Genomic DNA, 72,089 nt, shown 5'->3' with positions numbered 1-72,089 from the left:
TCTCCATTTGGGAAATAACACTGCATTCACTTAAATCTCAGATAAATGCAAGATTAAATCCTAACAGGTACTTCCCTAAGGGGGGAATTTTTGCAAGCCTGTTGAATCCTCAGGTTATCTCACCACTTGGTATTTCTTAGACCTAAGTAATATTTTATTTTGCAGTTTAGAATATAGTAAATGAAAACATATTTTTTAAACTCTCAACTCTGTTCTAGGATTTTAACTAGTGAACAGTGCTGCTGTGATTTCTTTTTAAATATTTCTTTGGACTATAGCTGGTTCAGGTATAGATATAGCATTTGCTGCTAAAGATTTATATGTCTAAACCAGCTGACAATTTAGAAATTTTTATTTTATTATCATTCAGCTATTCAGACTACGCACAGTCTTCATCAAAATATAGGCAGTACAAGGGTTAAAAAAGTTAAAAATAAATTATTACATGGAAATTAAATTAGATTTCATGTCAGAAGATTTGTTATTACATTAACAAATTAAATGACATTTTAGTTAGGGAGGAGTAGAAAGTTTTCATTGGAATCCAACACCAGTGCCATAAACAATTAACAAGCACTCTTCTTATTCCTGTAATTAACTTCTTTATCTTGTGAGTTTATCCAGAATTTGTCCTTTTCAAACTTCCTAGGAAACCATTTCTGAGCAGGAGAGAGTTTTATGTGTGCCAGTGTATGTATGTTGGAAGGAATGAAGAGAAGAAACTAGATAAGAGGAGATGACCGAAAATGGATGAGAATATAAGTATGGCTAGGGAATGCTAAAGGATCTCATATCCATTTTTGCACTGTAAATACTACACTAGACATTGTAAATAGCTGCTCTATCTGCAAATAACTTAGTGAATGGTTCCTTGAAATCCACTGTGCTTTGCAAATCTGCCTTGTTTGTAAGTGCCTATCATTTGTCGTGGGAGCGACTGTCACAACAGGGCTATAGGCTGAGACAATCTGTGAGCCAAATGCTGCTGTTATACACTTTTGTGAAATTTAGCTTAGGTTGCTCCTATCTGATCACCACAGAAGCCTTTCAGGATGGAAGAATTTGCTGGGAAAGGGTCAGCAAAATACTTGCAAAACAAAGTGAAATGCATTAAACAAGAACAAGGAGGAAATCAAGACTGTGTAGAAATTGTTGAAAGCCAGTAAAGTCTGAGGGGAAATGAATTTGCAGAGTAACTGCCATCTATAGTGCCTATGTTTTATTGGAATAGTCATCATGATGTACTGAAGGAGGAAAAGTCAGCAATTTTTGCTTTGTTTTTTTTTACAGGTACTTTTGAAGATTATGTCTACCTGAGACTCATCTTAGAAAGTGTAATTCCTAGATTATATATGAGGGTGTATTTCTGTAGCTGGTTATATGGATTAGAAGAGTCTAGGACTTTTTAAACAGCCTACCTGAAAATATGCTTTGTCAAACAAACATTTTGGATGTCAGTTTTTTACTAGCTGATTAAGGAGAAGATACTGCATCTAGATTCAAATTCTTTTACTTAAATAAAAAGCATTAGCATAATAAATCAAGTTGTTTGATGTAGCAAGGTGAACAAGTGTATCTTTCTCCTTTCATACTGGTTATATATCTTAATTCCTCTTTGTAAATTCTTTAAGTCAACACTACCAAATGGGCACAAACACAGATATAGTGATTATCTTGCAGAGCTTCACTGAATCAAATAGAGTGAAATCTGTGATATCCCTGTTTTCTGGAGGTGTACATTGCACGTTCATCATAAATTAGTTGTGTTAAGACAAATGAGATATTTTAGGTTATTGATATGCAGCCAGTGTCATAAAAGATGCACAGCGAGAAGGGCTAAGGTTTTTCTCCAATTCACCTCAGAAGACTTGGGAAGAAATCTTCTAGGGAAGAAATAGTTTCACTGAGGCCCTATTTTCATGTGAATTTTTAAAGCCACGTGATCTCTCATCTAAGCTGGAGGTAGTAACTAGGCATGCCACTTCCATTAAAATGGAGAAAATGTCATTAGCTGAAAGTTTCATTTTGAGGAAAGAGTAGAATATAGGAGAAAGTACAGAAGAGATAAATCTAATATATGGGGATTTTTTTGTCATCTAATGGCTAGAACTAGTCCAAGAGCTGGCAGTCACTACTGGAGAAGGAAAGTAAATCAAAGAAGATGGTAGAAGTTACTACATTTGCAGTTATTTATAACCTTAGAAAATGGAAAACCTCAGAACTTGGCCAGAAACTTAGATGCATAGCTTAAGTTTTTAGTGTGATATGCCTCACCTCTGAAATAAGTGTTTAGCAACTGATTGTAAAATAAAATAATATGAGTGGGAAAAATATTTGCTACTTCTCTGTGCCTGGGGTCCTAGTGAACCCTTGTTGTAGCAAAAATTGTTACTTATGTGCAACAACATATTCATATTCATTGCTAAACTTCCTAGCTATAGGAAAACTGGATATTAAACTGAAAATTTTGATACCTGCTCTACAAGGTATCAAATATTTCATTTAACTAAAATTTGAGTGTCATATATTTTCTATTATTTATTATTAAATTCAAAATTTGTATCTTTACAAACAGTTTTGTTTGCCTTAAAAAATACATTCAAGAATATCTTTGCATATACATGGGACTGTCAGTTTTAAAGCACAGTAGTTTAATAGTATTACAAGCTTTTTAAAGTAATCTTCCATGCTCCTATGTCACCTACAACCTGAGTATTGTCTCTTGTGGAGTGCTCAGTGGGAAAGGAAATTTTGCTTTGAATTTTTCCTTGAAAACCCCTCCAGTTTCCTGACTGTATTCTCTCTCTGCAGGTGAGAATTTATATTTATATGCATCATAAACCATAAAAATATGATTTTTGTAAATCCGAGAGGTTTATAAACTGAATGTCTGACTACACTTGTTAACTATAAATTTTGAATGATTTAAAAGGGTAAGTGATCATTCTCTACTGGCTTGCAGTTTTTAGCATGGTCTTACTGACATCTAATACTTCCTATCTAGTAAACACAGACTGCACATTTAGTAGGGGTTTTCTATTTGCCAGGAAGAAAAGAATCATTCTGACTCTCATCTTCCTTGACCAGTTGAGTTCTGGAGGGATGGAAAATGAGAACATAATTTATGTAACCAGACTTTTTTAATCGACATTTATAGCTCTACCAAGGTAAGGATAACAGTGTGAGTCTATTATATCATCATTAATAGTAACAGGTCATCCTTCAGAGAAGATGGCTACAATATAAACTATCTGTACCTTCTCACATTGCCAAGAGAAACCAAACCCTAAACTGAATAGGGCATATGCTTCTGTATCCTTAACAGGCCAAGGAATCTCACAGGGAGAAAAAAATCTGCCTTTAAACCAGTGGTGCAGCTGTGAGCTTCTCCTAAATAACTATTACCTACCAATACTTAACCAATCTTAATGAGCTGTCAGAGATGGAGGGAAGAGGAGGCCAACATATGAGAAAGTTAGTAAAAAATGTTTTTGGTTGTTCTGTAAACTGTCAACAAAGGCATAAACATTTTTATAAAATAATTTTTTGTTTAGGCGTTGTAAGATGAGAGATGGCTCCAGCTTAGGCTTGCCAACGTTTATGGAAGATATTTGGGTTTGAGTTTAGGGCCAATAGAGGACATGCCGCACACTGCGCAAAACCTGTGTGATTCTTTCTCAGATATTATACAGTTGGCAAAAATTTGTAATTGATTTGTAAAAAGATATATCTACTAGTTAAAATGAAAGTCTACTGAATGTTTACGAGGTGATTCTGTCTTTCTGCACTGCTCTGGTGATACTATACCTGGAGTGCTGCATCCAGCTCTGGGGTCCTCAGCACAGGAAGGACAGTGACTTGTTGGAGCAAGTCCAGAGGAAGGACAAAAAGATGATCGGAGAGATAGAGCACCTATCTATGAGGAAAGGCTGAAAGAGAATTGGGATTGTTCAGCCTGGAAAAGAGAAGGCTTTGGGAATTCCAGACTTCCAGTACCTGAAGGGAACCTACAAGAAAGATGGAGACAGACTTTTTACAAGGGCCCGTAAAGACAGAACAAGGGAAAATGACTTCAAACTGAAAGACAGCAGGTTTAGATTATATATTAGGAAGAAATTCTTTACTATGAAGGTGTTTAGGCACTGAAAGGTTGTCCAGAGAAACTGTGAATGTCCCATACCTGGTAGTGTTCAAAGCCAGGTTGGACAGAATTCTGAGCAACCTGGTCTAGGGAAAGGGTTCCTCTGCCCATGGCAGAGGGTTTGGAACTAGACAATCTTTAAGGTTGCTTTCATCCCAAACCATTCTGTGTTTCTATGATTTATGAGCTATTTATAAAAACATCCCAGCCACACATGGAAAAGAAACAACAATGGTTTGCATAGCCCTTAAATATACAAACTTCTTGGATATTGTTTTCCCTTATTCTTGTGTCAGATAGACACAGCCTTCTGTGACACAACAAATGAAAATAGGGTAAAGAAAGGGCTTTCAAAGAATCTAAGTAGACCGTTTTGATCTATACAGATACTGTTGGTGGAAGATATGGCTGAAGAGATATGACTGAAGAGAAAGAAAAGTATGCAATGCCTTGCCACAAGTACTGGAGGTGACACCTTTTCAGATATACTGATGAAGGAGGTTTCTCGTGCTTCCAGATAGGTGGATACACTGTTCTGCATCTAGTAGACACATTTCTGAGTTTAGTTTAAAGCATTAGATTTGTGACAGCATGATATTCTGTCTTGGCTAATTTTCCTTGCGGAGAAGGCAGATGAATCTGAACTCAATATTGTGCTACAGCTGGTGCACGCTGTTAAATAAGGCATCCCTGGAGTCTCTGCAGGACACCACATAGTGCTGTAGTCCTGTGTTTTCCCTTCATCATTTCTGGGCTGAATGACTTGCCTTTCAACAAGCTGCTAGATCCTATTACTGTGAGGGTACAAAACCACTCCCTAGTAAAATGCTGCAAGGGAGGAAAGGATGGAGAAAAGTCATAGTGGAAGAGGGAGTATCGAGGTGTATGTACCTCTTAAGGGTATAGATGTTCAAATATTCCTGCAGGGTTCCAGTCTCCTTCATCAACTGTGTTGCAATCAGATGCCTTCTCCCTTCCGGATCCATCCAGGATAGATCGGATGATGGATCATGACTGTTAATGCTGCATTGGCAGAAATGTTAGCACAGATGTATAGAGTAAAAGCTAGACAATTGTTTGCCTCATGGCTTGCCTTTGTAGTAGGTTATGTATTCACCATCTGAAAAATCATACCTGTTCATAACAATTAGGAAAAAATGTAATTTGGCTAAAAATTTTTCATATGTATTTTGAAAATTTACCCAATTTTTATTTATTCCTTCTCAAGCAAGTTTTTCTTTTTCTATTGAATCTACTTAGTTCTGCTCCTCTTGCTGTGATCATGGGGCTAACTGGGACCAAAGAAACATGTACAGTAAGTTTTGAAGTTATTCAGATTTGTGGATTTTTTTTCCCCTGGGAATTAACCAGGGCAGGTGCTGCTTTTCTTTGTCCAAGGCACCTGAAAAAAGTAATGTCTCAATAAGGCTGAACATTTCTGATTTTACTTCTTTGCTTCAGTGACTATGATGTTATTTCATTCTGCTATGGGTATCATGATACACATGTGTACATATGTGTGTAGACATGTGAAATTATCACCGAATATTCCTTTTTTGACTTGTTATAACTAGAAATAGAAGTCAGGACAAAACTATTGGTTCAGTTGAAGCAGTTTTTAGTTCAAAAGGCAATAACATAAAGAGAAGGATCTTTATTGCAGGATGTTTTGTTTAGGTCACTTCTTTTAGCATTACCTGGGCACATCCAGGAATTGCCAAACTTGCCACCAGCAATAGCATATATTCTTCTCTTCCATTAAGGTTGTTCTGCAAACTTGTTACCCAGAATAACAGAATAAGAATACAATTGGAAGAAATTTTTTCACTGCTGTTATTGCAATTTTTGGGAGCTTTTGCAGTCATTCTGCAAAATTTGGAATAAAAACACTTTGGGAGGGTTGACCAAAGCTCTAAATTCATTAAAATATGTTGCAGTCTTATTCAGCTCAAAAATGTTGATTACTGGACCTAGGAAAAAATGCATGTGAGAAAATTATTGGCTCTTTTCCTAGAATCCCATTTCTGCTAGCTGCTTCTGATAGTGTTTTGGATCTACATTATGCCCAACTGAGACTATTAAGGTGAGGTCTATACCTTGGTACATAATGTATTGAATATATTTATCATTTAAAAGCCCTCTACATATGCCAATACAAAAAATTAAACAGTAACAAAATAAAGTCTCATTCTTTCCAAAGGGAGATGAGACCAGTGTTTTTGACAACATCTAAATGAAAATAGTAGCTATCACTTAGTAGAATATTGTTATGCAAGCTGTAAGAAAGCACCTCTTTACATGGACTGTTATGTGTAATCTCTGCTCTGTGAATATACATTCTATTTTTACTCTATTCTTTGTAATAAGAATGCAAGTAGCGAACCAGAAAGTTTTACAGGTTTGGGTTTGATTTTTTTTTAGTTGAATTTGAAACATGCATTAAAAGAAGATAAAAATTGTGAAAATTGCCTTTAAATTCTGACATAAACTGAAGGAGTCTAATTCTAATCTCACAGCTCTATGTTTAATGGATAAAAGATAAGTGGAATTTATAGCATATTTGAAATTTGTGTATATGAATATACATATATAAATGCATGAAATCGCAGAAGATATCAGCCAATCTCACTTAGAAATCCAAGCTAGAGGAGACAATTAAATGCCACAGCTGGATGAAAGGAAATAGATATGTAAAGTGGGCTAGCCAAACTTAAACAGGCTAGTGAACACATTTTCTGGGAAGAAAACTCGACAAAAAAATATCACCCCTCAAATAAAGAACTTAATTTTTACTAAGTAGGTGCTACTTTCTTATTTCCACGGAATCAATAATAATTAATTCTGTCTCCCACCCTGCTTCTTTCTGAAAACAGTCTTACAAGAATGGGTGTTTCTTTCAAGGTCTACCAAAAGATATTCACTTTCCAACCTTTACAACACAGAAAACAGTATTTCTCTGTGGGCTCTGATTTTAGATGGATTTTCTATTGGAATATCCAGTGTTTTTTAACCTCTTAGGCTACAAAAATTGTTGCAAGAGCCATTTCCCTCTTCATGTGCCCTGACCAGCTTTTAATTATCTAGCTGGCTACTTTCTGTCTTGCTTACCATCTCCCTGGTTGTCATAGCAAGAGAATGTGATTTCCAATTAATATTCTTGAGGTTTTTCTATCATCATGCCCAGTGAATGAAAAACTTCTAAAGAATACTAAAGAGTCACTCAATGACTGGTTTGCACCTGCATGAAAACAAGAAGTCATACTCTAGTGGTATGAATCTAATGCAACTTCCAAAAAATTGTTTATAATTCCAACTCTGATAACTCTCCCTCTGGGATGATTAGAAGGGAATAACTGAGTGCCTGGATTTTTTTTAAATCGATCTTCAGTATCTGTCATGTTATTGCTGTAGTTAGACAGTCCACCTCAAAATAAGAAAGAAGTCACCTCTCAGAGGAAGGCTGGAACATGAGAAATGTCATCCCAGAAAATATTAGGATCCTTACAGAAAGTGGAGCCCTAAAACTGACATAAGAAAACTGGAGAATTAGCAAGTAAAGCTCCTAAGCCAGAGGCACAATAATAATTCTTAATAGAAAAAAGGACCAAATAGAATAGTTAAAAAAATTTATGATACGATTGCCTATAAAAGAACCATTAAATCTGAACAAGAAAAACTCAGCTCAGAAGCTTGGGTCTACCCTTATAGAAGTACTAAATAATGACCTCATCTACCAAAAAAATACATGAGCTTTTGGAATAAGACTATATCATTGCAAATACCTATGATGTTAGTCCTTAATAGTGGTATAAGTCAGGCATAAACCAGGACAAATGACATTATCAGGAAAACACAACAGATCATTAACAGGACTGTAACTTTGCCGTGTAAAGGACACTCCAGCAGTCTCTTCTACTGCATGAATTACAGCTGATATTGCTGCAGGAAGTATTGAAAGGTTTTATGCTTAGTACCATCTCTTGTTACTAGAAGGAGATGATGGTAGTTGAAGTAATTCCCCTGCTTAGCCAGACATAAGAATATTTTCTATCCCCTCAAGCCATGTATTTTATGTATGATTGGATGAGGATCTTTTTAACTAGGTTGTGTCTTCCACCTTTAGCTTTATACATACATTTATGAATTGTAGGTTCTGAAAGGACAGAATCATACTCCATGTTATGGCCTTAACCCAGTTATTTTTGTTCATTCAAATTTCATGAAAAACTCTCCATAATTTCTGGAAGGACAAATTTTACTTGAGATTTTCAAGCAAACAGTAAAAATTTTAAAACCCCAGCTGATTAATCTTCTTGTGAAAACTGCATTGTTAACCCAGTTGTTTTTATTGTTAATATTGATCCTTTTCCAGGATCAAGTCCCTTGTGTTGAGTAAGGATTGAATCAAGTTATTTGTGATAGAAGAAAGAAGCCAAAAAACCTGGAAGGTGATTTGCTTCATTCATGTATTTGTTTAAGTATCAATACAGCAGATATAGTGACAGTACTACACTGGTTCAGTATGAAGTAAGCTTTGTTTAAATCTGAATATAAGAGAAAAAACTGACTATATTTTATTTGGTCTTGAGTCTTTAAGCTGAGAAAGTAATACCAACTTCTGCTTTGTGCAAAGTCTTATGTGACATTATGGACACCTTTGTGAAGATGACCGTGTATTTATAGTAATGATAGAATTATTTAAAGTTTTACTTTAATTAATTGTGGCTGATATCAAAGCACCTGCTCTGCAAGATACTTATTATTGTCATTTTTTATTGCACTGAATCTTAGGATACTAAATGTATATAACAACTGTTTCAGTAATTATCTAAAAGGTGTTTAGTAAAATGGGATTCTCAAATTGCTAAATGTGTCAGTGAGCCAGAACAAAAGGCATGGGAAAGGAAATGAAGGAGAAGACAAATTTTGTGGGGAGTTGCTGCCTCTTGAAAGAAATATAAAATGGTCTCCAGATTTAAGTATTCAGGGGTCAACTTTTGAATGCAGTTTGGGTTTGTTTGGGTTTTTTTCCCACTATTTCAGTGGGATGTAAAATATTATATCTTTTCAAATAAACTACCAAATATTCCTCAAGACATAGTTATCAGGCACTGTGGACCTCATCTCAGATAGGATTAATGGTCTAGAAATCAGCTTGCCCCCTAGTAACTCTCTCCACTGATCTAGTCTCTCTGGAATTAATTTTTTATGGTCAGATTAGAAAGATTAAAATAAAACAGAGCTGAGTGTTGAGTGGTATAATTGCTGTAATATAAAGGAGAGTATTTAAGCCCTTTCATTTCCCTAAACAACTCATTGAAACACAGTTTTAATGGAAAATATGCTGGAAATATTCTATCCTATTTGTAAAACCTGAATTCTGTCCTCCTAATGAACAGTCTCAGTTCATCTGAAGCAACTGTCAGCCCTTTACTGAAAGGATTCCCTCTTTGAATTTGCAATCTCTTTTAGAGATGGACTAGTTGTTACACAGATGGCACTGTTATTGCACAGTCCCATTTTAGTAATCTATAATAGCCATCTGTGTGCTCTCAAAACCCTACCAGATAAAACCCAAGTATTTCTACAGTCTAAAGGTGTGTGGTAATGTTTTAGGGTGGATTAAGATGAGGATTTAATGGGAACATAAAATTATGTTATTAGAAGAATATTGACTTCAGAGGAACTGCTTCTATGTATTGAAAAAAAGGATCCAGACCTTCACATTAACCAATTTGAATGTTTTTTGTGCAACCAAATTTTATTTTGAACTGATGAGAAGCATTATAGCAAATTCTTAAATTATAATGGATTTCTAAGATTCCTTAAAGAAGGCTTTATAATTTCATAAGGACTAAAACTTGTATGACTCATTGGAAAGTTAACTAAGCTTAAAAAATGTAATTTTTAGAAGGAAAAGAAAATTTTGATCACTTTTATAAATCTCTATCTAAATGGAGATTGGGACATATAATTGATATTTGCCCCCAAAATTTAATTTGTTTTCACTCAGGTCTACAAGATGAATATAGACTGCACTTACTGTTTTGGGCTTCATTTTTCTTTTCTTTTAGCCATTAGTCCCTTTCCTAAAATAAAACTAATTTTAAGTTTAAAAGGAAAAAACGAATCACATTTTCACTATCCTGTCAAACTGTGGGTATTTTGCCCATTGGTGAACTTTGTACCTGTACATTCAATAAATTTTGATATTCTTTTGTTTTCTTAGCTGAAACATGCTGTTAAAATGGCATAAAACAGAGTTAGAGATGCTCGCTTCCTGTTGCAAGCTACATATTTGGGATAGAGGACTGTAGTTTGCTATAGGTACTCATATTGTTTCAAATACCAAAAGGCAGTGGAATCTCCACTGCAGAATTAACTTAAATAATTACTAAGACCCAATTCTACCTAAATTATGAGTTTACTTGGACACCAAGATCTGCTTTTGTTGCTCAGATCAATGGGTGCATCTAAGTCTACATTCCTGCTGAAGGCAGTCAAAGCCATTAAATGGTTTTCAGAACATTTTTCTGCAGTGTATGGTGATAACAAGCTTAGTGCCTACTTCCCTCAGGGGAAGACAGTAAAAGGAGAGGGGAATTGTCCTTGTCCCTTTCCTGTATTTTACTGCCTCACTGTCTCAGGTTATTCCAGCACAATAGCAGTTTCTGCAGGGTGAGAACAGGATAATGAGGGAAATACAAGGTGTCTCAGTTCCTTCTACCCTTGCTCATAAAGGAAGAGTGGGTTTTTTTCTTCCAGACAGTTTGGATGTGTAGTTACCTTCTGAAGCCTTTGACTTCAGTGTGGTCTCTTCTGAGACTTCAGATTATCAGGCCTTGAAGATGTCTTTCTACATCTTTTGCAAAGTAAACAACCCAGTTTAACTGTATCTGGGTGGTTGCTTATTTTTATGTATCAGTTGAATTCCAGAAATTGAGTAGTTCAGAAAATAAAACATGATTGTTATAGCTAGATGAAGTAATGCTGAATCCTCTTAATGTTGTTTTATGTCTTTTCATGTAGTAGTGAACTCAGAGAAGTTAATTTCTGTTGATGTTGCTGTTGCACATCATATTGTGACAGTGTATCATGCATGTATATTTGTTTCTACGGCTAGATTATACACCCAAACATATATACATCATAGAAGTGACATCAAGGTTTTTAACACCCAGATCTACTGTTTTCAGAAGTGAAACACAGATCAGTTATTAAAATTCTCTTATTTTGTAGCTTTACCATAAAACCAGAAAAAATATTGGCAGCTGAAGATATTATTGGAAGCAGAAAGCACCGAGTCTGTTTTCTGAGCACAGAGGATGTAATTCTTATGAGATTACTTAGGACATTTTTTTCCAGACAGTAAAGAAATGAAAATGAGCCATGGACTAGTTCTCAGAGAGATGTGATTGTATGGTCTACAGCATGCCACTACAGGAGAATAAAGGTGTTTTCTCACATTAACGTAGAACTTTCTATAACTTGATAATTTACATAGTAGAACAGATGTTGCTTTTGTAAAAGAGTAGAAATCCCATATAGTCATAAACTATATTGGAAGGTCAGACCAGGGCAAGCCCCAAAGGTGTCTGAAGAGTCTGGTTGCTTGTGGAAACTGAACCTGCCATTAATCCTGTCACAATCTCAAATAATGTGAAGCTCTAAAAACCTTTCTTCCAATCATAATAATGATGCTAGAGTGATAGTAACTTTCTGTGCAACAATATATTGTGTAATTTATTTTTGAATTGATGATTGTGACACATAATTTATTTTAATCCCTCTAAAAGGTAATCATATTTAAGAATCGCAACAGGATTTGAATAATATTCAGACATCAAAGTGAAATTTCTATTTGACCATAAAATATTTGTTGCAACTGCTGTTATCCTATTTCAGTACCAAAATTAAAAAGCTTCTGTTTTGCTTGATTACAGAGCTATATGTATTTGCAAATTTTGTTGCTAGTAAGCAGGAGTAAGCAGATGAACTTAAAATAAAAATAATGTAAAGGATACATTTCGCAGATTATTTTGATTTTAAGATCTATAGTAGAAAAGACAAGATGTGAAAGTGAAATTTAACTAGCTGAAAATTTAATAGCAATACACACCTTTATTAAGATTTCTGTATCAAAAGATTTGTGGTCTGTAGCTTCAGTAAGAAGATAGAAAAAGTAAATCACTCTGTTTTCAGAACATTTTGATTTTACTGTTCTGAGAATTATCAGCCTTATTTATGGGTAGTATTCAATTTGATTTATTAAATGATTCTACAAATAATGTTTTACAGTGTAATAAAATCATAGACCTAAACATTAAGGTGACCTTCATCTGAAATATGCATATGAAATGCTCAGTTTATATAAAGATAGCCATTATTTTTCTTTAGCTACATTAAATAAATAGTTTCCATTTATAAAAATATTGGTGATCTGCCCCAATAATTTACCCAATAGTGTAACACCTAACTTTACTCGGTAGTAAAAACAAAAATCTAAACCATGTAAACATGGTCATATGGCTGTAATGATTTGATAATACAATATTAAAACAGCTGAGAAAAATTGTTTCCTGTACTGAGATTATCCTTCTGAAACTTCTGTCTAATACACTTCCTTTTATTTTACTATATTTTGCACTTTCATCTAATCTTTTACTGTCCATTTTGTGACTTGAATATATTTATCTGGTTTTTTTACATCACCACAGAACAGTAAAATTTATGATAATCATTAACATTATGGATTCCACTGTAATCTGCTCTTCACTCATAAAATACTATGGAAAAGAATTTTGTTGTGGATCTAGAGCATAAAAGAAAAAAAAAAGATGAGAAATAGCATGGTGAATTGAAAAAAAAAAAGGAGAAATGTCTATTGGGGACTAGAGTTCATCTTCAAATATTTCCTCTGGAACAGTACTGCTCTAAGGATCTCTTATCTATTCTTGTGCTCCAAAACAGTACTATTTGTCAATGTATATAAACTCTTCAACTTTACTTACTCTGAGGCAAATTACATGGGCTGGCAAAGCTGCATATTTTGAGTTTTATACTTTATTATTTGGAAATGCAAAGAAATGCTACTATCATTTACATTGGCAAAAGTAAGAATTACCTTTGGAGAAATTATATCTACACAGGTCCTCCTTTCTAATGGTAACCATTCTCTGATTCTGTGATCATGATGTAATAGGGAATACTTTGGTGAAACCTGTGTGTTTTCCCTTTGGAAAATGCTGATTGATTTACCTTAGAAATAATAATTGGTAATTTATTTTTTATAGTGCCTTTTATTTCAAACAAGCCTTTCAATATGGGGAAATGCTGCACACTTTTTGAAAAACACCTGTTCTTTTTTTTGATGGAGACTGTGAGGAAAGTTCAGAACCATAATATTTTTGTCCAATTTAGTGAATGAATCAAACAGTTTTCTTGTTTAAGTATGATTTTAAGACGTCTATTCTCTTAGAACCATATTTCCAGCTTAGGAGTGGATTTTTATTTTTTTTCAGATTGCATAGACTTGTGCTCTTTGTTCTAGTTTTCTTACAGTGTAGAAATGGCTTTCTAATTTCATCACATTGCTTTAGAGAAGATGATGTCAACTCAGATACAAAGTAACTTCTATCAATTGTGCCTTAGGGAGATGCAATTTGATACTGAATTAACTTGACTCATAATATACAAAGAACCTTCTTTTAGAATGTAATATGAAGGTGTTGACAATATTTGCCAAATTACAAAAAGTACCCAACAACCCACAAAACCCCCCACTTCAAAACACAGAAAAAATTAATTTTTTAAGAAACTCTCTTCAGTGTTTCTCAGGGCAAGTTCCTAAGCAGCTCCCAGTCACCCTGTTACATAGCTTTGCCATACACATAAGATCATATGGAAGCTTGTCAACTACCTGTAGTATAAACATTTACATTCAGTACCCAGGAGAAGTAGAATCCTGGTGTTCTGCTTCTGGGGAGGAGGTTGATTCTTTGAAATGATAGACATTTAACCTATTTGTACAGCGTGGAGTTGTCAGCAATGAGCCTTGTTTCCAGGTTTCCACCGCTCCCATTCCGTCCCCCTCTGTAAGTACATAGAAATGTAGAATATAGTTCACAGTCAGCTTTCTAGCAAAAACTTCCTTTGTGAATTAGAAAAGCAAGAGCTGGCTTGTGCAGGGTACAAGGTACAGTAACGGGAGGAGGCAGCTATTCAAGTAGTGTAGGCTAGAGAAGGTCTGTTAATCAGTCTAAATATTAATATGGAACTGATTACCAATGCAGTATTCAGTACTTGTACTCAACCCTATCATTTGGGGTGCAAATGATAGCAACATCATTTTATTCAGTACTAAAATGAAGCAGTTATTTGATAGCATATCAACACAGAGCAGGATTTAATAGGAAATAATGAACCGTGCTACAGTCAACACTTTAAAATAATATCTGTAATTAATAAAGAAATAGAATTATTAGGAAAGTCAACATCACCTGTTAATCTAGTGAAATTCTTTGATTTATATATAGGGAAAACACTTCAAGAAATAGACTTGCCTTTGATTATACTATTGCATAAGACAAAGCCCCAGCCAACAAGCACAGTAGAAAGTAGAGCACTAATAAAAATAGTCAAGTAACAATAAACTGTAAAGAATAAGAAAGAAACAGCAAAATACTTGTGTAGTAGAAGTATTTTCTCTGTGAACACAGACACTGAAGTAATTACAGGAAAAGAAAATTCCATTAAGCCAAGAATTGTCTTATGCACTCTGATATTGCAGAAACGTGAATATTTTATAATTTTGGCATGCCGATAATTTAAACCCCTCATTTTCTTCTCATAATCTTGTTAAGCCTTATTTGTTCATCTTTTAATTCATTCTATTTGGGTTATTGCATAATGGCAGCAAATAGATAACAAATAATGTGAATTTTGGTCCTTTTATTCCCATTTTTCATATTTAGATCCTTCTAGTGTCCTCCTTTGTCAGCAATAATTTCATTGCCCTTGTTTCATTAATTTAATTTTTCATACTTTTATGAAAGTAATTAAACAAGGATTTTATTAATTCTCTATAGGATCTACTTTACCTTTCAAAAGTTCTGTCTGGGTTAGAGCTGTCATATCTCACCCCTTGTAGGTAATCACCATCTGCCCTGAGTTGTTTAGGCTTGGATTCAATGTGCTGCATCTTGGCTTTCTTATTATTATGAAAGAAATTTGAAGGAGAAGTGCTGTTAGCAACCTCTTTTATTGTGGTTTGTTTTTGCTTGGGGATGATCTTTGCTATCTCAAGTAGGAGTCTATTAGCAAACATGGTTTAAAAAGTAATACCAATAAGGATAAACTGATATTAGTATTTTGCTTGCAGCGCTGATCTTAAAATCTCCAAATTATCCTGCTCCTTCACAGATAGCTAGGATATCTCAAAACTGTTGAGACAACAGTGCTGACATAGTCTTACATGGCCCAGAAATAAACTGTGTTCTGATGGAGAACAGAAAATACTATGTGAAGAGGTATGTCTTAAACCTAGGTTCTACAGAAGACTGCAAGAAATTTCCTACTGAGATTTAGCACCTCCAGAAGACTGTAAGAAGCAATGTATACCTAGTCATGCCCATGTTGCAGCCCACAAACCCTTTCAAGTGGTAGATGCCAACCTACCTTACTTCAGAAACTGGGAGTGAAGCAGGGGTGAGTGGGAGAAAGAAGGTGAAGAGGGAGAAAACGACTTTCTTTTAAAAGTGTGTAATTCTTAGACATGTTTGGTTTTGTTTGGGAGCCTAGAGTTTGGAATACATATTGAAGTAGAGTGAGGTAAAAGACCTTTTCTGTATCTTGTGTGAAGAAATTCAAACTCAGGTTTGTTACGTCAAAGCAGAAAAAATGTTAAAATTTTTGGGGCTGAAAGAGAAGAGCACAATTAAAAATATCTGAATATCCTGGTAGTTAGACAACACAAATGACAGCTGTATTTATTCAAGAGAAACATGGAGAACATCAATTTGGAAACTGTGCACAAGCTCATTGAAAGATGGCTAAAGTTTATGGGATTAGTAGAGTTAACTTGAAACGGAAACTAACAAACAAAAGACTGGCAGATACTTGTGTAGGTATATCCTTGTGATTCATAGGACACTTTTAATTACAATTCTCATGTAGCCATCAGGAAATTGGAAAAGACAATCTGGACAATGCAGTTCAGGTACAGTCCCCAAGTCTTTTGACATTAGTCAAGATTAGGGAAAGGTGGAAACATGCAAATTGATGAGGGATTTGAATACCTATTGCCTCATATTTGGTCAGTTTAGTCAGTGTAAAACTCCAGTGTATGGTAGTTTGTCCTGCTGGTTCTGTACCAGTTGTGTTGTAAACCTGGTAGAAGGTTTCACAGCTGTTTCAAAGACCAAGCACAGTTTTCCTACCTTTGGAAACGAGGGTGAAAAAGGAGACATTCAGAACTTTGTAGTCTGTTGGGCCTCTTGTCCAACCTTTCCTGGCTGTGTTTCTAAATCTCCTATGTTAGATATAAATTTAAAATTATCTAGAGGGAAGTCAACATTTTCTTTATATGTTGGCAGATAACTCCTACTTACTATTAAGGATGGCTTAAATTTATTTCCGTCAGTTTTTAACAAACACAGGAATCATTTGCTGTAAAATTCATTACCTTTTAATTTAAATCAGTGAAAATAAACGTGTTTACATTATAGCACACATTAAAAACCTTGGGGAAGCAGTTCCTAAATTTTGAAAAGCTGCAACCTGTCTTCAATTTGATATTAAAATATATATTTAAAAGCATAAAGAATTCTGCAACCTACAACAGATTAAAAAAGAATGATTCAGATTAGATATTTTAACCATATTAGTATCAGAATGTTTTATGTTTTTTTGCAAAATTTCAGAACTCTAAACTAATCTGTTAGAATATTAAGACTTTGAATCACTCAAGCTTAAAATTTTAAATTGACATTCAGAAGAGTTTGAAACAAAAATAGTTCACTCCATTCTCAAGAGCAATAACACTTAATACGGAACCTTTATTTGCTGTTGGCATTACACTAAAATACTTCGAGTGTGATTGTGATCCATGGAGGCCATGGATGGGCTTGAAGGTTTTGCAGTTAATCCTCCTATGAGGATAACATTCTGCCCTGCAAATCAGCACAGATTCACAGACTGGTAAATACACTAGGCTTTCAAAATAAAATACATTAAAAATATAACTCATAGAGATCACTATTTCTCTAAATATATACCTGTATTTCTAATTATATTTTACATATTTCTAAACTATTGATTTACAGGATTCTTCCTCAATCAAAGGAATTCTTGCTGTCAGAAAATACACCTTTGACACTATGTGAAGTTCACTAAACTGGTTCAAGCATCCATTTTTTAAAATGTGTTTTGCTGAAATAATAGTAAACATTTGTGATTCTGCTAGCAGAAATAATGAAAGAAATAGAAAAAATGAGTTGCGATTATTCCTTCTTGATTTATTTAAATGCTGCTGTCATAGTGATCTTCAAGTCATGCTTCAGAGATAGTTTTATTGCACTGACTGCTTCTGGATTTATTTGCTTTCAGCTTCTAGCTCTGCTGCTATGTTCTTTCCTTGTAAGCACCTGCAAAAACCTGCAGTTGTGAAGCAGTATTTGTTATTCATGCTGTTTGCTGGGGCAAGTGGGACACAAGGAAGACCATAGGTCACCATAAACCTTTCAGGTCAAGCAGTTTGGATTTCATAATCCCTCAGGGCTATCATCCTCCTGCTTTCTCAACAGCTAACAGCGTATCATAAAATGTCAGTGGGTTTGGTGTCAAGAAATGAGTAAAAGCAAATACAGAAAATAAATTTACTTCCTCTTTAATCTGAAAAAATGTTCTGAATATTGTTGCAGTACTGCAGGGATTGTTTTAATTTTTTTTTCATTTGGCCTTATCAACAGTCCCTGAGGATGTGTGGGCAGATCCTTGCTGACTAGAATCTAATACCATTCAACAAGAACATGATGCAAAGAATCTATTGCAGATGACACAAAACTCGGAGGAGTTGTTGGACTCCCTCAAAGGCAGGGAGGCCTTGCAGATGGACTTTGACAAATGAGAGGACTGGGCAATCACCAACCATATGAAGTTCAACAAGGGAAAGGACTGGATTCTGCACCTGGGTTAGGTCAACCCTGGATGTACAGACAGACTGGGGAATGAGATGCTGTAGAGCAGTGCCATGGAAAAGGACCTGGAGGTCCTGGTCAACGGCAAGTTGAATATGAGTCAGCAGTGCCCTGGCAGCCAGGAGGGTCAACCGTGTCCTGGGGGGCATCAGGCGAAGCATCATGAGCTGGTCGAGGGGGGGGGGGGATTGTTCCTCTCTGCTGTGCACTTGTGTGGCCTCAGCTTGGATATTGTGTGCAGTTTTGGGCACTGCAATATAAGAAAGATACTATAAGAGCTGTTGGAGAGTGTCCAAAGGAGGGCAACAAAGATGGTGAAGGGCCTTGACGGGAAACCATGAGGAGCGGCTGAGGTCACTTGGTCTGTTCAGCTTGGAGGAGACCGATAGATATTAGAAAAAGGTCCTTCATCCAGAGGGTTGTTGGGCACTGGGACAGGCTCCCCAAGAAAGTGGTCACAGCACCAAGCCTGACAGAGTTCAAGAAGCATTTGGACGATACTTTCAGGAACATGGTATGACTCTTGGAGGTGGTCCTGTGCAGGGCCAGCAGTTGGACTTGATGATCCTTCTAGGTTTCTTAAAACTTGGTATATGCTGTGATTCTGTGATACTACATTGTTCTTAAAGCTTGTATTTTGCCATCTGTTTTTATTATACATCTATTTGTGAGTGGCAGCATCCCTTTCCACATATTTAGTGACTGTTTGCAAAGCCCACAAAAGCCTAAGAGAAGTATCCAGAAAAAAAGCAAACTACAATAATTCTGAAAAGACCATACATTGGATAGATATTTGTAAAGGTAAAAACCTTCCTGTTGTATCTTCTTCCTGCTTTCATATTGATTTATTTTTCATTATTGTTAAGGACAGAGAGATTCAACACAGAAAATAAAATCACAACATGGAACTCTAAGCATGTTCATATCAGAGTGTTTTGTGAACATGTCAGTCTTCCAGCAATGTGACTTTTTTCTGTACATTTATTTTAGCCACATTTTTAACATGGTGTCCATGTTAAAGTAGAAGTCTATCACCTGTGAAGCACCAGCTGTTGATATTTTGGCAGTTGCATGGGGAAATTTGAGCCATTTGTTAAAATATGTCCAGCAAGTTATAGCAACAGTTAGGGGAGCAAGAGCACTTTTGTACAAAAATGCAAACGTCTTATCATTTTTCATGGCAGCTAACAGAGCTATTTTCTTTTACCTTGACTGGTAAATGCTACTTAAATTAAGCAGAGCAGTAAATTAGCTTCTGGCATTTTGCATCCTGGACAGCTGTAATGCTCAGAGCCACAAAGATGACAGTTAGAAAAGAAATTACATGAGTAGTATGGTAAACTGCAGGAGGAAAAAAGAGTCTTCTTAATCCAAATAATTTATCCATAAAAGATTTCATCAGGCTAATATTAATCAATGTTCAAAGGAAATGTACCTTCTGCTTCCCTGAAAAAAATCTGGCCGAATTGTTATCTGTTCCTGGCATATTTGCATCATATCTCATGCTAAAGTACATTAGTCTATGTTATTCACAGATTAAGTCAGAAAAGTCATTTGTCCTGCCATAAAGACTATAAAGTACTATACATTCTTGAAGGGAATTAATCCAAAAAGTAGTTAAAAAGTATCTTTAGAGAAAAGAAAATACTTCCTATACAATTGCATGGACTGATAAATCTATTATACCCTAAGTTTATTCATACTCTTTTAGAGAGGATTTTTTGCTTTTAGTTGGTGGGACTGTATTATGCAAATAGTGTTTTTGCTTTACTATCTTTGTCTCAGTTTCCTGTTGGAAAATTAAAGATCCTACTTTTGTCTCCATTAGTCTCCAATGTTAAAAAGAGTAACAATTCCAGTACTGTGAATTGGCTTCAGTTTCCAATTGATAGATAATATGGCACGAAGAAGAATGGATATCTTTTATAATTACCATATTGAAGAAGTCAATTATTGAGCCAGATTCAAAAAAGCCCATTTACTTTTACCTTTCCTTCTGTTTCAGTAAAATTGCATATTGTTGCCTTACAGTGGTTTATGTCTCTGTGTTTCCATAAATTAGTTTGTGCAATCTCTCCCTGAGACCTGAGGAACCATTGTCCTGTTTTTGTGAGGCTTGTGAACACTGACGCTGAGACTAGGAAACTTGGTAGAGCTGATAATTGATTATTTGCCCTGTAAGTAAACATAAACTGGGCTAACATTGAGTCGGATGGGTAACTTTTTTTGTATCACAGCTGCACACACCACTGCACAGTAGGAGGAAAGGGAAACTTGTCAGCTGCTCACAGGTTAGAAGCAAAGAAGGGTTTTTTTTTTTTTCTTCTCATAAGACTGACAAATTGTTAGGGATTCCTAGTACTGAGTGTGAGATGAAGACTGGTGGGTTTGTGTTGGTTCCTCCTGTAACTCTAAACCCCTAACATCAAACCCAAACTTTTAGAGCACACATGTATGAGAGGGAGGAAGGAATGGTGATTAAGATTACAAATTGTGGATATACAGCTAGAGAGGGAAAAAAAAATTATATAAAGAACAAAAATAGAGTGGACTTCTTGAAGTACTTGAGGCCCTGTTCCCTTCCCCACTCTCATGTTTTCACGTATATTTATATTACTAAACATTTACGTCCCCCTCATCACAGTTAATAAAATACACTTTGATAAACCTGGGATCTACAGAAAGTGGCAAAAACATCAATTGTAATTTTCCACAAGATTAAAGTGGGAGAGATCAGACATTCAAACAACATTTGCGTTCCTGCAAACCTTACCTCTGAGGTCAAAAAGATGACTAGGAAAGGCTTTTAAACCCAAGCTCTCTGCTTTGATCAGTGATCACTTGTCATATTTTCTCTCATATGCAAAGAACATAAGTGATACGCCCACATTTTAATTTCCATTCTAAAAGTTCTGTCTGTGAAGATCTGTAAAGCACTTCATTTCTACTAAGTTATTATAAGTAAAATTTATATTAGTGTGACCATAGACAATTACATCTTATAACTGAAATAATTCTTCTCTCATCTTAATGTTTGCTCCTTTTCCTTCAATATCTGCATCTTTATCAGCTTCTCTTTCCAGTTTTACTTCTGTAGACTAAACAATCCAGGTTCTTTTAATTTATTTTTCAACTAAAGAAAAAAATTTCAGAGATCTAATAATTTTATTAGTCCTGCTATGAAAACCATTCCAATTTAAATTTACATTTTTCAAATAAAAAGGGACCAGAAATATTCACAATATTCTGAGTTTTTTCCAGTATGGAAACTGATTCTGAGCTAAAGGTAATTTACCAGTAGCTTTGAAACAATAAGTCTCTTTGTGTTCTTGCATTTGTTAAGTTATAGCATTACCTTTCAGTCCTTTCCTCATATTTCATGTCATTAAAAAAAGGAATCAAAAAAGCATTTGTTTCCCAACTATCCTTTATTTTTGTTTTCTTTCTTTTTGTGTTTTTTCTTCTCATTCATAATTCTAATATTAAAAAAAAAGCAACGGATGTTGACTTTGGTAAAAGATGCCATCACAGTGCCACCGCAGTTAGAGAGTATGTTATAGAGATAAAAATAAATTTGCTATGATCATAAATATGTTATTTGTACCATCTACTGTTAAATATTATGAGTAACTTTGAAAATAAAGGTCAAGGTTTCCTATATCTATAAAATGTCATAAATACTACATATAAACATAGCTTAGAATGTTACTGTAATAAAGTATATCTATTAATTAAATGTTATCCAAATAAATGTTATAATACTGGAATATTTATTTTAAAAAAATATTTAGAAAGCTGGTATATCAAGTGTATTCTACTGATCTGATACTGCCTATGGATTTAAGTATGTTGCCTGTGGCCATCCTGCAGCTTTAGAGGAAAATACTTAGAGATTATAAAATTGACTGTATGATGCCATGCCTTGATTGTACAAGAGTGAGCAAGTAAGAAAGGGAAAAGGAAGGAATTTGATCACAGTAGGTTAAATCTCTATTACATGTTTTATTTTTCTTACCAATTTAAGAGTTAACAGGACAAGAAAAGCAATATAATGAAAACATAAGGTTTTATGTTTTAAATCTATTTAATAACATTTCTGAAAGAAAAAACGAACAAAACACAATGCAGTTGCAACAACTGTTGGAGGAAATGACACAGTATGTATGGAAGATAAGATGCAAACTCCAGACTTAGGCTTTGATCATGTTTCCTTTGGAATCAACAGTTCATTTGATGATACAGATACAAGTGGAAATGAGAGGGAGATATAAAATATTTTCAGCTATGAAGAATTTACTAGTCATGATGACAGATTCTTTATTGCTACTGACAGAAACGCTTTTCAAGATATTGCTAACGCTTTTCTTTTATTTCCCTGTCAAATACTGAACATGCCTGTTTCAGCATTTCATTTGATCATTGTTGTTGGATGTTCTTAGTCATAGATTATTCTATATAAATTAACATGGAAAATCCAATATTTATTTTTAGGAAAAGTACACCTCTGAATATCCCAGAGAGACATTGGCAGGGAGTGGTGAAGGTGAAGAATTTGCTTTTCTGTGAAGGATGACTAAAAGACCATTTATGTTATAGTGCTATTTTGAGCAACATGTAAGTGGGACTGAACTAAATCATAGACTTTTTGTTGACCTATTGCACTGAGATGAAATTTATCCAGAGTGAAGATCTTCTGCAAAAAAAGTCAAGAGCGACTGCATAGTTTAATATGAAGAAGCCATATTCAGATGTGATATATTCAGTGGATCTTTGCTTCCCCAGTAGATTTCCAGTAGCTAAAATACAAGATTTCAATTTAGTACAAAGCATTTGAACTGCAGTCTTTTTTGTGTCACATCTATCACAGAATGTGATAGATGAAATTTATCAGGATTTATCAGGATTTATCAGGAAACTACAGGATTTCACACTGAAATCCTGTAGTTCCAATGCCCCTAAAATGGGCAGAGACACCTTTCACTAGACCAGGCTTTGAAAACATACAGGAATGGGGCAATTTTCTGCTAGTATTGTGCTTCATCTTCAGTCAGTTGTGTAAAAAATAAATCCAGATATGCTAATTAGCTGAAGGTAATGACAACTGAATAGGTCACTAACCACTGAAATATAGTCTGAAATTTTTTTAAAAAAATTAATAAATCATCACACTTTGTCAAATCAAATCAGTCACTGTAATAAACCAATGACAGTGCAGTGCACTGATGTATAGAAAATACTGAGTGCAAAATATCACCAGTGATTAACTACCTATCATTGTACCACAGACCATAATTCACCTTTCTGAGAAAGCAGTTATGACACAACATAGTATAATGAAGTCTTTCAGCAGGTGCCATTATAATGAGGAAAACTGACTCGACTGAGTGTGTGCATCCAGTGAAACTTCTATCACTTCTAAAGGCAACAGCTTCCTATGATGATTGCAGCACTTTGGATGAAGTTTTCCTTCATTTTTTGGGACTATCTCTGTTGAAAGCCAAATTATGCACAAAACAGCAGCAGAATTTTTTCTGTGCTTCTCTTGCAAATATGAAGGTACTTTAGCCTCTAATACCATGCTTTCCCCCCTAGTTTGATAAATAACTCTTCTTCAGTATTTTTAATTATCAGAATCAAATGCTGGTCATGCTCCATTCACTATGTGTTTCACCTATTTGTTATGCTATTATATTCTTTTTTTCCCTGTACATCCTAAAAAAAGTAATTTTGGGAAATGGATTCATTAATAATTGCAATCATAATGGTCTAACTTTAATATCTTCAGAATTGAATGAATAGCAGTTATATTACTTTTTAATTTACAAGCTGGATATCCAGGGAGCACAAGGAGGTAAAATGTTTTTTAGAACTTAAAAATGGGCTCTGGATGCTTGTGAATACAATAGTAATAGTAAGGAAAGGATTAATAAATCAGGTAAAGTACAGTGTAACTAAAAATTTATCCTGAGAGTGGTAAAAGTATATGTGACGTCTAAGGATGTAGTCTTGCAAGCTGTGACTACTGTGACAACATAAATTTTATCAATAGCAGAGCAAAACTTGGTGTCATACACATGCATTAACAGCAAGAAAGAACAAAAGTGGCTAATGTGCAGTACTGTTTTTTGTGCCATCTGTGACACGGTGTCACCAAGCACCTGCCTTGTACACAACAGGAATGTACATTTGCATTAGAAGACCTAAGTGTCAGTTCCCTTGTGCTCCTGGAATCTTATGGGCAACAAGGTAAGTCTGTGGTTTGCCCCTTTCCATTTCGCCCTTATTTTGTGTCTAGAGGTTTCCTATATAAAAAAACGTGCCAGTAATAAAGTTGGGTGCATTTTTATCAGCCCTGAAAAACCTGAATTGGTTGAATTCAGTGTGGTGATTTCATTTAAAAATAAAATGCAGATCAGGTAATGCTCCCCAGTCGTCTGTGGAAATATTTTCTTAAGATCTAAATAAGATTTTTAAATCTCATACAGAGACAGTCAGTATGACTGGGCAACTTCCAGCTGTGATGTTGCTTCTCATGGTCAGCTCCGCAGTTCTGAAGGAATGAGGTGTAAACCAACAGTGTTGTATGCTGCTGGGCACCACCAGTCACTGTAGGCAGTGCTCCCCTTGTAGATAACTTTCAGACAGCATAGAAAATGTTGGAACATAGTTAAAAAAGTGGCTGGTTTATGAGAGCAATGGCAGAGATTGCTAAGCATTGAACCCTCCAGCTAAGAGAATAGTTTACATGTGGGAATTAACATGGTATGTCTTGGATTATTTTAATGTATAAATACCTATAATGACAATCCTAACTCTCTGCTGGACCTTGCTAAAACTTGAAGCTCCTGACCTTCTTCACTGGATTTATACTGTTTTATAAATGACAATTATCCTAAACAATGATTAGTTTGAATGGTTATTTTGGCAGCTTTGTCTAGGTGCCAACTACTATGATGGTTATGTGTAATTTTGTGGTTTGGTGTATTGAGCGTGCTTGCATCCAGTAATGGCTGAAATTAACTTCTGTTACTTTTGCAGGAATTAGGTTTCTGTAACTATTCCTAGAAAACTCCCATGGCATAATTTCTCATTGTAAGAAAAACACCTTTGTACACTCTTCCTGTAGTTTTTGTCCATTCAGACTTTCAAAAGCATATGCTTTTGGTCCTAATGTTCAGTTGAAGAGAAAGAATGGCGAGCGTGAGATATTTTGCTACCCTCAATACCTTAAAAATAGTCACTTTCCTACCTTGACAACACTGATTTACCAATTAATGGGCCATCCTCTTGCCTTTGTATGAAGCCATTTCTCTCAGCTCCTGCTGAATTACCAGAGGAGCTGTATAACTGACTGCTGTACACTGTAAATGTTTACACCACTCAAAACTCTGTGAGAACCACCAAATCATATTAGGACAGCAGTCCCTGGCTCTTGATCTGTTCCTGAGGCAGATGACCTATTGCTCCCAATACGGACAATTTGACAGCTTGAGACTGTACAAATCAGTAGCCTCTGCTGGACTGATCTGTAACCCTCTAAAATACTCTGCGCACACTTCTTTCAGCTTTCATTTCTGCTGTGTGGGCACCACTGAGCAGCTGGGTTAAAAGGATTCACACAACCCTTATGTCCTCTTGGTACTTCCACTGAAACTCAAAGTAGATATTAAGTAGTGAGTAGTTACAGTTGACTTAAATCAGTTATCTACAGGCCTGATGTCTGGAATGGAGAAATTGAAAGTGTCTTGGAAATGGAAATGGAAGAATACAATTCTATTTGCTTCAGCAATGTGGAAATATGATGTTCTGGAGGTTTCATATCCTTTCCAAACCCTTCAATTAGACCTGTAGTGTTCGTGCCACTTTGGCTCTTGACAGTATATTTATTTTATGTGCAAACAATTCACTCATCACCTAAATGACCACAAAGTACAGTTGTTCTGTAAGTTTGTTTTCAAGGGATATTTTGCCCTCTTTCCCTCTGTTTTTTTTTTTTAAGTGCAGACAGCTTTCAAACGTGCTTGTGCATCCTGCCTGCCTGTTCAAGTGCAGCTGCCTTGGCTGTAAATTCCTCCTCTGATATTTGCCTTCCTGAATATTAAAAGTGAAGAATATAAGATGTTGCCTTCTACTTCTTTTGCAGCATTGACTGTGCCCAGTTCACTGTTTGAATTCTTCTCATTTGTATCCTAAAAGTAATGGTATTATATTTTATAATTAATGTTGACAAATTCAATAGTGCTTGTGGCCCATATCCAAAACTATCTTTTCTTAAGGCTGGAGTTAAAAATTATCGTGTCTAGCTAGGTCTCTAGCCCTGAAGTTTGTATTTCACTCTTGCCAGCAGTGTGTTTTTTATATGTGTCCATCTCACAATTTGACATATCACTTGTAAGGCCTTAAAGATATGTCAACAAGAAAATCAATTGAAGACAAGTTCCATTAACTGAATAAGAACGGATGTGTACATAAGGTAACTTATTCCTCATTAAAGGAGAAAGTGTATGACCTTTGCAGCACTTAAGCCTGAAACAGGTGATAGGTAGATGGTGTGGAAGATTATCTTTCTATAAGGCTCTTGCCTGAGCCATTTGGAGTTAGTTGTTATGCAAAAGTTTGTTACATACACCTGCCAGCTAATGCTCAGTAGATCTTTGTCATACTACAGGTGTGACAGGTTCTGACAGAACCTAGTTGATTTAAATAATAGATTTGTTACAAATATAGAGTTTTCCATGTTTAGCTTTTGAAATTTTTTTCATAACTGTGAAGCAGAGACTTGCAGAACTGCACTGCTAGAACTATGCCCTAAATTATCTTATACTCGCACTACTAAATAGGGACTAGGTTAAACTGCAGTAATCAACAAGATTGTTTTTCTGAACTAGTTCTCAGTGACTTTTTGACCTTTCATTAGTGACCTGTGGTGACTTAGACACACTCCAGTGAACACAGGCCACTCCCCACCAAAACTGTCCATTTTCCATGGACATTTTCTCACTGAGTGTATATTTGAAATAACTACCAGTAGGATTGTGTCTTGCAAGGGCAACTGGAAAAGGTAATCACGCTGGGCACCAATGGTCATCATAAGTTTATAGACATCTCTTTTCGCAACTGCTCTACCCTTCTCTTTTGCTGTGTGTTCTTTAGCAATACTCAGCACAGAACTTGAAGATTCCCCACAAATATAATCCCCACAAATATAGTAACTACAGGCCCTTTAGATAACAATAAAGCTTTTTAATCTGTCTTTTCTCAGTTTGTGCCCTCTGGAGACGGGCAATGAAAAAGATGCACCACTTCTATCAACCTATTTAGAAGAGTCTGAAAGCAGATAGCATTTTATCTGCGTGGTAGCGTATCATCATTTTCTGCCTTAAATCTTCTTTGAACTTACCAAAGACTCTGTCAGCTTCAGTTCTTTTGGTTTCTTTCTTGTCCCATGTTAACCTCGTGATCTATAATTAGGTCTTTCAATTTTTATCCAGGTTTGAAAGAGAATTATTTTAAAAGGAAAAATCAAAAGGCAAACACACAAGCTGCCAGAGGACTTAATGCTGTTCTCAAAAGCTTATGATTTTTTTAAAAGCTCTCTAGCATTCATGATAGGTTTTTTTCAGCACGTTAACAAGACCAACAAATACAGTGATGGTAACAACCTAGAAAAAAAAAAAAAACCACAAACCTTTTCTATGACATTCCTTTAGTGCTGTAGAATTACTTTCATAGTTACAAACCACTATTTTTTTCCTCTTGAGTTTAAGAATTTATAGCAAGCTATCTGTAGTTAATTCGAAACTTTTGGATAAAAATGTATCTTAAAACCTCTTATACATATTTTGAGACATACCTATTATATGTGTCGACCACTTGGGCTTTGATTTTGCCATTTAAGTGTTCATCACTCAGCTCTGGCCACAAGTGGAATACAGAATGTCAGCAAAAAAATGACTGCTCTGAATCCAGTCTAGGTTTGACTTAGAATAAGCATCTCATTTTTCACTCTGTAGCCATAAATTTCACTAACACATCTTACAATGTCCCACTTGAGTGTATTCCAGAGAACCTTTTTCCTAATTTTCTGAAATCTTACCTGAACTCTGGAAATTACTTATCTGTGGAGGACTTTAGTTTTGACTCCCAGTAGATCCACAGGAAATTGCTAGGATTAGTTCAGGCAAGGACGAATACTTCTGTCAGTTCAGGAACTATATTTCTTTATTTGCTGTGTCTGAAGGCAAGGGCAATCTCATTCTGTACTTTGACTTTACGTACTGTGAACAAGAGGTGATAGAATATAGCAAAAATTCTACATAAAACATAAATTTCAGTTGCTATATATTAGATAAAAAAGAGATATATACTGCAGATTTTTTACTTAGGAAATAATGTCTAAACAGCAGCTTTTCAAGTTGTAGCTCCAAAATTAAATCCATTTAGAGTGCACTTATTCTAAATAGAAAATGTTTTGTAGATGCAATTGTTCTGTTGCAAGAAATCACATCCATATTATTCTTTTTCTGTGTGTAAAGTACTTTATATAACTGTAGTTGTGTAATGAAGTAAAGATTAGTATACTGCATATATGAGACTTGTACTGTAATTGCAAAGAAAAAATACTTTCCTTGCATTCAACCTAACATTTTCTGAAGTTGTCATTTGCATTTATGAAGTCAAGCCCAAAATGTAGAATTTTTTGCTTTTTGGAAAATGTTAACCTAAAACTGGAACACAGAAATTAATTACAGTGTGCTGTGTTGGAGTTTATATCTGGACAGCCAGAATCAAAAGATCTTTTTTAACTTCAATTATCACAATTCCAAACTGAAAAGACAGGAGGTTAAGAAAGATTTTAGTAGTAACATTTTCTACATAAGATGAATGTATAGCATAGTTCAGAAATCTGTACTAAAGGGCTAATCTTCTGAGTGTCAGATTAGTTAGAATTATTTAACATATTCTATATAGCTGAAAAATCTTTTAAACTGGGATTCAACTGTTTCTGTTATAGGATGTGTATTCATTGTTGAGTTAATCCTTGGGAAGAGAATTGAAATCTTCACTCTTTTCCGTTTTATATCAGAAATCATATCATCATTAAGTTGCAGAATTCACCTGTCAGTCACAAGTAAATTTCTTATCAGTTTTGCTTGTTAATTACTCTTATTTACTTCTTAAATAAAGAGATGAGAGAACAAGCAAGACACTGAATATAACTTTAAAAGAAACCCCTTACCATGCATAGTCATGTGTTGATATTTAACGTAGGAATATCAATTTAAATATGGATTAAAAACTGAAGTTAGATTAAGGACAGTCCAAGTGAAATAATATTAAACAGATGAAGGTTAGAGAGCACAAATCATCCTAAGGAAAAGAAAGGGCAAGAAACTTGTTACAAAAGAAAAAATGGAGGAAAAGTGCAGTTGTAGTTAATCTGTTAAAACTGCGTTAGCATTGGACTAATTCCATAAGAAGTGAGTCAGAATTTTTGATTTCAGTGGGAATAATTAGGTGAAGTGGGTCAAGAGCCTGACTTGGTCCTATACTGCATCTTAAAATAACTTCAGCTCTCAGTGGTGGGTTGATTAGATTTTATGTTAAGCTTTTTGCTAAGCTTTGCCTTGGTCTTTTAGGGGAGTGTCAAGGAGGTGGGAAAGTAGTAAGAAAAGTACTTGTGACATTAACTGTTCAAGTCAACAGGCTAGTTTAATGTGATGATTCAAAAATATGTAAAAATCTTGAAGGACAATAACAGAGGTAGATAGTTACAATTTTTTGAATTACAGTAATATTGATCTGAAGGCTTGTACACGAAAGTTGAATAATATTTTAATGATAAATGTCTTGTGTTAAATGTTACAAAAGACAGAGGCAACTATTATAATGTTATAATAGCTCATAATAATCTCTCTTCTATTTTGTGCTCCATCCTCCTGCACTAATTGGTGAATCCCTGAGCACATATCTCCTTTGAGAGCATTCCTTGCACCAGCTTCAAAGTTCCCTCATGACCTGGAACAACAGAGATAAAGAGCACCTGCTGGGTCCTAGTCCCATTGAGTAAAGAGGAGGAGTGGATTACAATAGCTTCTTCATGGTGAGACAATCCAATCATAAAATGGGATTAAAAGAAATGAGTATGAGCCTCTGCTGATGAATCTCAGCATGCTTTACCTTGTTGGAAACATGTGTCTTCTGATTTTGGTTAATAAGAAAGTTGACAAACTCCTTCTATTTCTGACCTCTTCTACAGCTGTTCTCAAGTGTTCAGAAAATAGTTCAGGGACATAGACATATTTATTTTCACCTCCTATGAATAGATAGATGAGGAGGTAATGTTGCCCTCCATTGTTTTGACTCCAGCTGAGGCACGGTGTAGAATCTCCAGTTATTTGGTACTCACATCTTGGAAGCCCTGTTTCTAAATCATATATGTTGTCTGTATTCAGGCTGAATCTTCTTGCCAGTATTTCTTATCATGAATAGGATAACTGCGATGCATGTATGTAATTCAGACAGGACAACCGACAAAAGGGAACTGAAAAAGCATGCCTGGGTCTTTTGTGGGTTACCACAACAATAAGAAGCTTTTCAATATAATTGCTGGTAATGTTTAAAGATTTTGTTAATTTTGACCTTAACTACAGTTACGGTTTTTCAGTGACACAGAAAAACCCATGTGATTTTAGCATTCTGTGAAATATACATGTAAAATTCTTATAGGGTATTCATTAGTATCAAAGGCTCTCCTTCTGGATGAAAGGAATGATTCTTGAGTTCAGGTAAAACTAAAAGAAAACACAAAAAAAGTTTTGATTTATTTCATGGAACTTTGATGTCTTTTAAATTACAATTAGTGTTTGTAGAAAAATCACAGCTAATATCTTGCGCATAAAAAAATGTGGAAATTCATAAGGAGTACAGAGTGTTTGCAGTGTTTGGGCAGAAAATTCTTTACAGCTAAGCTGCTACCAGACTAACCCTCCTGTTTTTTACCTTGTTGAACTGCGCATACCTGTGTGTTGATCATTGTACTAATTTGATTAGGTATACGAAAGTCCTGAACCCTAGCTCTTCACCTCATCCTGTATTTTTGACAATCATTGTCAGACCATGAGTCCACAGTTCACAGCAACCTTGACAGCCCTAAAAGTCAGTACAGACATGTAAGTCATGTCTTTCTTGTGCACAGTATGTACAGAGAGCGTTTGCTCCTGGGATTGTTCTAAAAACAAAAAAACCCCAATGTTAGTGCTGCTACAGGGCTCAACTGTTGAGATGCATCTAAAATGGTTTTTCTATTGTCAAAAACCATTTTGGGCTATATTTTTTCAGTTTTGTAATCAAACAGGCTGGTTTCTGTACAAACAAACAAAACAAACAAACAAAAAACCCCACAAAGACCAAACCCAAACCAAATCAAAACAAAAAAACCCAAATCAAACCAAACTAAAACAAAAACAAAACCAAAAAAATTAAAAAGCCAAAAACTAACCAGATATCCTGGTTTCCTCCTGGTAAAACCAGGAAAGAAAACCAGAAAGAAAATCAAGAGGGAGTTACTGTTTTATTAAAAAAAATCCTGTACTCATTTAAGTCAGTTTTGAATCTATGGTTCAACAGTGAGTAAGGATCTCCATATTATAAAGGTGATTACATTTTTCATGAGTGACAAAACCAAAAGGATGTCAGTATTGTTCTGACAGAATGGAGTTGTTATCACTGTATTCCTATTCCAATTTGTGTAATTATTTTCTCCTTGCATAACTTTACCTGCAGTTCCAAATAGATCCAACGAATAGATGCAACCTTAATTCCTATTACAAAATATTATTTAAGATCACTGTAGCCCCTGTAATTTATCTTAAAACTAGCAGCAGTTCCTGAGTCTGAAAATATTTTTGCATGGTATACACTCAATTTGTGCTTTGAGATCCTTGTCAAGTGATATGTGTATATGACTATATAACATTATATGTTAGATAAAGTGGGGGTTTCTAGCTAAACAAGTCAAATGGCATAAAGTTAGCCAAACTTTTGCTAGGAGGAAAGGGATCAATCCAGTACTCTTTAGATCTTTTTTTCTTTTCATTCACCATTCTGTCAGTTACTCGATCAGCACCTTTTGCGTAGATGCAGGTAGGAGATGGAAAGGAGAGAAAAAGGTTGGCTAAAGGGAGAAATTCTGTTGTAGCCTAATCCTCAGCTGGAAGAAGTGTAACATTCATGAAGTCAAATTGTACCACAGAAGAGAACCACATTCCTTCCATCACAAGAAACATCTCCTTCATATCTCTTGCCTCTCAGGATGGGAATGCTACTCTATAGTTCTACTTTTTTTCCTCATGTTACACTGGCTGTCAATAAAATCAATGAGATCCCCGAAAAGCACTCTGTGAGTAAATGCTTTAAGATAGAGAAAGAAGAAGTCAGGAAAAGTCAGACATGTATTCTGGGTTGCTGACTTGAAAACCCCCAAAATCTCACATTTTTATGTACCTTAAAGGAACAATTGAGGTAATTTTTGATAACAAGTGTCTTATATCAGACATGATGAATTCAATCAGTACTCCCCCAAATCAAGCAAAAGAAAACATGAAGATCAGGTTTGCTGATAGGATAAAAGATATCTCAACTGTAAAATCAGTAATTCTACAGGATGAAAAGGTTCAAATGGCACACCACCTTTACAAATGTGGATTAAAGATGTGCTGTCATGTATTTTGCACTTGCTGGAAAAGCAGAGTTTTTCTTTTTATACTGTACAACCTAGAGAATAAAAAAAAAGTGGCACCAAGTGCTTTCAATGCTCCAACTTGTCAGTAAACATTATCGATAATCACTATTTGTATCAGTGCAAATGAATGCCACTTTCAAAGCTAGATTATAAATTTGCATGAAGATTATACAATTTGGGTGAAAAATATAATCTGTCTTATTTTTCAGAGATTTTAATATGTGTTACCAACTTGTCTATTTCTAGATTTGAAAATCAATTTTCGTGAGTTTTGTCTGCAATTTATATAAAATTTTAATTATAAAATTTTACAAATCTCTGTTTCTGTATGCCTACCCTGTTCTCTCTAAGTTTATATAACTTATGTCAATGTAATTATTCCTTTGGGTTAGGCATCTTTATAGGCACCAGCTATTGAACCAAGATGTTACCATTATTCTCCCCATGTAAGATTTTCTGTTTTAATCATACATTTGTTTGGTTTCACTCTTTGGATCATTTGGATCATATATGCAGTGATTTCTAAAATTATAATTTTACAGATGCCAAAAGTCAAGGCTTTCTCATGGCACAAAACCAATAAAATAGTGATTACTGAGACAATGAGCATAGTGTAATGCTCTGTGTCCAGTGTATTTTAATTACCTGTTAGGGTAATTGTCCTCTGCATGTGATAAACACAATCAATATGGGTGCTTTTCTAAATTATTTGTCAGTTATTGATAGAAGAATGGAAATATGAATCCTTCTTGTGCTGCAAAGGATGATGCACATCAGAATAGGGACACGAACAGTTGACTTGCTGCAGTGGTGTCTCAAACAAGCTGGATGATCAACCTGACTGTAAAGGTGCCTGAATCAGTGACTTTAATTATTGCAGTTTGTGAGGCAAACAATGAAATATCAGATATTCCCATTAATATTCTGATATCCTGGTTACCTAAGCATGACTTCTTTTGTTCTTTTACTTTCTTTTTTTAAAAATTTTATTTAGCATTACAAGACATTTCATGAAGTGGTGCTATTAGTCATTTTATTAAAGTCTACATAAAAGCATTTTGATGTTTGGGCTTCCCACTATTTTGGTAACAAGGTACTTGCTTTGAATTTCCAGAACAATTTCAGTTCTTCATGCCCAATTTATACTCATTTGTTCTTGTCATATTACCCTGGCTATGAAATAACATTTCTCTTTTTTTGATACAGTGCCTCTTGATATGTCTGCAGAGGGCAATCATACCAAACCTTGAACTTCTGGCAGGCTAAGAACCTGATTCTTCCCTCCCATAGTATCTTTCTCTGTCATATCTATATCTTTTTTCTGTATCTGTAGCAAGAATGATCAGAAGACGCATCTGTGAAATTTGAAGGCCCTTCTGTGGTCACAGAAGTGCTTCTTTTTCTCTGTAGACATTGAGAAACCCTTGCCCAGTCTCCTCAGAAGGATGTTGTTCTCTCTGAACGTGGTGTGGGCGTGCTTTGGTGCTGAGCAAGGTAAGAACTCTGGCATAGTCCCACAGCAAAGAAAATCTTGTCCTCTCTTACACCTGTGATGTAATAACTAACAAGTTTGGATGTTCATAATATGGCCCAAATGCATAGTAAGACGGTTTAGCTTAAAACCCCACAGTGTTGAATATTCTGACCTGAAATCCTGCAAGCAATGGGAGCGTCCTGAGCCCTGTTGATTTTTATGTACCTAAATTGCTGAGTTATAACTTGCAGGAGAATGGGAGTTTTAGAATGGAAGTAGAACATAAATTGGTGTTATTAATTTCCAAGACAGTCATTCTTGTACTGGGCATACTTCTTTTACAGTTGCAGAAACCTATCAGCTGCTTAGGTTCAGGTTGAGTTCATTTGAATGGTTTGAGTGTCAACATGGGGGAAAAATAAGGTCTCTCAGGAAGGTCTACCAATAGAGACTCTCACTCAGAGACAGAAATACTACTTACAAATAGAGGTAGGGGTCTTTAGAAATATATCTTTGAAATAATTTTCAACACAATATGAAGAAATTGAACAAACTCTATTTATGCAAATTGCATATTATTCCACATAAACATTATGTTTATGTTACACCAATGAAGACTAACTGTGGTCTCATCACTATACTGGAAATTTTGACACTGATTAGAGTAAGATCAAGATTTCTTTTTTTCAGCTGTCCAGTCTAGGTTCATTTACAGCCATTGTGAGACGACAGATGCTCTCACCCTTCCATTACTTTGTAACTCTCATCATGTGATTGTGACCAAATTACTTGAAACTCATGTGCTTGTTCAGAGGTTATGCATGGCAGTATCCTAGACAAGTTCTGTGGATACAATGAAGATTTGTTATGCATCTACATATATTTATTAAAAAAAAAAATTAAAATGTTAGTTAACAAATATACCTGAATATAATTTTCCAGGCTTAATTTTCTAAAAATTAGCATGGATCATGCATAGAATTTTCAAAATGAAATTCTTTAAAATATTTAATTTTAAAAATTAACATTAACAATAAAATGACATTTATAAGATGTTACTGAGGGTTTTTTTATTTTGTAAATTAACAGGGAAAAAGTGAGAAAACACCTCTCGGTTTCTAATCTCTCAAGTCTCTGAGATGTCTTTGCTAGTTTAAAACAGAAAATTAAAATAGGTCATTAAATGATCTGTTGTTTGTTTGTGTTTTTTTTTTTTTTTTTAATGAAAGCTTTATGATATTCCATGAAAGAAAAAAAAAACCACTGAGGTACTTTACTAAACATTCAGAAGTGTGGCATGAAATAAAGTCAAAGTTGTACCTGCTTAAATGTTAACGTAAGAATGATTGTGGTTGTATGTAATAACAGCTGCGTAGGAAGATTTTTTCCTTTTAGTTGATTTCAAATAGGATCTATAAAGAGTAAAGCTTCATAGCAATGTTCATCTATTTTCCTTTAATTTTTTTAGAAAATCGGTGGCTTAATTTTATAAGATATTGAAGGATATATAAAACTCTCACCAACTCTTGATATTTTCTTCTGCCATTTTAGAAATGAACTGTAATTCAGGAATAATAATAATGATAACAACAAAAAAGTTGTTTTGTGAAATTTTTGGAAACTTGGTGCAGTGGGCTTATTTTATGTCTTTTTTTTAATAACAAAACCAATTTGGACACGTGGAAGCAAAATAAAAAAACTTTAAGGAAATAAACTTGTTGAGGAAAATCAGATATAATCACAGAATGGACAAGGTTAGAAGGTATCACAGGGGATCATCTGGTCCAAGGTCATACTACAGCACATCGCATAGGTTTGAGTCCAGATGGTTCTGGAATATCTCCAGTGAGGGAGACTCCACAACCTCTCTGGGTAATCTGTTCCAGTGTGTGGTCACTCTCACAGTAAAGTTCTTCCTCATGTTCAGGTGGAACTTCCTGTGCATCAGTTTCTGCCCATTGCCTCTTGGCCTATAGCTTGGCACCACCAAGAAGAGCCTGGCTCCATCCTCTTGGCACTCCACCCCTTAGATATTTATGCACATTAATGAGGCCCCCTCTCAGTTGTCTCTTCTCGATGTTGAACAGGCCCAACTCACTCAGCCTTTCCTCATAAGATAAATGCTCTAGTCCTCCAGTCATCCTCACTGATCTCCCCCGGACTCGAATGAAGAATGAATGATTTAATGGCAAAGGAAATAGAGGATTATAATGGACGTATGAAAAATGCTTTTGTGATACACTAGAAAATGGAAAAATAAGACTTTTAAATTTGCATTTCATTAAAATGAATCAGTATATAAAAGCACACAGTTTTGAAGAGTACAAAAATAGAGTTTTCAACAGTCTGGTTAGCCTTGTTTATCACAGACATACTGTAATATCACCCAGTGACTGGGGAATTCATGATACTTTATTCTTCTATTTGTCATATTTATTATGACATAACTTTGGAAGTGAGATCATAAATGTTTCCTTTACCTACTAAAAGACATCTCTTTGTTTTTTATTCAATAACTATGCTACCATTAAAACAATGAAAAGCCCAATATCTGTGATGCATAGATGAATATGTACAATAAAGTATGCACCATGAATTATAATTTACTAATCATACACCAAGTTGCTTTTTAGGATAAAGTTTGCATCAAAGCAGAGCCAAGGTAAGGATAAAGTGTATGATCCATGGGTGAACTCAAATGCAAAAAAAAAAGAAATAATCCCAAAGCAGTTATATCTGAAGATGCAAGAATGAAATCACATAAAAAGTATTGCTTAATAAAAAAACTAAACATCACATAAGCAAGAGACCATACAGTTTATTACATGGCTTTTTAGCAGTAGGATTCCTTAAAAGATACTATTATTTCTATTGATCTATTTCTGTTTAAAAATGTAATGTCACTCAATATATTCTAGATATCTGTAATCTTTGTTTCAGGAATTGCAATACTGGAGTAGGTGGTCCAGGGGTCTGTCTAGCCTAGTATTTTCATCTGACCTTAGGAAGGATATTATTTACTGTATCTATAGCTACAGAGAAAAAAAAAAGAAAGATAAAAGAAGAAATGTGAGAATTTTTGGGTTGGTTAATCTGAAAGAATTTTCTTTTTTTCCTTTCTGTTCCTCTAGGTCTTAAACTCACTTCTACTGGATATGAAGCTTTTAGCCTTTGTTCTGAAGTTTTATACATATTCCAAAATAAAGTTTATTGACACTTGTAGGAACTCTGGATGTTCATCAGATATATATGTTCTTTCTGGATATCTAAGATTTTGACCTCAATAGCTTTGAGGGACAGTGGCTTCTATTCTACTATGTATGTTCTGCTAAAAAGTATTTATGATTAGTTTGCCAGTCTTTAATTGCACTATTTCCTGGTTATTTATTACAAAAAATGGAGATGAGAAGCTCCCAACTATTTCCAGACTATCAGTTCATATGGTTTTATTGTGATGGGTATAGCTTTAAATCAAGTAACCTTTTCCTATCCTTTTTAAATGAAACAATTCCAACCTTACTGAACCTTTTTCCATCCATTTGATAATTTCTCTGAACTTTTTGCAGAGATTTGAACTCCCATTTCTGAACATCTGCCAGTTCTTTAGCATTTTTTTTGAAACACTGTGATGAGTGCTGCACATATTATTCTGGAGGAGATGGCATTTTAGATGGATATGTGGTAATTTCTTGACTGTAATGGTACATTGAGAAATTGATGGTTTTTATTTCCTCCTTTTCTCTTTTTTCATTGTCATTTAGTTTAGAAGGCACAGTCTAACTTTTTCCAAACCCTGTATATGAGTACCAAACAGAAATTGAAAGGAGATATGATCACTCTTTTTTATTTTCTTTCTCCATATCAGTGTTGAATTCAATTACTGCTGTCTTTGAAGTTTTCTGGCCCAGCTAGAAAGAATATCCTCTCCTTTGACAAGTAATTTAGTCTAGGGAGAAGTTCTGGGCTGGTGGCTGGGGTAAGGGCTTGCACTGCCTTCCTCTGGCAGAGTGGAGCTACACAAAGGGTTGGCAAGGACAGATGCCAGGAAAGCTTCTCATTGCAGTCACTCTTAGACCCTTAAGTTACCTGTTGCTGGTTAGTGTGACAGTCTCTAGTTTGCTGCCCTAGATTAAACCTATGACCAGGGCTCCGTGCCCGTGATAGGGGAGTTGGAACTAGATGATCTTCATGATCCCTTCGAACACAACCTGTTCTGTGATTTGAAGGGAAAAAGGAATTTTCCCTTTTGTCAGACTTTTTTAGCCTATAGCTTTTTATATCATATTGTGTCAGGCATCATCTGGGGGTTTTCTTCAAAAAGTTCCCTTCTATTACAGAATCTCTAGATGTAGGCAGTATCCTTAATCACTGCAGCCTTCCTCCTCTGGTGTGTTTTCATTTTAAAGGCCTTTGATCTTTTGTATTAAAGTCTCTATTCTGTGATCAGATGCTGAGGCATAATTTGTGCATTGAAGGGTGTTTTACATCTTGTGGATGAGATGCTGAAGAATTTTGTGCTGTCTGTGTATCAGATGTATACCTGATTAACTTGGTGGAAGTAGCCCTAAAGGAACACTGCTTTGTAGTCCGAGTTCCTGAGTATGTGTGGAAGGGGAAGAGGGAAAAGCAGGAGAGGTGGAGAGAAGAGATTTGGAGCAAATGTGAGCGTAACTGCATTCTTAAGGTTGAGTGTTTGCTGTGTTAAAGGATGTGGTCTTAGACAGGAATGCAGCCTTGAAACTTGTTCCTTGATTTTGCTTAAAGTAAGTAGAATATAGACTGAAATTTGTCCCTTGCTGTAGCCCGTGTTCTAGGCTGCAGAGTACCTTTTCCACTGTCTAGTCCACTTGCTTCACAAACATTATGTGGAGTTGGCTTCCAGCTACACTCTGTGATTTTTGTGGGTTTTGAGACTCCTCTTTGTCCTTGTGATTCTTAAATTGAATTTAGTACACTAAGTCAAAGATATAGAATTCATTAAAGGGAATAAGTAAGAAAAAAGAGATGTTTCAGTGCTGTGGAATTAAAACCCCTCTTATATTCGGATCTAAGATCTGTCTCAAATATAAAGGCTTTGCATAATAATGAATTCTCCATGAATAATCATAATCAGAAAATATGCCATGGAAAATGGCATACAGAGCAAATTTCTCTACCATTTCCTAAAAATTTGGAGATTATGTAAAAATGAAGTGTAAAATTTGGGCTCCTATACAGGTTCTTTCAAGTAATTTCTTCACTGCTCTTTAATGTTTTATGGTATAGATGACCTTGGGCAATATTTTTTTTTTAATGTAAGGATAATATTTTAAAGATGTTTTACTTTTATTTGCCATCTGTTTATTTCTAGACATTTGGACAGAGAAGCCAGGATGCTGCACATGTGGTACACACAGAAGCCAGATAATAAAACAATAAAACAAACTTTCCTTTTTTTTTTTTTTTTTTGTTTCTTTCTGAAGGACTAAGCAGGTCATGAATTCTAAAATCTAATCTTCTATAAGTGTTAGTAATGAGACAGTGCAGCTGAGAGGCATGGCTTCTTCCCACAAGGTTTTACTTTCATAATGAATTAAGTCATATGAAGTGTGGAATCTGAGATGAGACATGAAATTTTTAGGTGGTGCCAGCTGGCATAGCTCCATTAAAATCAATGGAAAGATACCAGTTTTTACCACCAGCTTGTGACTCACTCCTAGGGGAAATAAAGTAGTTGATATAAATGTTTCAGTCATGAGCCTTTTAGAGTGAACTATTGACATGGCAAGGACAGATGCTGGTATTCAAAATCAGAGGTACTTTGGGATATTATATTCTGGATGTGAAAGAAGCCACAGGTTTTCTCTCTATCACCCAGTATTGCTTTGAACCTAACAGAAAATAGATGAATGATGTGAAATTTCTTAGGGCTGTGGATTAAACTGGGGCTGCTGCAGAACATTAGGATGAATTCTAGCTTTTCTTAAAGAGTCAGTCAGAGAAGGGGAAAATCAAATCTTTTCCTCTTCATTCCTCATGAGACATATTGAATTGTACTACTGAGTTCTTTGTAGCAATATGACTATTGATAGATACTGTAACTACTAAATTCAGTAAAACAACTTATGCTGATAATATTCATGTCACTTTCTGTCTTTTACTGTAAGATGGGAGTGGGATGTTGTGTTCCAAAGTGAATGTGGCAATAGCAAGAGCAAAATGTGTGAGGATGCATGAACGGGCTTGGAAAGAAGAGGAAGCAGCTATGGATTTTTGAAGAACCGGTTTCAGATTTTGCAAATTCCTACTATGAGCTCCAAAAGCCACCAAGCAAGCAAAATCTAGAATAAGAAGCAGAAACATAGTTGATTTATCTACTTTAACTTTACGCTTTAACATTAAGATGATCAGGGAGAAAAAAAGCAGGTAAGAGGCAAAACAGAATTATCTTGTCCCTTCACTGGAAAACTGCAATAGACCTTTATGAGTCCTGCTTATACAAGATGTGAAAGTGGTTTATTTCATGGACAGCCTTATTTCTCTGTTTACTTTACCCTTGGATCAGTGCACAAGCAAGTTTCTCACTTTGGAGTTTTATTCATGAAGCTATCATTGAACAAACTAGCTCAACTGTTTTCCTTCCAAATGAAAAAGGGAACAGTTCTGTGGTCTCAGATTTACCCTCTAGCTAAGTCATCTGAAATCTCACCAAGTTACAACTTATATTCTACCCATTTTAACTATTACAGTGACAATGAATGGACTTCTAGCAGTTTCAAAATATGCCCCATTAACTGTAATATATGCTAAAGTTTGTTGCAGAATTTTAATTTTCTGCCTTTCAGTACAGCTGTACTTTTTTCTATAAAGTGGCTTTTCTGTTGAAGAGAATACTGGCACTAAAACACTAACAATTACATTTTTCCTGAATTCTTAAATTTATTGAAATCATAAGTTAGGATCATAGGATATTTCAGACTGGAAAGGACCTTGGGAGTCATCCTCATGCAATTGCCTACTCAAAGCAGTATCAGTTGTGGAGTGAGATGAGGTTACTCAGGGATTTACCCAACCAAGTCTTGAAAATCTTATATGTGTAGTTGCAGAATCCTAGGGTAAGAGGGGGACCCCAAAAGCTGACTGCACTGGAAGCTGAATTGAGCCTGATTGGGAATGAATGGCAAAAACACGCCATGTGACTGGGCCAGAGACCAGTCTAACTGGTCTATGTCTAACTTGGCATAGATTACCTCAGGAGAGGGCATTTACATGCAAAATGCTCACTGAACCTGACCTGATGTGACCAATCACAGCCAGCAGCACTCCACCCTCACCCTCTGTCCACCGATCAATCTTGCTCTCAACTAAAAGAGGAACGCCCTTCCTTTCAGAAGTGAGAGAGAGTCCCTTTCCCCTGTGTCTGGCAATGATGTAAGATGGTATTAAATAGCATTAGGGTTTGACCACTCCCACACGACTCCAGGCTCTGCCCCTTCATGGCTACTATGAAAAATTAACCCTGTCCTTGGCTGAAACCAGGACAATTAGAGCATCTCCTGAGGTCAGCTACAGTTCTCAAGCATCATGAGCATGTGTACTCTCTCCCAGTGACTCTTCAGGCAGTCTGCAGGACCATGACTTCCTGCTGTTGCTAGACAGTGTGGCTGGTGGACAGGAAGAAGTAGAGTGCTGAATTGGTCAGCTAGTGTGACCTTGTGCATGTGTGACTGAGTATGTGCCCAGTGTAAAAGTAAGTTTTAATATTTTTAATACTCTTTCCATGTAATTGAAGTATTAGAAATAAGATTAGCAATAGTAGCTTGAGATCAATTTTTATACGATCAGGGTCAGTTGTCAACCCACTCAGTCACCAAGATGTGCAACTAGATTTATCAGTACCCAGTTTATCTGATTGTCTTGCTTGCTTTTGGGCTTAATTTGTTTTGCTTGCTCTCTTCCACCGCATCATTGAGCGTGGTTGTATTGTGATCATTAATGAGCTAGTAAATGTCCGTGAAGGTAAGCAATTAATATTTGTGATGCTGAGTGTTACACTAAGAATAAGGCAAAGGATTCAAAAATAAAATGAAACTAAGAAAAGGCTTTATATAAATTTCAGGACATCTGAGGATGATTTACAAGTCCACATTCACTGTTTATCAGGACTGTGGACCTAACTGGGGTACACTCTACATCTCATCAAACTCTTGCACTTGTTTCCTTTTCTGGCACAGGAGGGTATAGGCTAGGAGATATGGCTGGTGCTTGCTTGAATGTGACAGGAAGCTGACAGGATGCTCTTAAGCCTGCTAGACAACTATTCCTGCCTGTCTTGTTCACACTGTTCAGTTATGTGGCCAGTAGACATGCCCCATAAGGGAAACAGGTTAGTGCACCTAATTAAAATTGCTAATTTAACTGAGCAGTCAGAAATATTCTTTTTCCCCTACTGTCTTAAGTCATGTGGGCAGCTTCTAAAACACTTAGCTAAATGACTTTTTCTTTAACAGCATCTCAGAGAGGTAGTAGTCCTGGTTTTCAAGATCCGTACAAACTCGTCAAATATATTCCTGTGCTGCAATAGCTGAACAAAAGCTAAGGGAAATGGAAAAATATGTAAAAGACGTTTTGAGAGTTGGAAGCTAGACTTAATTCATGCAAGTAATACAAGTTTCCTCAGACTGTAGTGACTTAGTTTAACTGGGATTGGAGAATATTTCTTTTTAAGATATAAACTATCGTTACATGAAACTTTATTTCCTGGTAGCTGTAAGGAGTGTACCAGCAGTGATTTTTTGTCAACTGTCTAAGAGGTTTTATTTTTAACTACCTGCTCATTCATCACAAGACTATTCACTGGAAAAGGTGGCTGTAAAATTTTTGTGATCTCTCACATTTATTTTTGTTCAATGATAGAAATAATTAATTGTTTTCATGAAAGATTCAAGTCAAAATATGTATTGTGCAAGCAGAAAGGTTTCTTATTCAGTTCTCTCTACATTCCTCTCCTCAGAAAAAATCCAATTTTGTAAACTTTCCAGTTAGAAACTTTCCAAATTGATACAACTCTGAACAACACGTTGCTTTGATAAATATCTTATTAATGATAAGAACAATGTAGGGACTCCTGGTGTCAACAAGTCTACAGTCACAGGCAAAAAAAAAATCATTCTGAGCAAATTCATTACTACATGTAGGTCTTCTAGACTGACACTGGAATCAGTGTCATCCATTCTTCAAAATTCTGCTAAGATTTTCTTCAAATTAGATAAGACATGAGTCAGGATACACTAGTGCAGATTTAACAAACATTTAGTTATGCTATTTACTTATGGAAGTTGCTAAAGGGAAACCTTCAGAGATGCAGTATGTCCTCTCGTTTCAGTTCCAAGGAACAGGAAGCAACTCATGCACAACAATTATCAGTTTCATAAAGATAATGAATTCATACTGCTTGTAAATAATAATTGTGTACCAAATGCAAAAATATACAGAAGATTAAAATTTTGTAAAAGCACTGACAAGATCACTGAAAGAGAAATATAATTCAGTTTTCTAAGCAACATTTACAAGTTACTCTTTACTTCAATTTCTTTTAGATGAGATAGCAAATAGTAACCTCCCTGAGATAGTTAGGTGTTATGATACATTCATCATGGCTAGGCTTTGCGAATGAAGATTTGGGAAGGGCTCTACCCACGTTTGTTACAAGCATGCTGGTGGCTAAAAAGGCCAATATGAGATAGACACGTGCGACTGCAAAAGGCACAGCAGAAGGACTCCTTAAGTAGTAAATTCTGTGAGACACGATTCTTTCTGTGTTGTCTTTTCTCCTCAAGAGTGATCCTGCGTGCGTTCTCAAAGGAAGCAGCAGCGTTATAGATGGTGTGTCTCCAGACTTCCCGACTGGAGGCCAGAGTAGACCAGTTATGATGATCAATATGGCCAAGACTGAGATGTTGTTTCAGGGAGTCCTTGTATCTTTTCTTCGGGACTCCTCTCATGAGGCAGCCGGTGGCAAGTTCACCATAAAGCAAGATCTTAGGAAGGTGGTGGTTCTTCATCCTGGAGACGTGTCCTGCCCAACGCAGCTGTGTTCTCAGCAACATGGCCTCAATACTTGTGACAGCTGCTTGTTCTAGAACAGATGTATTGGTCACATAATCTCACCAGTGGATGTTTAGGATTGAATGAAGGCAGTATTGATGGAAGCGTTCTAGGAGTCACAGGTGGTGGCGGTAGATGACCCATGATTAGGATCCATATAACAGAGTAGACAGACAATGGCTCTGTAAACACTGATCTTTGTACTTTTCTTCAAGTGTTTATTTCGCCAAACTCTTTTATGGAGTTTTCCAAAAGCACTATATGCCTTTGCTAACCTGTTATGATACATTAGCAGATTACAAAAATAAAATGAGGAAACATCTCATTAATCCTGTAGATTAGTCTGTGTGGAAAACTTCCTCATTGCTCCTGTATTTAGATTACATGTTCATCACTATCCTAATTCTTTGAATGTGTACTGGATACTTTTAACAAGATACATTAAGCACAAAGTTCAAGTAACACTATTTTGGTAAAAGTTCTGAGAAGTGCTTAGAATTTTAACTCAGTTCTACTGTGTTTGTACTACAAAGCCTTAAATCCAGAAACAGCTTCAACACATCTTGACTTTATGCAGCTGGGGGCAAAGGTTTTGTTCTAACCTTCTGTTAGCCTCATTTTGGTACCATATCGTAGTAGATTATGTCAGTCTCGAAGTGTAACCAAAGTGTCATTACACAAGCTAGAAGTCAGCCAGAGTGAAGTGGCACTCTGGCATGCCTCTGCCATCAAGTCTTCATTTATATTTCATTGCCACAAAGCAGATGTTGTAGTCACATCTCTGTCATCAATTCATAATTAAGGGATCCCCTTAGCTGCTAATCTAGAGAAGTTTTATAGCTCCTTTGCACATTTATAATGTGCAGCATATCAGGATAAAGATCATAATGTTTTTCCAAAACAGTGCTTAAACACTTTAAAATGGGCAGTGGATATATTTTCTCTAGTCATTATCTTCTGTCAAAAGATATTATAGTTCTACTACTGTATTGTAATACTATTTTATAATGAATATAATATCTACAACACTCTGCCAATACATATTTTATGAGAAAAGCTCATATATGTAGTTCTTTTGTCCTGTAGAAGCATAAAAAAATCCCCTAGTTCAATATTTTTAATCTGATTCCTGATCAATAAATAAACTGCATTGTATCTCACAATCCTAACAAAAGTAACTGTACTCTGTAACCTCCTTGCAGCAGAAAAAACTTCCTCTTGGAAATACACTAGTCTTATAAAGACAAGGAAATGTTTAATAGGAAATGTAAACATAATCATAAAACTGTGAAAAATATGGGAGTGATTTGTAGCTTGTATGCATGAATAGAAATTTCCCCTTATTCATACAACTGGCAGTATTTCACAGAATATACCTGTCCCGAATTGATGAGGTTTCTCAAGCAAAGTTCCCTATTTGCACCAGTTCTTGTACCAAACCTTCCTCAAACTCTTGACAAATAACTAGCTATAATCTACATGTCTGTTTAGCAGGCTTTTTATTGATGTTCCTTCTGCCTACTTTGACTCACCAACAAAGTTTGTCAAAGCAGTGATTAAATAAGTTACCAACTAGCAGTACATCCATATAGTGAAACTCCTTGTGCTGTGGCTAATTTCATTCATTCACAGTAAATTTATTAATCTGCAGTAATTCCTCATCAAAGTCATCATGGAATTAAAAGTAAGGATAGCTTTGGTGAGATCCAAAAAAATGTTAGGACACCTAACCAATCATGAATTTAACTACACTAATCAAAGTAAATGTTAAAACTAAAGATGTTCACAGAAACATTTCAATTAAAAAAAAGTTTTTTGATTTACTGTACTTCTAGGGTTGCTGTAATTAAAAATTAAGAATAAAGTGGCTAGTAATTACTATACTTACATTATTCCTACCAATGCACTTGAGTAGGTTTCTTTTGACCATGTCCTCTATTCAGCTACCTTCCCTTGTTGCTTTTGATAATATTTAGAGTGGGAAGATGAGAAGAAAACAAAGAAAAATGGAAATCAAGAAAATGAAGACAAGGAGGACTCACATATAATGCCTGATAGTGTTTTCTGACATTTGAGCTTGGCTAGACTTCAAAGCAATGATTTCTCTGTAGAAATAAATATTTGAAAGTCCCATTCCTGCATACACTAAGTCCCTAATGATGGTTACCATAAATTTATTTTATCTGATTTAACTGAGCACTGATCCTGAGTCATATCCCTGGCAAAGGAGGCAAAATTATCTAATTTGTGGCTGCTTTCATTTGTTGCTATTGGTAATTCAATGTAGGCTGAAGCAATCCTGAAAGACTTCTATGTAATTCTCTAAAATCTTGACTAACTTAATGACTGGGGACTTGAGCAACTGCTACAGAGCAACTGTTCTCTCCTTTGTGAGTGCATAAGCCAAACTATAAATGAAAAGCTGAGCTATGAAATTGCATTTTTCTCTCAGAGTAGCCAGAAACGTTAAATGTTCAAGTTCATATAATCATTATGTGTAATTTTAAATACAATAAAGCAGATGGCTCAGAACAGAACAAGCTTCTTTTGGTTGTTGACTTGATAAAAGAAAAATGTCATTGATATTAATGCAGTAAAATTTTAGCTGTGAAATTTGATTCCTTTGTTGCTTTACTACTCCCTGCAATTAGGAAAATATTTCAAAAATTAAACTGTTGTTTTGTAAGCTCTGTTGCATTCCAGCCAGCTGATGTGTACTTCGACTCTATGATTAACAAGTTCTTGTTTTTCTAGAGCACAGATAGCATTATTTTTAGAAAAGTAGTTGCCATTAATAAATGTTCCAGAAATGCTGATTCCAATGTTAGCATTTCTAAAGAGTGGAGATTGTCTTGAGGTAAAACTACCTTTGAACTTTAAACTTGATAGGAAAATTAATAGAAAATATTTTTGCTCGCATTTCATCCTGAAATCTGATTGTTCAGTGTGTTGATATGAAAATTTAGCATCAGCTTCAATTTTTACTTTCCTTTTTTTCAGTTGTGATGTAATCACTGTACAGATCTGTTAGTGGAAAGGCACAAGTTTAGGTTTCTTGTGCTCTCAGAAAGAATGTAACCTTGCAGCTATAGCTGAGCAGTTTCGCTCAGTAATTAAATGTCAGAGAATGGAGGATACAACTGAATATCAGGTATCCTTACTCTATAAAAAAATGGAGACCCTCTCTTATTACCTGATAAGGACTTGAATGGAAATACATACCCTCATCCAAAGATTTCTGAAACAAGTAGCTTTCTTTGGATTCCTCCCCTGCCACTTGATGATGTTTTGTCAATGAAACTGTTCCCTTGTTCCACATGATAAAGACTGATGGATTGCTGTCTTTCACTTACTGAGAAAAGGCCTTAAAAAAAGGCCATAAGCAGTTTGGTTTTTTGTTTGTTTGGTTGCAGTTTGTTTTGCTTTGTTTGTTTGTTTGTTTGTTTTGAGATGCATGTATTTCTGTGAGGGGAATGACTGAATTTTAAGTTATTTAGATAATCATGATCGCACATAAGACTTAAAGTCCTTTGCAGTTTATGGAATATTTCTATTACCATTTCATAATTAAGAGAAAAGGGAGTGGGGTGATTTACTGAAGGTTACTCTGAAACTTAGTGGTACTCGTGCAAAAACAATCCAAGGTGTGCAGATTCTCTAGATCACACTAAGTGAAAAGCAATGCGAGTTGAGAATACCTTGTTTGTTTGGTTTTTGTTTGTTTTTTTTGTTTGTTTTTTTTTCCACTGAGAAATATGTGTGCTATTAGAAATACTATATACAAATCTGATACCTTCACAGAGGAGTTTAAACTCTGCATGGACTACATGAAGAGAAAATGATAGAGAAACTAAGAGCAATCAGCCTATTTGATTTTATGTCAGTTCCCCAGATAGCTATTTAGAAAGATTGAGACATATATAGACATACAAATCTCTCTTTCCTAAGAGAATGTAATTGAGGAGAGTATCAATATATCATAAACAACTAAATAGACAGCCTATTTGTGGTAGCTTTCAGTCATCACTTTCTTAAGAAAAGAACTAGGTTCAACAGGCCAGCTGAAAGCATCCCGTCTCAGGGGAGAAAGCTGAGGCAACACAATGGATGAGAGCAAGTAAATAGATATATAAGAAAGAATGAAAACAGGAAGTTTCACTGTGTGGAAATGTGATGTGTTTTCCCTTCTCTTCAAACATAAAGGGACAACAGAACTCTGCTTTATTTCTGGGAATGTCAGTGAGTTTATCTTTGTGTTTGACAGCCAAATCAGTACAATCCTTTTTATTACTTTACATCAACATACTCCTTGAGGAAGAACCTCTGCTCTATTAGATCACTCAGGAATGCAGCAATGGGAATAAATGCACCATAAAGCTCAGCCATGTCCTGCTTTAGATCCACAGGGTCTCTCTGCAGCTCTCACCCAGCAGCAGATATGAGAAAGCTTGACTCCTCTAGAGCCCACACAAGGTGGACAAAGATTACCAGATGAGCAGCTGTTTTTCATGAGATCTATTTATACGAGAACATTTTTCTCCTTTCACCCTTCCACCCCTGCCTCACCAATTCCACCTCAGGCAGCTTTTTCTGTATTTCAGGGCTATTCACTTTGGTTTTCTTCCTTCAGAAGATTAGAATGGACTGCTGCTGACAAGTGAATCCTTTGCAGATCTTCTGCAAAGTGTGGGTGCTGTAGTTATTTTACCATTGCTAGTCCATAGGGCTGTTCCCAACTGAGCCAGCAACAATCAGGTCAGTCTCTTGTTTTCAGTGCTGATTGTGGTAGAGTAGTCAAAGAGGGCTGCTGGGGAGTTCTGGATAATGAGAACCTGAGTGCTTGGTAATAGTGTAGGATTGGGATCCTACATGTGCAGTAACATATATATGGGAGATTATTGTAGCTATGGCTGGCAGCCATCCATTATGGTGGCTTGCAACTTGCTGCTGAGAAATTGAAATGTTAAGAATTTCTGATTAAATATGAAATATAATTAAATTTCTTCACAATATAGAGTGGATCACTCTTACTAGACATGCTGGTGCTATTGGAACACCAGTTTTCTAAGAATATGTTAGGCTAGTTTTATGGCCTGTGTCTGTATCACAGAGACATAGAAACAAGGCAAGAACCAAGATGTGTTTTTTCTGCAAATATTTCATGAAAATGTAGTTCTGTTTCACAGCTTTATACATAGGTTGTCAGAGTGATAGAGAATCAGGTGAGAATGCTGCTGAGGCTTGTGGTGACAACAAAGAGAAGCAACAATTAAGGGACTTTTTACTCAATAATGAAGGAGGTGAGCTAAAATAGAAACTCAGGACTTGTGGATTAAATGTGTTAGAGTTACTCAGTTATTATTAATCTATGTCTTTGAAAGCTGAGAGATCATCTTACATTTATATTAAAGGGTTTGTTACACTATATTTAAAAAGTCATGCTGTGTAATTGTGAAGGGAAGTAACTAGAAGAAAATCACTCATAAAAGAGTATTTCTGAAAATAAACCTGTAATGGGCACAGAAAGAAATTCTGTCTATTTAATGAGGGGGAAAGAGCAGGGTGGGGGAACAGACTCCTAAAATGAGAGTTAATAAGTGAAGTTATACAATGAACTGATTTTTATGGCTCAATCATAAACCTTTGAAGGCAAGGGTTTATAAAGAAAGTGCTGACACTCAAACACTGTATAACATTCTGTAATGGCACCAGATTTCTGGGGTTTCTTTATAAATATATATATTTTTAATAACTAAACCTTTTTGAAAAGAAATAGTATAGATTATAGTAAGAACTACTGATGGAGAAAGGTAGCTTTTTCTTTGCTCCAGTATAATAGGTGTCAGTACTAAAGATTATTGACTTTGTAGCAGCATACTGTAAGTAATCATAGTAAAATTCTTGACCTTCTGCTGTTCAGTTAAAACCTTCAAATTGAATTACACTTTCAAAAATACCCTTTTTAAAATAAAAGCTACTTACTCAGTTACTTTAAATAATTCTGCTGACTATCGATTTTTTCTCATTATGTTCACGTTCTTTCCTTCACTCACAAAAAATTACTTTTCACTTCAGCAGTGAAATATCCATAAGTACTACATTTCTTAGAGATGAGTTTATGTGCTTTTAGATAACCATAATAATTCCATCCATGCACCAAACTTGTAATATTACTTATAGTTGTAAATCCATGATTTTGAGCCAGATGTTACATGCACAAAAACACTAATTTATTATTATGAAACTGATCTGATCTTCTCTCCCTTGAAAAAAAATCTTTCTGATAGGTAAGGATTTTAAGATATAATATCACTTTCAACAACTGTTTTGTGTTTTTTTTTTGGTTTGGTTTGGTTTTTTTGTTGTGTTTTGGTTTTTGGTTTTTGGTTTTTTTTTCAATGTTGCACATTTTTATCTATTGTTATTCTATTATTGTTAAGTTATAATTTAAAAAAACTCACAGTCTATTATGAATAACAACAGGTAAACTTGTTCTCACCTGCAAAGTTAAACCTGGGAACTGTTGCAGAAGCTCCAATCCAGTAACTCCTGATTCTTGACAGCCTAAAGCCTTCCTACGAGTAATATGGGAAGCTGTGCAGAAATAAAGAATCATTATCATCCCTTCATCAGCCCTTGCCATCCTTCTACAGTAATGGCTGATTACATCCAGCTTAAGATGAGCATATAATAACTTTTTTAAAAGCAAGATGGCTCCTTTTAAAGAAGGAACTGGATACCAGCATTCACTGAAAATGCTAAAAGTAAAAGCATTGTACATTTTTAAAATTACCTATTTGCATTTCTCTCTAAAACCTAATGTCATAAAATGGTGCAGGTAAAGCACATTTTTACTTTCTTGCCTGTATCTGCTTAACTAATGCAATGACTATGTGAGTTTTAGGGGACTGGAACTTCTACTCCAACTACTGGAGGCCGTGCTATTTCAAGGACCTGATATCATCAATTCCAGACTGTAAGTACCATCAGTCTTTACAGACAAGGCTGTTAAAGGTCTCATGTCATATGACTTCAGGGGCATTTGTGTGCTAGACTGAACATAAATGATTTAAACATAATCCTTTTGTGCTGATGCATTTTTTTAAGCTATATGATCATGTGGTACAGCATCTAGAAGATGGAAAAAGAATGTTTAATAAAAATTAAGGGTTATCTTCTACTGACAGTAAGTATTGGTAGATTAAGCACTGTTGGTTAAAACAACAGATTTAGAGTAGTAAAACAAGGTTTACCAAGAGAACATGTATTCTAACAACTGTGGCTGTCTTTGAACCAGCAACCTCTTTGAAATTGTCTTCTCTGGAGCTAAGAAGAGGAAACAAGAGAGAATGAGTAAATTCTCTAATATGGTGTCAAGTTTGAAAAATTTTTTTATGGTCTGTAACTGTCTCTAAATGTCTTTTTGGACAAAAGAGGTTTGCATATATCTGTATAAACATATGTTTTCCCTTATTTTTTTCTGTGAAAGAGCCGTGAATGTTTATTCCCCTAAGAATTTTCACATACATAGAAAATTTTACTTTATTTGTTTTTCTCTCTTGAAATTTCCAACTGCTGCTTCCACAAATCTTATGAAAAGATATCTAGCATGGTTGCAAAGCCCCCCAGGGTGGTTTCTAATTTTTCTGTGTTTATTTCATCAAAACATTTTTGCATTTGATTTTTTTTTTAACCCAGTTTTAAGGTTAAAAAAGTTTACTTTTAGTATTAAATGTCTAGTCTAGATTCACATTTCTATTTCCAAATCAAATACATAGGCATGAGTTTCAAATTGAAGTATCATTGCAACATTCTGTCCTTATTTAAGCCACAAGATATTTTGGGCTGATGTGTTGTTACCTGAGAGAAAATAAAGACATTTGGTGGTTAATAAGGTGAAGTACACAATTGATTTGATTCAGCTCCTGCAATGTCAGCTTATTCTGTAGGATATATTGAAGTTTTCCACAGATATAGAAAATTGTCTAGGAAGAGAAATAGACAAGGCCAAAATCTTCTCCTGCTTTTAAAGACTGGTCTAAGACAAGTGGCACTCAAAAAAAAAGAAACCATAAGTTGAAGGTAAAAACAAATCCAAGTGGCTTGTAACAAAAACAGTACAGTTCAAGATGAATTTGTAATGTATCAGTCATAATGTCTTTGGCCCTTGTTATCTCTGTGCTATTTTTATATCCTTGTAGAAGAAGACTACTCCACTATCTCATAATATGGAGTAGAGAAGATTAACATATGGCACAAGGGTGGCTGTGGAAATTGTAACCTTTGAAATGGTTTTTCTAAGGCATGTCACATCAGATTGGCCAATTTGTCTTAAGAAGGTCTTGGCTCTGTTAAGAAGCAAACTAGGTTATGTTGAGAAACAGGCCATGCTTTGTGTTATAGTTTTAATAAGTGCTAAAATATACTTACCAATTAGGAAATTTTAGCTCCTTATCGTGTCTGAAATCCTTTTTAAGGTAGCAGGGTGATGAATGATGAGGGGATTATTTGGCTGTTTTCTACAAAACTGAAATTTTCTTTAGTATTGCAGCTCTAGATAATTTTTTGTCACCACTGATCTCTTTCCTCACTCAGAACACTCTCTTGTGAGTACTTTCTTTCTGGTTGTGTCAAGCAAGCAGGAGCCAAACAAAAGCCACAAGCTTAAATCTGTAGCATGTCAAAATGAGAAACAAGATTAAGTGTTTGGTGCAGATATGAGGGAGAATAAAGACACATATTTTAAGATTCATGCATATCATAACCTCTATGCAAAAATGTACATTAAATGTGTTTTAGAGCTGTAGCTAGCCATATCAAAGTATCTGTTCAAGTTAGACTGATAAAGTGTTTTAAGTGCCTGGCATCACTGAAGTCTGCTTTTGACAGAGTATGAGATTTAAAGACTGCTTTTCTTAATGATTTTTGTGAGGGTAAGTCCTACATTTTTCTTAGAAACAGACTTTCTGGTCAGTATTTATTCTCTTTTTATTCTACTGTCCAAATGTTTTCCCTCTTGATGGAAGTTTTGATTGCATTTGTGCTCACTCTACTGTTCTGTCATGATAAGTGGAATTAGTGGCTGTTTTACACTGCTGTAGTTCAAACAATTATATTCTGTGAGCTGTGGGTGTTAGTAGAAAGCCAAGAGTAAAGAAGTGGCTCAGGCTGGGCAATTAAAGTATAACAAACTATGAAATTTATACCACTTTTAGCTAGTGAAGCAGGATTTCCTGTCAAGATTTTTATACAGAAAAAAAATTAAAATAACACATTTAGCTTATGATTAAATGGTTTTAGAAAATTTATGAAAGATGAAGACACTTAATTCACCTTGTTACTGAAAATTGGCAGATCTCCTATTTTGAAAAAAATCTCTTGGATCATTATATTAAAATCATGTTGCCTATATTAGGCAAGTTGTCAACTTAACAGAGGCTCCTTGCTTCATTATTGTTTCTTCTTTATTATAACAATAGACTTTAAAGTGTTGAAAATGAGCCAATGTTAAGGTCTAATTTCCTTTTAGTGGTATACTGAAGTAACAAAAGCATTTTGATCTAGGTTAAAAGTTTCTCTCCAGACTAAAATCATGTTAATTTCTTTTTTCAATGTAGCTTCAATCTTTATAAAAAACTATCTATTAGCTGTATGATTACATAAAACCAAAACCAAACCAAAACCCCAAACCCCACAAAGATAGCCAAATTCAACCCTTGCTACTCCCAGAAAAACTTGCCCTCGGTGCTCAGAAGACACAGCAAAATCATTTATTCAGCTTGATCATGAACAGTAGCCTGGATTTGTCCTGTGAGCAAAATTTAAACAAGTATACATGAGTGCAATTCCTTCACACCCTGCACCCAGCTTGATTGTTCCCTCTAACCACACCACCCCTTGTGATGTTTGCTGCACAATAATGCTCACCACCAGGTATTATGTAGTATCCAGATGAAATCTACATTTAGCAAAAAAATGCTGAACACATAGGAAGAGGCTTTTCTCCTTCAGTCTTAAAAGTACTGGACCAAATCCTTCTCCCAGCTGTACTGTGTGAGCAGCATTCATATGATGAAGTGAATATCTGAGCATAGTTACTTGATAATGTCTTTGAACAGGACATAATGGGAAAAAGAAACTATTTGGAATAAATAAGTCTTGAAAGGGCAGAGGATCGATTAATAATTCTTTTAAATTCTTTTAAATCTTCACACATAAATGCATATAAAGCAATGCATTTGGGGCTTTTATATTGCTAATGGCTTGTTTTATTTAACTGTTTTCAACACCAAGTTCTAAAGCAGTAATTAAATTTATAAGCCAAATTCAGTCATTAGCTGAATGCAGGAACCACTTCCAAATTTAGGGCCAGTACAAGGGCTTTTCTGTGTTTCTATAAGTGTTGGATTATGAATTCAACCTCTGTATTACAATAATATTCTGAGGACTGATTTTTGTCAAAAAAATATTTTATATATGTAGTATTTATGTATATAACACCATGGCATTTCATTAGACTTGTAGCCAGTACATAATTAAGGTGTCTGGTTGATTGAGAAGAGTACTGAACTTCTGGAAAAGCCAGTTTTCCATTCAACCATACTTAAGCCTCCTCAATACATTGAAGATGTGGTTTGATGATTGTAAGCAACCTTAAAGTGTAATTGTCTCTTCTTCCCCAGTGATAAACTTTGAAATACCTTGCCATGAGAACAGAAACTGATGTAACTTTCAGAAATGTTTCCTGGAAATTGCTTTATTTTTGATTCTAACTAAAAGACAAGAGGCTAAAAGAGTTTCCAAACACCTTTGAAAACATGTTGGAAGTGACATTCATGCCACGTTATCGAATATAAAAGCAATACAATGTGATCCAGTTGTGACTGAGTAGTCAACCAGAAAGGTGGAAGAAGCCAGAGGTAAGTACTGGAATTGTCTGAAAATCAAGGGGTATTTTATGTATAAATGCAATCACCCAGGAGGCAGGGGAGAAGGAAAGCATGGATCGTTTGTGCAAAGTGATGACCTATGATGAGGAACAGGATGTTTGCTCCCAAGTTTGCTTGTGAACTATAGGCCAGAAACAGTGAAAAGATACAAAGTATTCATATGCAACCAACAACATTTACCCTAGTCAATGTCATGTTAAAATTAATATTTTTTTTATTAATTGAATTGTAGGAAATTCGCAATTAGTGTACTCATGTTAAGTTTAATACTATTTTGTTATTACAGGCTATATAAATCATATTTATACCGCCACTTCAGTAGGTTTCTGAACCTACTGACTCTCCTCTGCTGAGGAGAGTCTTGCAGACTTTTATTTATATGTATGCATATATGGAGAGAGAAAGAAAGAGCACATGCTTGTCACTGGGAACAGTTCTTTTAAGAGATGTTAAACAAAAACTTGGCAAGTAACTTATATGTGCTAGACAGTTATGTCTCTGCAGATTGTGGAATGGCTCCCAAGCTCAGGTCTCATCATGTCCCACTCTGCTTCTCAAATTGTATCTCCTATTTCTTGAGTTTGTGAAAGCTCTGTGAGTTTCTGCTCACACGCTACAAAAAGCTTTGTGAAAAATCAAGCAGAAGCTAATATTATGTATTCTCTCTTTGGCTTTGGATTTGCCTCCCCAGGAGTGGTTAGCCTTGGGGTCTTGAGTTACATTGACATATAATGAATGATGCTAAGCTTTTTATTCAAGATGTATCCATTTGGGGGCAGAAGCTGTAGATGATGTCCCTTATCTAATCACTGTCTTGTTTTGCAACAAGAAAGCACTAAAACTTAGTGAAATTGTAAAATGTACTCTGTGAATATATGCACTCTAGATTTCCCTATAAGCTTCATTTTTAAAGGATTTATCACAAACATGTAGGGTGATATTGCCTTGGGTATTGATGTAACTTTCTGAAGTGATGGACAATAGAGCTAAACGGAAAATGCAGATCTTTATTGTTAAGAAGTCTGTGTTTTAGTTAGATTTAGTTAGATTTTTTTGTTTTGTTTTGTTTTTTTTAATTACAAATCTGAACAAAAGGTCAGTTCACACATTGTCTTCCATAGGGTTTCCTGATATTTTAACAACTGATGTGGAACTTTTTAGCTTGCTGGAAATACCTGCAGTGAATGACAATGGCTTGCGCCCTAAGCTGCAAGGCTACCTGGGCTGCCTGAGAGCACCAGGAACCAATTAACCCAGGAGCTGGGCACCTAAAACAAGCTGACATCTAGGGCTTGCTTTGGAATTTCTTAGACGCTGACAATTGAGTTGTTCGGAATTTACTGCTTAAAGGGCACTCAGTCACCAGCTCTGAAGCCCAGTTAATTAATTCCTGTCGGAAGAGCTTTACCCTGGATGCCTAATGTCTAGTTATACTGACCTTTAAAATAACATTGCAGCTGAGATATCTACCTAATAATAGCACCCTGTGTCCTGCACACCAGCTTTCAGAAATAGGCACAGCAGGCTTCTCATACTCTTTTCCTTTTGTCCAAGATTGTCATACTTCTTGCCCTGCTTTTATTCAAAACTTTTCATCTAGCCATAGTGCAGACACAGCTATGGCTGAGATCACTTACGCTTTTCATGTTGCCTGTGGCCTCTTGCAGACATAGTCAATACCTGCTCCAAGGACTTCCCTGTGCTTGTAATTGCATTGTCATCTGTAAAAAGTTTTTTCTGGCTGAAGTGAATTTCTCACTGCTCACAAGATTTTCACCTGTTATAGCAGTATATAGCTCTAGTCTCATAAAACTGATTCACAAGGCATGCCTATAATCAGATCTGTAATGTCTGATTTGTTTTTAGCTTTCAGTACAGACCATTTGTAAGACACAAACATGAGGTTTGGTTTTAAGAGCAGATTGTCCAAACACTTCCTCTCTACATTTGTCAGACACTGGTATCCCACTAGATAGCCAGGTAGCAGGGAAGCAGAGGAGCAGCAGCAAGTCCCTCAGCACCTCACTCACAAACAAGCTGCCACAAAACTGGCATTATCCAGGTTTTCAATATCTGCAACTACTCAGGCATTAAAACCTCTCACAAGGCAGCTTCCTGTGCCCTGGGTTTCAGAGTTTGCCTCTGTGCAGGCTGCTACTACTCACACAGCTAACAAGCCAAATGGTATGCCTGAGAACTCCGAGACAGTGCAGGTCAGTTCTTCAGCAGCATCCTACTGCCACTCCTGTTTGACAGGGTGGGAAGCACAGGAAGACGTGTCTCCCTGAACACACCATAAAACAAGTTGTTGGGAACCTGGGAAGTCAAGGAGCTCCACTTTTAGGGAGTGGTTTCTAGCACGGGTAGGTTGGTGACCGGCAAGAACTCAGTCAGCATTGCCTCAAAAATTGGAAATCAGTTGGTTCCGGCTTTGTTGAATCAGCATTTCCAGAGGAAAGCTGTTATGTCAGAAGATTTTCCACCCAATATAATGAGCAGAACAGTGAAAGCAGCACACATTGTAGGAGGAGATTTTGAAAATATCATTGACTAAGTATTAATTTTCTATTGTAACATATTGAGTATTGATGGCATGTTTCAAGAGCAGAATGATGCCCAAATGCTCAATTGTCTTTGGAAAGTTACATTTTTTTCTCTGACTAGCCCAACCTGAATGTCTGGTACTGATGTTGCATACCTAAGATTGCCCTTTGGAAAATAGTCCCCACATGTGGTTTGTACAAGTTTTACTACAATTTAAAGGTCACTCCTTTTTTATTTTTCCCCTCCTTTTTTTCCTGCAACACTTTTATATTATTGAATTATAATATTTTAGGAAAATAATTTTATATTGTTCTAGTTTATATGCATGCAGTAGAGTAAAATCACCACTTGAAAATACAATTTGACTTTTCTTGAGGCATAAATCTGACACTGTCCTTCAGAAAATGTGGACTTTCTTCAAAGGTACTACAGTCGTCTGTCTGAACTAAACAAAATAGAGAGATATAGATATTTTTAAAACACGCTTTACAACTAAACAAGCAGAGTGCACTTCAAAATCCAATGACATTAGAAATGTCATTTCACAGTTTCAACCAGGACAATAATTGTTTCTTAAAAAAATGGAGACAAAAAGCAGAAAATAGGAACACTTTTTCATCTGAAAAGAAAAAAAGAAAGTGACATATTTTGTTTGTGTTCGAATTTGCAGGCAGTCTTCCTGGCACATGCACATAAATGGTGAAAAAGGAATAGAAATAAAAGAATCCAGCAAAATGTGGCTTTGCCACTGGCTTTGCCAGTTGTGTTTTACCCTACTGTATCATGATAATATATAGCTAAAACTAAAAAAAATTGCTAGTGCTAAAATTCAGAGAACAGGGGTGACAAGAGGAATGTATTGTCTGTTTTAAGTGTTGACCTTCTCAGTCCCATCAGCATTTTACCTGTTCTTAATGTCTGTCTTCACATGAAGATGTTTTTAGTTATGACAAAAAAATTCCTTGCAGTCCTTTATAAAATTTTTTCTTAAAGTCTATTATTCTATGAATGGAAACTCTGCTTTTTTCAGAGTGTGAAAGTTGTCACATAATTTTAAATCTAGGTATAATTACTATCCCAAATCCTAACCCCACTTACAACTTTGGTTTTATTGTTATAGTAGATTTAGGGATACTTACCACAAAGCTCAGATAGCAGCTCATGCTTTGGGAAGAGAGTGCTTTAAGGAATGAAAAAGATTAAAGGAAGTGTTCAAATGCACCTCTGTGTGGGGGGTAAAGCGATTCATGCTACATTATCAGTCATCTTCCATGCTGCACATTATTAGAAATATGGTAGAGAAAGTAATTTGTCTTAAATTCCTAATATTTTAATTTACTGTCCATGTAATATAGGTAGCTCAGAGACAGACTGTTATGGTACAAATATGCTGATATTTCTTTCTATGTTAAAGAAACATAAATCTTAATTTTCAGGGAAATCATGTTTTTACCAGAAATTTGTCCCTATGGGCTAAGTACTGTCACAAATATGAAGAGTAGTCTCATTGCACCAAAGAATGAATTCTCAACTATTTCACAGGGCTGTGAAAAAAATGCAAGAGCTCTTGAACTGGATCAAAACAATGGTGTCTAATATAATTTATTTGCAATCATTCCATCTCTACATGTTTCAGAATTAAAACAGCACTCTCAATTTCAGTCATTTATTCAAGCATTGTTGAGAGAGCACTCATTAAAAATGAAAAGTAGGCAAAAATTTTAACGAGCTCTTTCTGTTGTTTTATGAGCTATGTGAGTCAGTCAGCTATACAGCATATGTAGGGCACAATTTTTACAGTGCACATGGCACTAAATTGTTCAGCTGTACAACACCTCTAGACAGCACAGAACTTGGCAAGAGGCCAAAGCATCTAAAGGGGTTTATGTGGGTGCTAACCTCCTAAAATGAAAATTGCTCACTAATGCCTCCATTTGGGAGATGTCTGCCTTTCTGACCTGGAATTTGCAAGAGCCCTGGTATGCTCTACGTACATGTTCAGAACTGCTCAGGAAGAATTATCCAAAACCTGACCAGAGAAGGACTGCAGTCCCTTGAAAAAAAACAATCTAGTAAGTGTTTTCCAAAACAAATGGATGCACCAGCAACTGTCACACAGTCTGTGACTGATGCAGTGTTGCTGGTATGGTCCCACATGCTGTGCGTGACTGGTGAAGCTGCAGGGTACCGGAGAGCTGCACTGCAGCATCTCCTCAGTCAGAAGGAATTCAGCAGCCACTCAGCATGGAGCAGTCATGGCGTTACCCCTTCTGGAAAAAGAGAAGAAAACAGTGTCTGTAGACCTTCACTCTAAAGAATAGGATCTAGCCTGCATTCAAAATGGACACAGTCTCCATACTTGAAGGTACGGAAGGAAGTTAGATATACACGAGTTCATTAGTTTGCTCCAGACTATTTTCTCCTTGTAGCTAATGCATCAGGATTATTCTCAGCAGGTGGCTAATTTCTTTCCATGCTGCCTATAGGAAGCCAAGAAAGTCTTTGAGTTCTCTGGATTAGAATCAACTAGCACATTTTCAGTTTCATATGTGTGATCTATGCTTCAGACGTATAGTTTTGCTTAAGGTAAGAGGGTTTTTTTTGAAGACAGAATCTGAAGAGGCTGGTGAAATAAATGCAAAGCAACCACTTGAATTACATGTGATGCTGTATATGTCTTTCAAAGGCTTGTAGAGAACACCAGTGCTGAGGTTATCAGTCTACTGTTTCCACCCACTGAGAGCATCTTTAAATTCTGGTGACAGAAAGTGAAATAGATACTGCAATTTCTCTAAGGCTAGTGCTTCTGAAAAAAGCCACTAAACTACCAAGAAATAAAAGAATTTTATAAGATAGCTAATGTCTCATGCTTTGCATGCTGTACAATCGGACAGGTGTTTTGTGAAAAACCCCCAGGGAATGTCTGCAGTGATGTAAACAGGAAGGAGTTTTCATTTCATGAATCACTAGATTGTCAGTGATGCATTATACCTTGTCACAGATGTTATGGAGCAAAAATGAGGTATTGCCCTGAATTTTACACTGCTGTGACTAGAAAATTAGAACCTGGGGATTTAGCTGTAATCATCAATGGCAATTTTGTTAACTACAATTATTACTACGAGCATTTTCGAGACACTTTGTTTATAGCTTTTGTAACTAGGTATAGCGATTAATGCTTTAACATCTTCTCAATGATAACTACTCTCTTCTTTCAAAGACAAAATATGATAGCACTGAATATCAAGCAATTGCTTTATTTGCAAAATAATTACAGTAACATATTACTACAAAGAAAGATTTGTGAGTTAGTCTCTGAATACTAATAGATAAAATAGCTCTTAAATATACGCTGTGTGTAGTAGTAGGTATACTAGACAGTTGGACATTTCTTTATTAGTGACACTATGAGGCAGAGAGCAGTTTTGTACCTTTCATCATGCTCAATGAGACATGCCAGTAGAAACTGGTGGAGAAAGTTGAGATAGCCAAGATAATGACATATCCTTACCCTTCTTAGCTCAGAAGAGCAGAAGACTAGAGGAATGCTGATGTAATGTGTACAAAATAGCATTCTTCAACAGTTTTAAATACTGATGTATTTAAATATAGAAAGAGTGTTGCATTGTTGGTGTTTAGGTTTTTTCTCCATCTTGGTTGAGAGATATCTCAGTGGCAGAATTACTTGTGCAAGCTTTGAGGAAACTGTAGTAGACTTAAAAAAAAATTATGTTCGTGGCCTTTTAAAGTTCATTTTGGTTTGGAATTCTTTTATTCCCTCCCAAAAGTCTTTCACTGAAGCCAATGTGTCAGCCTGATGTTCACAAGTTGGTATGCTACCTTGAACTTCAAAGATAAATCTGTTGTAATATTTTTACATGGAGTGTTTTTACCACTAGCTAAATATAACTTATCCACTTTTTTAAAATGAGATATTATGCCTGAAGACATTGCATATAGTGAATATGTAACCGAACTTGGAGTTTATTCACTTTGGTGTAGTAGAATTTTGCTATGTTTCCAGCTGTTACCACTTTGTGGGAGTCATTTCATATGGGCAGAAAATATAGCAATCACCTTTGCAGAAAATATTTTTGACCTTGTGAATTTCCAAAATTTCATTCCATTAATTTGAAAGCTAAGATTCAGCATAGTGAACATTGGGCAATCTGTAACACTTAGTCTACTAGCTCAGCAAAACACCAAATGAATTCAAATTTGAAAAGGACTCTCCATCTGTAGCAAAAGCATGTTCTCAATTACATATTGAATTAAATAAGAGATAGGAATATTTTTGAAAGCTTGAAATTTATGGTTTCATTAGACTGAAAAATTAAACCTAAAAATGTGTAAAAATCCACATTAATCATTTAGTTTTAGCACATAAATGCAAATGGCTTGGAACTGAGTTCCATTTCAGACTGTAAGTAGTAATTACCTAGTGACACCTCATGAGCTTCATTAGAACCCTGCTTTTAATGAAAGTGGAGAACACTAGGGATCTGCACAAATAAGAGGATTATGGTATTTAATCAGCACAAAGTGGTAACAATAAAGCTTCATTAGATAGCATTTCCAAATATGAAATCCAGGAAGAAAATCTTAAATGTAAGTAGGTTAAATGATCATTTAAAAGTATTTTATTTAGTGAATTCTCTTTTCTTCTGCTCATGAGTGGGTTGATTTTTATTAGTTTGGTACTTGACACAATCATATTCAACACTTAGTAGATGGAAAACTCTTCCAAAGTGCTGTTCTTACACGATGCCAACCTACAACTGATTTTATTTATTCATTAGTATTTTAGTATTTGCTATCCATCATTTGTGATATTTAATGACTGCTTCTATCACAAAATTATTTCTGGTCCATGGTTGGCCTATCTATTATCCACAAGATGTAAGTTCATATGCAACTATATATACATGAGAATTCATATTATGGTGGAAGTCATAATACTGAAGACTCCTCTTGACAGGTATTTTACATTGGTTTGAATTAGTATTTAAAAGATAAAAGACAATTGTCTTCCTTAAGCACATGTCAGAGGACTTTGGTGTGCATACTCACTGTATGCAGATATGAAGTCAATGGAATTACAAAATTGAAAATTATAATGAAAAGAGAAAGACCTACTTCTCTCTCTGCGAAGCAAAATTTTGCATAGGAGGAGTCTCTCTACTGCTATTCAAGCTTCCACGTGTAATACCAGTAAGTAAAATGGTCAAATGATTTTCTATACTTCTTTCCTCTCTTATACTAGTGAACTCGGGTTCTGTATTTTTGCTGATGTTTTATTTGCAATCACCCCTAAATGTATTACAAATATTCTGATTGTGTGTTTGTGAGGGATGTTCTTCTGAATACAATTTTATGAGCTTGGTTAGTATCCAACACAGTATTTGGGATAGCATAATCTACTGTGAAGTTTTGTTCAGGTAGAAAAAATGTACATTTACTATTCTTAAAAAACACCAAGACCTTAAATTTTTCATTCTTTGTTGTACACTCTCATTATGTTCTTGTACACTGTCTTTTTGTTTATAACATAAAATTCTATGGAGTGTCTTATTCCATTGCTTTGACAGTTGGCTATATCTCATCTTACAATATCCTCATCACTGTAGCTTTATCATCTGTGAGTTTATAACTAGGCCAAGTGCTACCTTTCTAGAGTCCTCTTTCATCTGGTCATATGCAGATCCAAATGTTCTGGTTTTTTATCTGTCATGCAAAACTTATGCTTGTACAAATTGGAAGGTTCACTAAGAAAAGTGCTTAAACAGTTTGGGTAACCATGCCTAACTTCACAAATGGTCTACACAAGATGCACTTCAGAAAATGCATGTAATTATTGCACATCAGCAATTGCATTTTTAATCACCCCAAATGTCCAATTGTGTGTCTTGAACCTGCTGATCTCCACATGAATTTGATAATTGAGGGTCATTTCAGAAGAAAATTATTTTAAAATTACATTTCTCAAACACAGACATTTTATAATTGCAAATGCCCATACAATAATGAAAGTCAATGATGATTCTTGAAGAATGATTTTTCTGGTTGGGCAGATGGAATTTTTTATGATTTCATATATTTTCTCATTAAAAACTAGAATTTTAAGTCATTGCTATTGCACCAATATGTAATCTAGATGTTCTCACCAATAATATGTTTATGACTCTATTTTAAGTTCTGCATTAATTCCTCTTCTACACCATGAGTTTCACTGGTTTCGGTATTCTGAAATTCCCCTTTTTTCTCTTACATAGTATAACAATTTTTTTATTATATGGATCTTAATAAATGCATTCAATTTAAAATGTCATACTTTACCAGGGGTCATTATACCATGCAGTTATAGCCTTAATAAAGCATTAGCACTGGTGTTTTTCTCATGAAATTTTCGTACAGACATTTTGGAACATGTGGATTTTTTTCATCACTGTTACCACTTCATTGCAATAAAAAAGTATTTTCTATACTTTTTATATAAAACTTGCTCTGTAGGTTCTTGTTAACCTGTTTTTCCTGGAAAGGAATAACATTTCTGTAGCATCCAAATTCGTCATACCTAGACTGAAGAAAAGTAACATTAAGGTCAAACATACTTAGGTCTGTGTTGTCTCATCAGCAAATTATCTCAGAGAATAAGATATTTTAAAATAATCCAATAGCAAATAGAGATCATACAATAGTTTGGGTTGAAAGTGACCTTTAAAGGTTATCTAGAACAACTACACTGCAATGAGCAGTGACATCTTCAAATAGATTAGGTTGCTCAGTGCCCTATCCAGCCTGACTTTGGATATTTCCAGGGATGAGGCATCTACCACCTTCCTGGGCAACCTGTTGCAGTGTTTCACCACCCTCATTGTAAAATTTTTTTTGTTATGTGTAGTCTGAATCTCCCCTCCTTTGGTTTAAAACTGTTACATCTTGTCCTATCACAACAGATCCTGCTAAAAAGTTTGTATCCATCTTTTGTATGAGCCCCCTTTAGGTGCTGAAAGGCTGAAATAAGGTCTGCCTGGAAGTTTCTCTTCTCTCTCAGTCTTTCCTCATAGGAGAGGTGCTCCATCCCTCTAATCATCTGTCTGGCCCTCCTCTGAACTCACTCCAACAGGTCCTTCCTGTGCTGGGGACCCCAGAGATGGATGCAGTACTCCTGGCGGGGTGTCATGAGAGTAGAGTACAGAGGCAGAATTGCCTCCCTCGACCAGCTGGACACACTGCTTTTGATGCAGCCCAGGGCATGGTTGGCTTTCTGGTTGCAAGATTCTTCTGGAACAGGAAGAGTGCATGCACATCATTTTTCAAGCATTTCAATCACTCATAAAATCTTCTAGTTCAATCTGTGTAAAAAAAATAATTTGTGCTGAACCTCAAATTACTTTTGATTTCCTTGAAACCTTTTTTGATTTAATAAAATGTTTATAACAAGTAGCCCTTACACTGAGAGGAAGTAGAAAAATCTCATTCTGGCACAAAATGATTGCCACGTCCTTATCTTCTTTGACATTACTGGGGTCTGTAGGTCAATCCAAGCTCATTTATTGCTGCAAGAGTTTGTAACTGTCCCTAAATTCTGAACCTGTCCATCATAAGAATTTTTGCTACCTAAGAAGCAGTGCCTTCAGGCTTTCAGAACAAATACAGCTGTTTCATTTTCTGGCCATCTGTCTAGACTGAAAACCAAAAATAATAAACAACCCACAGCATCTGTGTCATTCAGTACCAGAGCTGTTAATGACTGAGGGTTAAAGTCAAACCCCAAACTTAAAGCCTTTCTTTCTGGTTAGAAATGACTGTTTAGCTGGAGCCAAACCATTTATTGTTGACACTTATGTCATAAAGTAATTTACTAATATTAAGGTTTTGGAAATGATTGATGTTTCACATTCAAAGTGTGAATATTCAGAAAATATATATGAAGCTCTCAGGACTGACCCTGGAACTGTTCAAAAACAAAAAACCTAAATTCATTTAATAATTAATCCTCAACAATAGACCTGAGGGGATGTTAATGGAAAGGAAAGGAAAGAGTGACAAGGAGTGGAGAACAGTATTGCCTTTATCCAGCTCAGATGCAGCCAAAAAAAGTACATCAAACCATTGTCTTATATGATCCCAAGGATATTTTTATGCTCTGCTGTTCCCTTATTTAAGCACAGTAATGCCAGCTAATTAAAGACAGTTTATAGATAATTTTAGATATGAATTGAAATTGAAACATGTTCTCTTGTGCCCCAGAAGTAATATAAATCTCTTGAAGCTCTGGGCTAGGAAATATTATTCTATAGATGACGCAGCAGAGGGTAGTGTTTTATGTTTTTTTAATAAATCTCTGAAGTTAAGAAATACTGGACCAAATTTATACTCATTCTAAAATGTGAATCTGACTTTTTTATCTCATTTACCCTATTTACCCTCAGGTTGCAGTGACATAAACACACTCAGGGTGTAAATTAGAGAAGATTTAAACCTATTACTCTTTTGAGCTATCAACTTTTGGCTTAAAAGAATTTTACTCACTTTTGAAAGATTTAATTCTATATTCCCAAACAGTTAAGTTGCCATCCAGTCTAACACAGTTTTATTGGAATTATCACAGAAATTAATTCTGTTAATTTTTTTTCTTAATTCCATTACCTGTGGCAATTTAATTGTAACAGACTTTAAGCAGTACTTTAAGATGAAAATTCTTGTGATTAATTGTTTCTAGAACAACCCTTGGCATAATAAATATGTAAACATTGGATATTTCTTTAGTATGACTGCTTTTATTAACATTACAAAAATAATAGGATAAATTAAAGATCAGTTTAAACATAGATTAATTGAAAACAAGCAAGTTGTAATGCTTTAATTTGGAAAAGGCAGTGCAATTAAAACCAGACAGCTGTTGTGGAAACCTTAAGGTTCAATAGGAATAGCTATAAATCATGATTTATAGTGAGAGCATGCAGTTACTTGAAATGGATCAAGCCTGAATTAAACTCGTTCCAAAAGTGCACTTTATAAGTTCTTTATCTAGCTTTATATGATCTGCAAAATGTCACTTAAAGGGTGACCAGGGATACAATTTGTACTACCCGTGAGAAAACAGAAACAAGTTAAAGCTCAAGAGAGTGTAAAGCACGTTGTATGTTCCAGTCATCCATTCGTCCTCACAATATCTCTATAAAGTCCCTTTTCACTGCACCTATTTTTTTTTACACTAGCATTGGACATTTTATTATATTTCTGTGGTTTTGAACTTCATGGGATCATATATCTAGGAGCAACTTCGTAGGGAAAGATCATCAATATCTGACCTTGCACCACAGCAAATGAATGTTAAATTATCAGTGTCTGGGACAAACTTGGGCAATAACCTCTTAACCTTGTCATGAAACTGTAGAAGCAGAACTTCTGACAGATTTTTTACCTCCTGATGCTTTCAATGTCCTGTTGGATGGTAGCATATCTTCATTTCTAGAAGGCCCAAGATATGAACTCTTCAACTCCTACTTTTTCTACAACTTTGCTGGAGTAGAAAAGATATTCCACAATGTCACAGAGATTGTTTTCTTTTATGTATGCCAGAAATAATGACAACCAGCAAAGGAGACTGAGATTGGTACCTGTAACTTCTTCAGTTGCTGGTGACTTCACAACAGGTACGCTGTTATTCAAAAGGTAACTTACACAAGTAAGATAATATCCATTTTAGTAGAAATTATTGTTTAAGTCAAAACCACACTGCATTAATTTTCGGTGTCAGCTGTCTGTGTCAAAATCTGATTGAACAAGGCTACTGTGGGACTTATTTTGATGCCGACAGTCACGCAGTATTACCACTGGTGCTACAGACAGGAGCACAAGGCAGATGGGTGCTGTCATTTTCAGAGCCATTAGTATTCCAGGAACTGAGAAAGCACAGAAAATAACCCAAAATATGTAAACACATAAAAATGATTAAAATTCAGGAAATTATTTAAACAAATAAGCAAACAAGCAACAGAAATAAAAACAGAGCTCAAATATTGAGCAGCATGCTCAATTCCCTAATCTGTTTTCATAGCCTTTTAGGTCTGTAAATCCACAGTAGGAGACACATAGACACACATTTCAAAATTTAGTTACACTTGGTTAGAACTGTAGTATTCCAGAAAATGGATAAACCTACTGCATAAAAAAATGTTTTAATTTTTATCCTCATTATTTGAGTTGTAAAATGATAAGCATGGAAAGATGTTGTGTAACGGCTAGACAATTTTAGGAAATTGAAACATTCTGATTATGGTTAGGAAAAGGAAATTGTTGATTGCTCAGATGAAGATTTGAGTCTTCATTGAGAAATGGTTATCAGATCCATGGATGAAGGGAATATGTGAGTGAAAGTATGGGTTTAGGCAAGACAAATGGCTCATTTTATTTCACTTTTGTATAAAGCCAACATTCAAATCATGCTCTGTGTGAGTCTGGGCTATGCATTCTGAGTTTCTTGCAACATGTTGTGGTGGCTAACAGTCAAACTCCTACCTGACTCTTTGCTCACTTCCCCTCCTCAGCAGGAGAGGGGAGAAAAGAGGAAGAATGGAAGGGAGAAAGCTCATGGATCAGGATGAAGGCAGGGAGATTTCTTACCATTTATGTCATGAGCAAAACAGACTCAACTTGGAAATATCAATGTAATCTCTTGCTAATTAAAATATATATTTTTTAATTTAGGTAGTGGGAAATGAAAAGACAGATGTCAAAGTAACAACTTCCCCCCCCAACCCCACCCTGTCCTTCCTATCCCATGCTCGACATCATTCTTCCATTTCTAACTCTTCTAACCCTGCTCCAAGTGGTGCAGGAGTTTACAGTCAGTACATGGCAGTTTCTTTGCTCCTCTGTATTTCTCCTTCCTCCTCACACTCCTCTGCTCCAGCATGGACCCTCCACATGCTGCAGGGGATATCTGTTCTTCCATGAAGCTCATTCTCCTCTGACTTCAGTTTTCTCTCTGTTGTTTTACACTTCTTTTTTGTTCCCTCTCTGTCTGGTATTTTATGAATTTTTTAAAATATGTTTTCCTGGAGGTGTCATCAGGTTGGCTGATGTGCTCAGTTGTGTCCTATTGTGGGTCCATTGGAGCTGATTGCATCTGGCACAGGGCAGCCCCTGGCCTCCTCCCACAGAGGCCCCCCTACAGTCCCCCTGGCTACCCCCTTGCCAAGAGCTGGAAAATTTTGTAAGATTTTAATCATGTGGGAAACCCAGCTCCTTTACAATTTTTTTGTTTCTCTCTCTTATACATTACAAGAGACCACTTGCTCTGAATTGACTGAAAGTTGAAACTGCAAAATCATGATGTCATTGGTTGAAAATTAAATTACATGGTCCAGAATACAGCTGTGCCACTAAGTCTTTGCTTTCAGAAAACATAATTTCTTTTATTCTTTAGCACTGCTAATTGAAATTTTCATCTTCCCTCTCACCACCAAAGTTATTCTGAAATCTAGCACTGATTAAGAAGAAAGAGTCTATCACCTCTGGAAAACTTAACTTTAAAGCTTCTAATTTTCAATAACTGAGCTGCAATTAACCAATTACTTTTATTGTTTAGTGCTCATACTTTAGCAGCTTTTCAAAACGCTGTTAAAAAACATCAGTTTTTTATGATCCCACAGTTGTAAGACAATGCTATTTGCAGCTTGGCGAGTATTTAATATTTGGTGACTGAGGGATAGATTATTCTTGAAAGCTTTTTGGTAGCATTTTGTATTTCCTGCCATTAGCAGTGAAGTTGTAGTTCTAGTCACATCCATTTTGGCATAGAAGTCTTTTTTTCTAGGTCACCTGTGTAGCAGCTATTAGAAAAAAAAATCTTGGATTTCAGTCAGTGTGCTAAGTATTTTGTCTAAAACAGCTCCAATAGTGCTAAACTATTTTAAAAAAATTCAGCAAAGACATATTCAACCACTGACAAATGAAAAAATACTTCACACAGGGGGCATAGAGGAAAACAAAGTGCAGAAAAGAAGCAATCAGAGGGGAAAGCTAATACAGGAATGAAATAAGAAGAGTACTTTATATGCTGGATATGATAAAGGCTGGACAAAGCAAATTAAATAACTTCACTTGAGTAACCTCCTCTCTAAAGACATACAAAGCTGTCAACAAAAGAGAAAATGTCACCAAATGTCAGCAGCAGAACAACCACAAAATAAATCAGAACATTTTCTTTGAGATAAAAGCTGCATAAACTCCATGAAACTTTCCCAATCAAGTTCTAAAAGGAGAAAAAACCCTTAGGGAGAAAATGTCAATGCTAATAGAAAGTCAAACAGAAAACAACCCAATTGGGACAGAATGAAAAATAAATTCCTAATAAGTAACATCGAACTACAGACTGACCTGAATGAATGACCTTTCACAGGAGCTTCCAAATTTAGAGCAAAAAAAATTCTGAATTAGAACATAAGGCAGTAAATTGTGTCATGAAAAAGTAGATGTTCTGTGGTAGTGTGTCAGTGGAAGTTATGTGCTTAGTACTTTTCTTTGCACTTTGCACTTTGCATCTTTCCCACAGTTCAATGATTTAGTTCTTCTTTGGCAATGAAGAATAAGTTCAGTCCCTTAATACAACAGGGTACCCAGAGAGCATGAAATTTGTTTTCATTTTCTTCTGCCTAAAGAATATTTTCACCCTCATATGTTTTTTTCAGACACTCCCCTTGTGTGTTCAGAGATAAAGTGTCCTCATTACCATCTTCTGACAGTTTTGTCCCTTGTATGAAATCAAGACCTTTTTAGTACAAACTATGAAACATTCATAATGTATCAGCCAATCGATAGTTTTGTGTTTTATATATCCTATATATATGCACTGTATACAACAGAGGGAAGGAAAAAAGATGTAGGTAAAGGGGAATTTCGGTAGAAGAGATGTACTATTTCAAACTAATGTAAGATTTTGTTTCTATCAAAAAGGAAAGAAACCAGCTGAAATAGATGATATTAGGTTTAATACTACTGCCACAGAAACAATGGCAAGATCACGACCCTCTGGGCTTTGTGTCTGAGTTTAGTGACCTGTTTGCAGCATCATCATCAACATCTAAACAATATATTATATGCCTCTACTGGCTCTAGAGATGCCAATGTAGGTTCTAGAGGATTTAAGAAAGAACAAATAGAGGAGAAGGGTAAGAAAAAGAAAGGAAAAGTAAGAACCAAGACTCTTGCATCAGCATAATGCTTGAAGTAGGAAATATCTGTATTGTCCTGCCAGTGATTAGAGCAGGAGTAATAAACCTAAAATTTCATGACTGGTTGTACTGGATTTGGCTGAAATGGAGTTAATTTTCTTCACTGTAGCCCATATGGAGCTGAGTTTTAAATTCGTGACTAAAATGGACACCAATGTTTCAGTTATTATTAAACAATGCATACTGTGATATTCCATGCACTTGAAAGAGTGCATGTCTCCTCCTCTTTCCCTTACTGAACTACTGTATGCTGCAAAAGAAGGGCTCCGCTAGGCCCTCTGATGCCCAGTGTGGTAGTACAAAAAGGCACTAATGGAATGGCAGATATTTAAACAAAACAACTGACAAAACTTCATATATATTTACACCTAGAGGAAATCCTTTAAAAGAAAAGACACTTCAGGAAAGAATATCTGAGAAGGAAAGAAACCTAAGCAATAAGTGAGGTTCTTTGTTTAAGGAGTACTTTAGTGCCTGGTAAAAAATCTGCATTTCTTTATGGATGCTGAGATACCTAAATCCAGCAGAAGGTTTATACTTGCATAGAAAGTAGTTGCTACTGAGTAGTGTCCTGATTTAGATACCTCACTTAAGAGATGTAAGACCCTTTCTCCCTCATCACTTCCTCCTTATCAGCCTGACACTGGGTTTTCTGATTCCTGTTCCCAGGGTTGAGACAGACCGGATGAGACTGTGAACCCCATAAAATGACA

The 72,089-nt window shown here is 35.6% G+C and overlaps 1 long non-coding RNA gene across 3 annotated transcripts; it reads right to left on the bottom strand.

Annotated features, from left to right (window-relative positions):
• Positions 1–44,645: 44,645 nt before the first annotated feature.
• LOC108642031 lies at positions 44,646–53,123 on the bottom strand. Of its 3 annotated transcripts, none has more exons than XR_001922418.1 (3): positions 53,070–53,123; positions 51,139–51,233; positions 44,646–44,670 (listed from the first exon to the last, which is right to left on the bottom strand). It is a non-coding gene; the product is annotated as an uncharacterized LOC108642031 (long non-coding RNA). The 3 variants fall into 3 exon arrangements; XR_001922436.1 differs by lacking the exon at positions 44,646–44,670 and adding an exon at positions 44,879–44,914; XR_001922430.1 differs by lacking the exon at positions 44,646–44,670 and adding an exon at positions 46,523–46,598.
• Between the last annotated feature and the right edge of the window lie 18,966 nt (positions 53,124–72,089).

This window comes from Manacus vitellinus, unplaced genomic scaffold (assembly GCF_001715985.3).
Source record: "Manacus vitellinus isolate BGI_N305 unplaced genomic scaffold, ASM171598v3 scaffold_0_pilon, whole genome shotgun sequence".
Lineage (NCBI taxonomy): Eukaryota > Metazoa > Chordata > Aves > Passeriformes > Pipridae > Manacus > Manacus vitellinus.
The sequence above is the reverse complement of the archived record's forward strand: the minus strand, read 5'-3'. Positions and strand labels throughout refer to the sequence as shown.